This window comes from Chanodichthys erythropterus, chromosome 4, assembly GCF_024489055.1.
Source record: "Chanodichthys erythropterus isolate Z2021 chromosome 4, ASM2448905v1, whole genome shotgun sequence".
NCBI classification, from domain to species: domain Eukaryota; kingdom Metazoa; phylum Chordata; class Actinopteri; order Cypriniformes; family Xenocyprididae; genus Chanodichthys; species Chanodichthys erythropterus.
The window spans coordinates 21,148,830-21,220,918 of NC_090224.1; the positions used below are offsets into that span (position 1 = coordinate 21,148,830).

At 35.6% G+C, this 72,089-nt stretch overlaps 5 protein-coding genes across 6 annotated transcripts in view; 1 reads left to right on the forward strand and 4 right to left on the reverse strand.

The window, feature by feature from the left end:
* Positions 1-590: 590 nt before the first annotated feature.
* Positions 591-10,126, reverse strand: slc35b2 (solute carrier family 35 member B2). Its single transcript, XM_067383313.1, has 5 exons — positions 9,841-10,126; positions 7,884-8,074; positions 6,240-6,400; positions 5,884-6,162; positions 591-2,031 (listed from the first exon to the last, which is right to left on the reverse strand). Exons 1-5 carry the CDS (start codon positions 9,858-9,860, stop codon positions 1,372-1,374), a joined length of 1,311 nt encoding a protein of 436 aa, XP_067239414.1. The 5' UTR covers positions 9,861-10,126; the 3' UTR covers positions 591-1,371.
* A 4,310-nt stretch (positions 10,127-14,436) lies between these two features.
* nfkbie (nuclear factor of kappa light polypeptide gene enhancer in B-cells inhibitor, epsilon) lies at positions 14,437-25,239 on the reverse strand. Its single transcript, XM_067384473.1, has 6 exons — positions 24,672-25,239; positions 21,638-21,740; positions 18,027-18,237; positions 16,528-16,616; positions 16,184-16,432; positions 14,437-14,872 (listed from the first exon to the last, which is right to left on the reverse strand). The coding sequence occupies exons 1-6, from the start codon at positions 24,971-24,973 to the stop codon at positions 14,828-14,830; spliced, it is 999 nt and encodes a 332-aa protein (XP_067240574.1). The 5' UTR covers positions 24,974-25,239; the 3' UTR covers positions 14,437-14,827.
* A 6,532-nt stretch (positions 25,240-31,771) lies between these two features.
* tmem151ba (transmembrane protein 151Ba) lies at positions 31,772-42,340 on the forward strand. Its single transcript, XM_067383315.1, has 2 exons — positions 31,772-31,849; positions 40,868-42,340. The coding sequence occupies exons 1-2, from the start codon at positions 31,772-31,774 to the stop codon at positions 42,338-42,340; spliced, it is 1,551 nt and encodes a 516-aa protein (XP_067239416.1).
* Positions 42,341-47,458: 5,118 nt separating this feature from the next.
* tcte1 (t-complex-associated-testis-expressed 1) lies at positions 47,459-56,742 on the reverse strand. The gene is made up of 6 exons (XM_067383316.1): positions 56,729-56,742; positions 56,608-56,640; positions 56,309-56,499; positions 52,389-52,957; positions 51,133-51,582; positions 47,459-47,923 (listed from the first exon to the last, which is right to left on the reverse strand). Exons 3-6 carry the CDS (start codon positions 56,487-56,489, stop codon positions 47,750-47,752), a joined length of 1,374 nt encoding a protein of 457 aa, XP_067239417.1. The 5' UTR covers positions 56,490-56,499; positions 56,608-56,640; positions 56,729-56,742; the 3' UTR covers positions 47,459-47,749.
* A 9,639-nt stretch (positions 56,743-66,381) lies between these two features.
* Positions 66,382-72,089, reverse strand: part of rnf8 (ring finger protein 8, E3 ubiquitin protein ligase) — a 10,198-nt gene continuing 4,490 nt past the window's right edge. The window contains exons 4-8 of one of the 2 annotated variants that reach the window (XM_067383318.1): positions 69,741-69,803; positions 69,574-69,663; positions 69,126-69,233; positions 67,050-67,261; positions 66,382-66,797 (exon numbers count right to left, since the gene is read on the reverse strand). In XM_067383318.1, the coding sequence (XP_067239419.1) occupies positions 66,728-66,797; positions 67,050-67,261; positions 69,126-69,233; positions 69,574-69,663; positions 69,741-69,803 (543 nt within the window). In that variant the 3' untranslated portion in view covers positions 66,382-66,727. The remainder of the gene's footprint in view (positions 66,798-67,049; positions 67,262-69,125; positions 69,234-69,573; positions 69,664-69,740; positions 69,804-72,089) is intronic. The other variant, XM_067383317.1, reaches the window with a different exon arrangement.

The following is a 72,089-nucleotide window of genomic DNA, read 5'->3' on the forward strand; positions in this document are numbered from 1 at the left end:
GTCACGGAGTTCATTCACAACACACGTCATACGTCCGAGCACATGCACACTTTGGTCAGATCGGTAATAATGCGATTAAGGGGTTTACATGCTTGTTTATTGCGATTAAAATCGACGTACGCCACATAGTTTAATGTAACTATAGTTACTACAATTATGCGCTTAATCCCATTAGTTTGATCCAAGTATTGTGTTTACATGAGGTCAAGTTTAATTGCAATATTGCCAAAAACCCATTATAATCAAATTATGAGGGTGCATACTAGGGCTGCACAACAATTAATCGCGATTAATCGTTTGCAAAATAAAAGTCTGTGTTTACGTAATATATGTTATAATAATTATGTATATATAAGTACATGCACATACATGTATAAATTTAAGAAATATATACATGTATAAATAAATATACATATTTATTTATATTATATATTACATATAAATATAAATATTTTATATATAAATATATTTTTTTTCTTAAATATATACATGTATGTGCATGTAGTTATATATACATAATTATTATAACATATATTACGTAAACACAGACTTTTATTTTGCAAACGATTAATCGTTGTGCAGCCCTAGTGCATACGATTGAGTCCTTACTCTGATTATTAGAAATAATCGCATTATTGGTGCACATGTAAACGTAGACATTGAGGATGTATTCTTCAGTTGTATTTTCACATAAAAATAAAAATATTGCATTATAGTATAATTATTTATGTTAAAACAATGAAAAATAATGTATTATTGTATTAATAATAATAATAAAATATTTAAAAAAAATAATACAAATAATAAAAAATAATATTAATAACTATAAGATGATTTGGGCAGAAAATCTGCTTAATTTTCATTAAAATAATGTGATAATGCAAAAAGGGTAATGGTTCTTGAAAAAAGGCTACACTATCATGTGTTTACTACATTTTATTATTAGATTCTATTTGTTTTTGTAGTGAAATATGACCCAGATATAATGAGAATAGATGGATGGGTAAGTAGACAAGTGGCACAGACACTCCTAAAGCATCTCTACCGCAACAACATCTCGTATTCCTCTCAAACAACTTCTTAAAGCAAAACTTTAAATAGAAAAACTGAACGTATTTCAGTACCAAATTACAAAGATATCAAAGGCTCAGCACTCACTGACCAGTCCGTGTTAACTCGACCGCTCGCGAAGTCATTTCTCACATGAAAACACCAAGTGCCGAGCCAAAATCCCTTTGAAATACAGCGTAATCCCTTTCTGTACCTTTTGACCTTACAAAATACAAACCCACAGTTTTGCAGCAAACAAAAAAAGACGAATTAAACCACAAAAATGTGGCATCTGTACACATCCGAACGACTGCTGTTCATCTAGACCTTCTGAACCGGCGTTTGCGTCACCCGCTTGCTGCCCGTCTTTTTCATGCGGCTGCGGGCGTAGACGCGGAGGAAAAGGGCGAGGAAGACCACGGCCACTCCAAAGCCGCCCACTATGGTGACGGCGTGACCGTAGAGGAAGCAGGACAGGAGGATGGCGATGGCCTGCCGTAGAGTCATGATGATGGTGAAGACGGCCGCGCCGAACTGCGCGATGGTGTAGAAGATGAAAAGCTGCCCGCACGCGGAGCAGACGGACAGCAGCACGGCGTGGAAAGCGAACTCGGAGTGGCGCGTCATGAAGGCGAGCGAGTCGAAGAAGGCGCCCTGTTCCAGCAGAGAGCCGACCGTGAAGAGGCAGGAGAAGAGATTCACGCCGAACATCATCTGCACCGACGACATCTTGTATTTGAAGAGGTTGTCCTGCCAGTTGGAGGTGAAGCTGTCGAACACAATGTATCCTCCGAGGATGATGACGCCGGAGAAGGTGGTGACGGTGGACGGATGTTTGCCGGTGGAGCTGGTCAGCAGGAACATGCTGACGCCCACAGAGATCAGCGCGGCGGTGAAATATTCCCAGTACTCGTAGCTCTTGTGCGAGACAATCTTGCCCATCAGCATCACGGGAATCACTTTAGAGGCCTTGGCCAACACCTGTGATGAAAACATCACAAAAACATTAGCTGAGCTATCAATCACACACAATCCTGAGTGAAAAAACACCTCCATTTCAAAGTCGAAAAAAGTCACCAGAAAGCACATGGCCAGTAATTATTTTTATGATTATATCATGTTCCAAATTAAAATGTTTGTTTATTTATTCATGTCTTTTTAGATAACTGGTATCAATCTCAGGCGAAATAATTTGCCAGGTCTATGGAAACCTGTAAATGTTTTCTTTGTGAGGTTTGTTTTGGAGTGACTGAAATGCTTCTTTACACACAGCCTGAATGGAGACTCAAATACCTGTTTGCTGCTCAACACTGGCTTTTTTTATAGCTGCACTTTTAATACAAATTTTTTTTTTTGACAGGAACTTTCATTAATAAGCCTTTATCTGCCTTTATAAGTTCTGCTGTGCTCTAAATCACTCACAAATCTTATGACAATTTGATGACCTCCATTCAGTTTCACACAATATTAGTTGTTTTCATGCCTTTTGCACAAAATTGCACCATTTCATGCTTTTCATCTTCAAAAAGATCTTTCTTCCTCCCCATATTGCATGAGAACTGTGACTTGCTTAATAATGTGGAACCACCTCTAAGTAGGGTTTCCATAGATCTGGCAAATGATTTTGTCTGAGATTGATACCAGTTATCTAAAAAGACATGGATAAATAAACAAACATTTTCTTAGAAAAACTAAAATCTGAATGTTTATTCTACTGATATGTCACTTGCATAATAATTTGAAACGCGGTGTATTACAAATCTATATGGTTTAAATTCTGTTTTAATCAGTTATATTTTAAGAATGTGTTCAAATAAATACACGCTAAAGCTCCAATGTAGAACTTTAAACAAAATATAATTTAAAACTAAATAATAAATCTAATTTTATTAGTAAATAATAACATTTCATGAAATGTCTCGCCTAGTTTAGTTTTGTTTGAACTGGTACAATGAAACACTGATATGATCTGCTTTCACTTAGGTTTGAAGGAAATGCAAATATTGTCTGACACCGATATATTGTGTGATGGCATAGATTTATCAAACACAGGAAAATATATGCTAAATAACTTTATTAGTGTGAAACTCACAAAAGCTGTCATTAACATGTTCAGGTCGTAATTAACTTTTAAAACCCAAAATCAAAAGAAATCATACATACGTTAAGATATTGAAGCCCAAATTCACATTCACATGATGCATACCATAAAAACAAACAATTTTCATAATTGAAATGTTTTTTTTTTTTTGTTTATAGTTTAATGCTACGCTAGCTATATTCATGGCGAGAAAGAAAAAAAAAAGTTTTTAATTTTATTTTAGAAAAAAAAATGTAAAACTAAATCTCAACTTCAAACTGAAAAATAAAATTCTAAAAGCATTCTAAAATGTAAATAAAAAAAAAAAGATATTAGTTAAATTATTGATTATATTTAATTTTAGTTTAATTAAAAAAAAAAGTGTAATTACACTTGTGAGTAACAGGCATCACAAATGAGAATAATGGGAATTACAAAAAAAAATAACGTATATATTTAAATTGTATTTTGTTATCATCATTGGTAATATTTGTTATACTGCCTTCATGATTTTAATTAATAATAATAATAATAAATTTAATTAAACTTTAATAAAACAAAATGTAAAAATATATATAAAAAAGCAATTATACTACTGAGCATCTAATTAATATCACAACTGAGAATATTGGGAATTTCTTATACATTATAATGGGGAAAAAAAGGTCAAATTTTTAATTGTGTTAATTTTTTTTTGTTTGTTTGTTTAAGAAAGACTAACATAAATAGTGATGAAAGCTAAAACATTGATGAACATTTACTGAGTAATACACTATTTTGTAGAGGGGGTCAAAATTACAATTTTCACCTGAGATTTGCAGCCAAATTTCAGGTAGGCTAAAATGACTTTAGAAAGATGGCAGCATCATTATTGTAATTTTACACCGAGATTGGTAGGTCTATTAGTAAATCTGTTGAATTTAGCCATTTTTGTAGCATTATTTGCCAACGGTGACCTTTCAAAAATGGGGAGAACCACCTTTTCTTGGTTTGTTTTCCAAAGTTGGCAACTCAAGAAGTATTAAAGATATCTTAATATCTTTTTAGCTTTTGGTTCTTAAAGCTTTCTTTTAGTATCTTCATTTTAAAGGCTCTATATGGTTCAATACCAGAGATATGGGTATTTCAATGTGGTAAATTGGTAACACATTGCAGATTCTTTTTTCTTTTAAAGAGGAACGTCTGAAGAAATAATGTTGACACTAGAAGTTCTTGTATATCTTGTTTGCCTCTATCAAAATAGATCAACATTCCTGTCAGATATTCTTTTACCAAAGTTTCTCAAGAACTCAAGAAGTATTTAAGATATCTCAATATCCTTTTAGATTCTTGTTCTTACCAAGGAGTTAAAAGTTTTGTTTTTTGACCACTGAAAATGTGTACAATTCAACAATTTATTCCGTGGAACCATATTGAGATCCCTTTAAGGGAGGACCTTTAAAATTAAGACACCAAAAGGAAAGTTTGTTAAGAACCAACAGCTAAAGGGATATTAAAGGGATAGTTCACCCAAAAATGAAAATTTGATGTTTATCTGCTTACCCCCAGGGCATCCAAGATGTAGATGACTTTTTTTCTTCAGTCGAACACAAATTATGATTTTTAACTGCAACCACTGCCGTCTGTCAGTCAAATAATAGCAGTGATTGGGAATTTGAACAATAAGTCGAAAAAACTTCCATAGACAAATCCAAATGAAACCCTGCGGTTCGTGACGACACATTGATGTCCTAAGACACGAAACGATCGGTTTGTGCGAGAAACCGAACAGTATTTATATAATTTTTACCCCTAATACACCACTATGTCCAACTTCGTTCAGCTTCCTGTTAGTGAGGTCTGATCGCGCTCTGACAACGGAAGTGATGTCTCGCGCTCATTGAAGTATATGGGCGAGACATCACTTCCGTCACCAGAACGCGTTTTTTGACCTCACTAACAGGAAGCTGAACGAAGTTGGACATAGTGGTGTATTAGAGGTAAAAATTATATAAATACTGTTCGGTTTCTCGCACAAACCGATCGTTTCATGTCTTAGGACATTAATGTGTCTTCACAAACCGCAGGGTTTCATTTTGATTTGTCTAAGCAAGTTTTATTTACTGTTATAGTTGAAGTTCCCATCTACTGCTATTATTTGACTGACAGACGGCAGCGGTTGCAGTTAAAAATCATAATTTGCGTTCGACTGAAGAAAAAAAGTCCTCTACATCTTGGATGCCCTGGGGGTAAGCAAATAAACATCAAATTTTCATTTTTGGGTGAACTATCCCTTTAAGATATCTTTAATGCTTCTTGAGGCATGCCAACTTAGGAAAAAAAGACATGAAAATGTGCTTTTTCCCATTTTTGAACGGCCACCGTTGGCATATAATGAAACTGCTAAAGTCAACAGATTTTACTAATAGACCTACCAATCTCTGTGTAAAAATAAAATAATGATGCTGCCATCTTTCTAAAGTCATTTTAAGACCCCTCTAATTTGGATTTAAATCTCAGGTTAAACTGTTCATTTTGACCCCCTCTACAAAACAGTGGATTTCTCAGTAAATACACATCTGTGACATTTAATATTTTGGCTTTCATCACTATTTAGGTTTGTCCTTCTTCAGAAAAATATTAACAAAATCAAAAAATAAAAATAGATCCGGGGAAGTTTGATTTGATAAAGAATGACCCAAAAGTTAAATGAATAAATGCATTATTGTAAATGAGAATTTACAATCTAATGTACCCAGAATGCAATGCTGTACCTGTGTGGGAAAGCTGATGTACTTGAGCGCTTCATACTGGCACCAGCTGCTGAGGATGTTCGACAGTGAAGCGAAGGAGTATTTGTACATGGGCGCACCGTGGCGGGGCTGTTTGAACAGGACGCACCACAGGCCAGACACCGTCAAGGCCAGGATGCGGTTCATGAACACCAGAAACTGGGAATCTTTAAAGCGTTCGCCGCTTCCTTCCACCTCCGTGGCGCCATAGGACCGCGTCATCACCCGCTCCTGAAGGACGCCCCATGTCAGGTATGACGCCTGGACGATGCACAGATGAAGACTTAACTTATGCACACAGTGTGGCGTCAAATTAACATGCAACACGGGGACGTTACCTGGAGTCCAGCAGCACAGAAGATCAATTTGAAGGCCTGTCGAGCTGATGAACTGGATTCAGAGTCGGTTCTGGACGCCGTTGAAACATCATCCAGCAGTACAGTTTTAGACTCATTCCCAAACACACACGTCTTTATGAGAGGAAAGCAAATCCCGCGGCCTACAGAAACATGAGCAGTATGTCAAGAGTCAGGTTTGTCAAGCACATTCGTCAAACAGTCACGGCAGCTGATCAAATATCGTGAAGGTGAACTTAAGCTGTGTTGAAATACAAATTTACTTAACTGAGAGGATGGAACGTGGAAATGAAAACCAAAGTATGAGCATTTTGGTGCAAGCAGCTATGTATAAAATTATGAGTGAGAAAAAAAGTAATATTTGTTAACGCATTAACTAAAATTACTTTGTTTTAAAGGGTTAATTCACCCAAAAATGAAAATAATGTCATTTATTACTCACTCGTGTCGTTCCACACCTTCGTTCATCTTCAGAACACTAATTAAGATATTTTTGATGAAATCCGAATGACATTTCCTCTCTCAAGATCCATTAATGCACTAAAAACATATTTAAATCAGTTCATGTGAGTACAGTGGTTCAATAAGAATATTAGCGGAGCGTTATGAATCTTTTGTGTCGAATCATGATTCGGATCGCGTGTCAGACTGCTGAAATCACGTGACTTTGGCGCTCTGAACCGCTGATTCGACACACTGATTCATTATGCTCTGAAGCTTCCTGAAGCAGTGTTTTGAAATCGGCCATCACTAAATAAGTCGTTATTTTGTTTTTTTGTTGCACCAAAAATATTCTCGTGGCTTTATAATATTAATATTGAACCACTGTACTCATATGAACTGATTTAAATATGTTTTTAGTACATTAATGGATCTTGAGAGAGGAAATGTCATTGCTGGCTATTTCGTCAAAAATATCTTAATTTGTGTTCTAAAGAGGGTCTTACGGGTGTAAAACAGCATGAGGGTGAGTAATAAATGACATTATTTTAAATTTTGGGTGAACTAACCCTTTAAGCTCTACTAGAACATGTTTTCATGCTTGAATGTTCATTATTTGCCTCATATTCTCCATTGTTGCAGCTCCTCTCTTCCCAGTCTGTCAGTAACGCTCTGTTTAGTTCCTATCTCTATGAAGCACACTGTGCTCTGATTGGTCGGCTGGGTCAGCGTGTTGTGATTGGTCAAGCGCTTCGAGTGTGTTTGGGAAATGTCTCGCCCCTTACCATAACCATGAGTTTCGACACACTACTAACTAACTCAACCAGGCCCCGCCCCTTTATTCTGCGTATTAATTATTTAAATGAGGAATATTGTGACGTGTTCGTTCCCGGAAGAAACTCAAGACTACAATGGAGGCGTTTCAGGGAGTTCAGAAACACTGACACTGATATAGAGAATAACTCCTGCTGGAGGGACTTTGCAGATCTTTTTCATGCTCAAAGAGAAACACTAAAGAAAGATGAAGATGGAAAAAAGCACAATAGGACCCTTTCAACTATCAATGAGCAATTTGTTTTTTTGTTTTTTACAGTATTTATGAATCTATGTTAACATTAGTTTTAATAATGCATTAGTAAATGCTGAAATTAACTAATTGGACAAAAGTGAGAAACTCCAACAAACCTGTTTCTAGATAATTGATTCGTTTGAAGTAGCTGATTAGGAAATATCCAGGGATGATGATGGTGGCGTAGCCCAAAACATTGAGGAACAAGCGGAAGAGCCACACGTCCTGCCAGCCGTCCAGCAGTGAAGCATCTTCAGCGTCCGCTCGCACCCCCGGCAGAACACACAGCGCCGCACACAAACACAAACTGAAGGGAAGAGACAGAGTAGATTATAAACAAAATCATGGGATTTATTTTTATGCATTTGCAGATCTGCAAGAACACCAAAATGTCACATTTCTGCAAACAAACCTAGTCGAAATGCAACACAGGAATCTTTGGGAAATAAATCAAGTGTAACTTTGCTGCATAATACTGTGAACGTTCCTGTGTGTCGTTTGGGCATTCCTCAGGTCTCGTCCCAGGAGTCTGATCCCATTCCAACAGAAGGTCTTTGTGCACAGAGCTCGCCTGCAGCAGGATCGCCTCATGCGCCACAAACTAAACCCTATTCAAACCCAGTGCCCTACTGCGTTACCTGACACCACAGATTAGTCGACGATTATAAGAACTAGTTGAACACTTCATTAAAGATGGAAAGCGTCCAAATATAAATTCAGAACGTTGTAATTAAGAGGCTTCATAAAGGTGTTTGCCAAGAGTCTGTGAAAGACTACAGTAAACAAACAGTTTCCACATTTTCTGACCAGTGAATTTCCATGACTTTCACAGTCTACTGGATGATTTTATTGTAATATTTTTATAAACTATTATATATATATATATATATATATATATATATATAAATATAAATATATATATATATATATATATATATATTAGAATTTTTAAATATGTCTCATCCAAGCTGCATTTATTTGAGCAACTTATATAGTAATATATATATATATATAGTAATATATATAGTATATAGTAATATATATATATATATATATATATATATATATATAGTTCTATATATATATATATATATATATATATAGTAATATATATATATATAGTAATATATATATATATAGTAATATATATATATATAGTAATATATATATATATAGTAATATATATATATATATATATATATATATATATATATATATATATATATAGTAATATATATATATATATATATAGTAATATATATATATATATATATATATATAATATATATATATATATATATATATAGTAATATATATATATATATATATATATAGTAATATATATATATATATATATAGTAATATATATATATATATATATAGTAATATATATATATATATATATAGTAATATATATATATATATATATAGTAATATATATATATATATATATAGTAATATATATATATATATATATAGTAATATATATATATATATATATAGTAATATATATATATATATATATAGTAATATATATATATATATATATATATATATATATATATATATATATATATATATATATATATATATATATATATATATATATATATAGTAAATTGTGAAATATTATTACAATTTTAAATGACCATTTTCTATTTTGAATATATGTTAAAATGTAATTTATTCCTGTGATCAAAGCTGAATTTTCATGATCCTTCAGAAATCATTCTAATATGATGATTTGCTGCTCAACTATTAATACTGGTTCTTATTACTGTCATTATCAATGTTGAAAACATTTTTGAAACACGTTTTTGCTGCTTCATATTTGTTTATGGAAACAGTGACACATTTTTCAGGATTCATTAATGAGTTCAAAAGAACAGCATTTATTTGAAGCAAGCAAGAAATTACTTATTGATGATACATGAGTACATCAAAGCAGCGCAGAGAGATGCATTATTCCTATTCAAAGACTCTAAATGTCAAGTGTTGCATTACAAGTGACTGTGACGTCGGATATAGCACATTTAAATGTTATTATGATGTTTCAGCATCATGTTTCAGTACCTCCATGGAAACAGAGGCATTTTCCACCAGCAGAAGCCGCCGCCGCTCCGCCTGTTCAAAACTCCCTAAAACAGCCGCTGAGACTCTCCAAACGCGTTCCTGCGCTGATCATGTATCGATAAAGCCTTCTGACTGTAATTAAACAAGCAACATCCAGGATCCAGATAAATCCCGTGTGTTTCTGACCTGAAACTTCTCGGCCTGCTTCACTCATGAGTTCATCTGTACTGACGTGTTAACACTAACACACACTGCACCGTTTCCGGTTGCGAAAGGAGACACACCTTCACATATCCGTATAATTTCCACTTAGATGTTGTATTATGAGGCTTCGGTAAATATTTGAATGTTTTATTGTTTAACAGACGTATTAACATCGTTGTGAGAGTGAAATGTCCTTGGGTTTTGTGGGCGGGGGGTTCATTATATTTTATGTGGGACTTTTACTTTGAAATTTATTCGGCGCGTCTGAGGTCCTGCAGATTTTCAATGAACTGGAAGGTGTAGCGCCGCCTCTGATGTCACGAGTCACTTCAAGCTTATACAGACACAGACATACATTATAATCATAGCAGCTTCTCTGTGATTTTTTTAAAAAAATATTTTTTTTACAATATATTAAAATATTGAGGAAAAAATTACAAAATAAAAAAAAGTTAAAATATATTTATAAAAATTATACAATACTTAAATATATGTCGTAACCTTACTTGATAATGGAAGTTAAATATTTAGTCACGAAATATTAAAAATTAAAATGTATTAGAAGATCGAAAATTTTATTAGATTTTTAAAAAATAGTTAAAATATATTTATAAAAATTATACAATAGTGACAATTTTATTGTAAAACTTAAATGTGTCGTAACATTACTTGATAATGGAAGTTAAATATTTAGTCACGAAATATTAAAAATTAAAATGTATTAGAAGACCGAAAATGTATTAGATTTAAAAAAAATAGTTAAAATATATTTATAAAAATTATACAATAGTGACAATTTTATTGTAAAACTTAAATGTGTCGTAACATTACTTGATAATGGAAGTTAAATATTTAGTCACGAAATATTAAAAATTAAAATGTATTAGAAGACCGAAAATGTATTAGATTTAAAAAAAAATAGTTAAAATATATTTATAAAAATTATACAATAGTGACAATTTTATTGTAAAACTTAAATATATGTCGTAACATTACTTGATAATGGAAGTTAAATATTTAGTCACGAAATATTAAAAATGTAAATGTATTAGAAGATCGAAAATGTACTATATACTCATTTAGTTTTAGCTGCTATTTTTATTAATTTATAATATATATAAATGTATTATTTTTTATAAATGTTTTACTATTTTTCTCAATACTCATAAATTATATATTTAAGTATCAAATATTGTAAAATATACATCAATTTTGTAAATTAAAAAAAAACTATATTTTGGAAACAATTACAATAAGGTTTCATTTGTTAGCATTAGCTAACATGAACTAACAAATAAATACTTCTAAAGCATTCATTAATATAGTTAACATTCATTTTAACATTTACTAATACATTATTAAATTCAAAAGTTGTATCTATCAATAATATTTAAAGGACCTCAGCTAACATGAACTAACAATGAATAATTTAAATTTAAGTTAATCCCTAACCCAAAACATTAACAAAAATTAATAAATACTGTAAGAAATGTATTGCTCATTGTTAGTTAATGTGTTAAATAATGTGAACTAATAGGACCTTATTCTAAAGTGTTACCATTTTTTTATTATTACAATAAATTTCAATTTCATATTAATTTACAAGTAAATCAGCTTATTTTACTGAAAGCAGAGACGTGTATTAACCTGTCTGCTATTTACATGAATGGGTTATATTTCTGGTAAGTATGAGGAAGAGTGATGTGGCACATGATGGAAAAACACATTTACCAGGAACTTGTTTTTGTGTATTTTCTGGTCATTGATGTTTTCCCAGAATCAATATTCTGGACAGCTGTAGAACATTAATCCAAATCATGAATCCTTCTCCATAGTGTTTATTTGGTTTGTATTATATGCAGTGTTTAACACCGAAAACTAAAACAACGCGATTGTGAAGTAAACAACATTGTTGTTGGCAGATGTTTATTAAATGATTCATGTATGTGGCAGGGGTGCCTCGGTACTCTGGTTCGGACGCGTACACGGACTACTTGAATTTGTGTGTGCCACACATGCGCAGTACATCGGCGTGTATAAGCGCTTTAGATCGGCTTGAACAGTAAACAAACATGGATTATTGCACATCATTATTATTGCACATATGGCTGTCTTTACATTGTTTTAATGACGGATTGTAGAAGTGCAGACAGCGACTTCTTAACACAGCCTCTCTTCAAATTCGACGTCCACGTGTTTTTTTCCAGCGCATGCGCAGTTGGTGCTTTTGTAGCCTGGTAAAATGAGAGGCACGCGGATGTCCGCAAAAAAACTGAGATTATTACGTCACGCGGACCCTCGCCCACCCGGATAGATAGCCCTGGGTATAATTTGTTTTACGCGCACAGTCAGACGCACAGCCTTGGAAAGTAGGCTATACTTCTTTTTACTGGTACCAAAGACTATAGAATAACACAAGACGCGTCACTTATATCGTTTTGAATGGAAGAAAGTGCAACGCGCAATATGGCGGAATAAGTCCCGCCTTCTAAATAAGAGCCAATCTCCGATTGATAAAGTCGTCGCGTCACTGCAGCGACCATTAGAAGCTCCGGTTCCTATAGAAACAGTCAGATGAGCGCCTTGATCCAGCCTGAAGAATACTGTTTTTTTGTCATGATTCAAGCGATTAGAAACAAAATTTATGAGACAGTTGTTGTCAGATTTAATTGGTGATTTCACATATGAAATTTATTCGAAAGCTTGGCAAACAGTTTTGGAGAATTTGATATTTCCCCGTTGAGATAGGAGCTGCACTTGAATGTCCGAGAGACGTTAAGATGTCCGCCGAGTGAAATGACTTGTCTTAAAGGGACTTTGCTCGTGCGCATACACAGGCGTTCGACGTATGCGCAGTTTTGAGCACAATATGATGTAAACAACTTTGTATTCTTTCATGCTAGAGTTGTACAAATGAGGGTACTTTCTAACTTCTGCGCACAATCTCTCGTCTATGTAGGCCTCCATTGTCACTGTAGTTCGCATGCTTTCCAGTCTGTTGCATTTATGCCATGTTTCTTCAACTACTTTGTGAATTGACGGCCCTAGGGCATGGTTGCCACCTTGTGGACAAACTAATTACTTGCAAAAAAATTAAATTTGCATGTGCGACCCGTTACAAAAATCCAGCGGTGCGAAATTTGCTTCACGTGCCCTTACGCTGACCCTTGCATACACATAAAGGTGAAGTATACTTTGGGCTTACAGATTTAGCTGATGCGTGATCCATATGGTCTCATGTGATTCGCGGATTAACTTTAACATCATAGAGTGAAAGTTTGCACGTGTTTCTAAGTCTTGCCGATTTAAACATTCATGAGGAAGAAGAGAACTCAATTCAGCACTCATGCGCATGAGATAACAGCACGCAAGTACTGAATTGAGTTCTCTTCTTGCGCATGAATGTTTAGGCGCTTTTCCGATAGCGCATGAATACAGAATTGATTACTATTTAGAGTCTCCTTGCAGGGATTAGGGATGCACGATATTGGCCACCCTATCGGTTTCGGCCGATATATGTTAACTTTTAATATTATTGTTATCGGCCAGATAAAAAAATTTGATTGTTTACAGTTATTTAGTTTTATGTTGAATTTAAATCCTCAAATTAAATTTGAAGATATCAAAACTTAGGAATGCAAGATATATCGGGCACCATATCGGTACTGGAAGATATGTGTTAATTTTTTATGGATTATTTCCTTCAGCTGAGACACTTCAGATGTGCACTGTCCACCATGATGGTTATGAACTGCTTGAGATATGATTAAAAACATTTCAAAAAGGAAAATAAAGTAAGTGCAACAGAGCTGAATTAAGAGCTGAGAAGAGCGTGCCAGTACTGAATTAAGTTCTCTTCTTGCGCATGAATGTTTAGGTGTTTTTCCGATAGCGCGTAAATACTGAATTGATTACTATTTCGAGTCTCCTTGCTTGCGAACGAACACAAAAAATTATCTCAGAATAACCATCTAGGCAAGTATTCTCGTAAGCACAGTCAGTTTTGTCTTAAGTGAATTGAACATAAACAGAAATAACTGATACGCATCAGTATTGATCCGTGTGTTAGGTCTTAAAGTGACAGCAACCTATAAAAACCTGCTGTGTCATTAATGCTAATCAAAAAACAAAAAGATAGCTTTAACAAACATTAATCTGTATTTAATTTATACAGTGAAAACTATGCAGTGGTATTTTATATTTAATTATTACATTTCTGTACCTGAATCCTAGATTTAGACCTTAATTTATTTGTAACTATTTATCTATGCTTGTAATTTGTATATTCGTTCCATGACTCAAAAACTGTAATATGATCCAAACCATTAGTTTTGTGATCCGTTTATACCCAGATATTTAAAAAAAGGTCTTGTATTTAGCACAAAGAAAACGCTGCACATAAATATTAAAACTACTTTTATTGGCACTATGACCTGTTAAGAAAACAAGTTTGCAAAGCAGTGTTTCATTCGTTCATCTCGTTCACAACAGCACAATCTTGCTACAAAAACATTAATATTGCTAATCAGAATGCATTTGTGTTGTAACATTAAGGTTGTTCGAGTTATGTCCGCACATCCCAACGACATTCCATGGGACGAAGCAGCAGCAAATAATTCTGTATGAACGGGCTGAAGCTGTTCCTGCCGTATAAATCATCTAGCACGATCACCACTGGACATAAATAGTTGCGGTTACAGGCAGACAAATCCAAAAAGTTCTGCAACTTCAGATCAAGAGTTTTTTTGAAAAAAAGAACATGCCGTCTCTCAGGTTCACATGTTCAGAAGTTGATCTGAATGTCGTCGAAGGGGAACAAGGCCAATATCTGCAAAACAAAAAAGGAGAAACTGTTACCACATCATCCCATTTCTGACGTAAAACTTACAGAGAAAACACATTTACTGTATGCTGCTGCTTACCAGTCAACATGAAAGGACACTGATGAGTCATGCACAATAATATAATGAATGTGTATTAAGAATGAACATAGGGTACATTATGAGATCATTATAATTGTTAGCTTGGACATGGCTTTTAAAATTTAATTTAGATTTATCAGCTCTTAAATATAAAGAATTATTGGTTATCGGCCAAAATTTTCATATCGGTCCATCCCTAGCAAAAATCTGTTTTTCATCAAGCACACTATTAATGAAGACAAACTATCAGACAATATAAACACTATCAACACATGGCAGTGTTATTTTACTATTATTTACATACTGTTATAGCATTTATTATGAATTAGCTTGAATTATATTTTCATTTTTCATTTTAGTTTAAATCTTTTAATTGTAATTTTATTATTTCTACTTAGCTTTAATTTATTTTTAGTTGTTTTGAGCATGCAACTATGTAGCATTGTCAGTTTTTATTTTAATTAAAATTTTTCGCCATGTATTTTGTCATTTTAATGTTTTTTTTATATATGTGTATTTAGCTTTCATTTATTTACACTTCAACATCAAATTGTTTTTTTCCATTTTTGTTTTTTAAGTTTGTTTTATATAATATTTATTTTATTTCAGCTTAATTTCAGCTAACAAAAGTGATTATTAATAGTTTCAGTTTTTATAATAACCAGTGTTGGGGGGGAAAGTTACTTTTAAAAGTAATGCATTACAATATTGCGTTACTCCTTAAAAAAGTAACTAATTCCATTACTTAGTTACTTTTTATGAAAAGTAATGCATTACACTGTTACAAAATGCATTTTATATTAATTTTGAGGAATACAGAATGTTTTAGTGCAAGTGAGATGAGTAAATGCATGTGCAAATTTAGCCTAGAACTATAATTAGCATGATTACACACATCGCCTCTGCACTTACTCACGATTTCCTTCAACATGGGAATAAGAGAGCTGTCAGTCAATAAATGTGAAAAAGTAACTTGAAAAAATTAGATATTTTGTTGTAAACTGAAAAAGTAATGTGTTACTTTACCAGTTACTTGAAAAAGTAATCTGATCACATAACTCAAGTTACTTGTAATGTGTTACCCCAACACTGATAATAACAACACTGATACAGGGTCAGTTCAGATGGAAAAAGATGCCATTTCTGGTCTGACACTGAAGATTTTGTTAAACTTCAACATTGTTTTTGTCAGATAAAGGGAATGTGGATGTCCTTACATCATCGTTGCCGTCTGCTAGATCCAGGGCCGTTTCATCCTCCATGTTTCTGATCATCTTGTCAGCTCCAGCTTGGCATAGAAGGTTGGCGATGGAGGCGTCCTGTCGGCCCACGGCCAAATGCAGGGCGGTACAGCCGTTGAACATGGCGGCATCAACATTCGCCCCTCTGTTCAGCAGCAGAGTCACTCCCTGCACGTCGTGGAGCTCTACCGCCATATGTAACGCCGTCTTCCCGCTCGTTCCCTCCTGAACGACACATGAATGAGGAAACAGGTGGATGTTTAGTCACAGGATTGAAGGTTTTTTTAGCAAGCACAAAAGACCAGACTTAAGAAGCTCACCTGTATGTTCAGATCCACACCTTTCTTCATCAACAGCCGCATGAGACGATGATGTTTATGCAGGGTGGCCACATGGAGACACGTGAGACCTGCAAAATGGGAATCAGACGCAATATTTTACGCCTTGATCAATAAAGTATATTTATTTACAATTATGCATTTGACAGATGCTTTTATCCAAAGTGACTTTCATTGCATTCAATGTATATATTTTATCAGTTCATGCATTCACAATGACCTTGGCTGTGCTAATGCAATTATGTATTGTTTGAGCTACAGGAATATATATATAATATAGTACCAACTGTGATGCCAGAAACTACACAATACCTTTATTTATTTTGTATATCTATATATTATATATCTTTATGCAAGTATACAAACGTGATATGAGCAGTCATAATGTAAAAACATCAAACTGCTTCTCTGCCATGACAGTAGCTGACATAAAGAGAAAACTGAATGATGCGGACGTTATGAAACACTGATACTGGAAGTCCATGAAAACATGCAAAAACTCCAGGGCACTTTTTGATGCCAACTTCCTTATTCTGGCATGACTTAAAACCCTGATGAAGCACTCAGAACCAACCCCAATGAAGCCAGCAAAATCACAGCAGCGTGACAGCCTTTCTCAATATTACTCTTGAAAATATACATATGAAGTATGCAGAAGCAGCATTCAAATCGATAAAATGGAGTATATATATATGAGTCAAGTTTGACCATACAAAGGAGACCTGACGGAGACGACACATTCACATTTATACCTGATGTTTTAATCTGTCTCTTTTGTCCACTTTCAACCACTTCTGTGCTGATTTTTTAAAGGGAAGGGTCAATATATGTTTTGTTTTTTTCCAGATGTTTTGATCTAATGGACAAAATAAGCAATGAGCAATTTGCATATGAACGCGAAAAAACATATACGGAGAGCAGCAGATTTAATTTCTGCTCTAATATCCGCGACCGAACAATGTTGAACAAACTGAGCGTGTGTTAGAAATCAGGAATGATGAGAGAACATTGTGCATGGTACGTTTTTTGTCTTCAAACCCCGTCTGGCTAGCGCGCTTCCCATAATGTTTAGGCATAAGGTCAGTATGCGAAGAGTATGCATCTTTTGTAGCTGTTTGAACACATCCAACCGCATGAGCATTTCTACTTCGAAAGCAATCTGATCGCATGTGTTTTTGACTACCTCTGGAAGTGGTCAAGAGTGGACAAGCTTTTACACCCCATTTACATCTGTATTTAGTGCCGTCCACTTGTGATCTGATCGACCAAAACACATCTTAATACCAGGTGTAAATAGGGCCTATGTTGTATTGCATACTGCTGTGCAGTCACCTCTCCTCAACAAGACACATGATTTGAGGAATCATTCATGTCTGGAGCACAAACGTGGCAGGATAATTTACACACTCAACTTTAATACTTGGTGGCATAGGTTTGTTAAAATCACTAACAAGTATGATGACTACCAAACAGTCGCTTACCTCTCCAGTTCTGTGTTTCCAGCATGTTGGCGAGTTTGCTGGGTGAAGCGCTGTGGACCATCTCACTGGCGCATTCCAAGAATCCGTGCTCACATGCCACATGGAGAGGGGTGTTTCCTTCCTGGTCCTGGAGTTCCAGTAACACCTTCTTTTCTACCAGGCTCTTTACTACAGTGGGCTGGTTCAGGTAGGTGGCCAGGTGCAACGGCGTCTGTGGACGTCAGAATACAGTCAGCATCTGACATAGGGTTATCATGGCCTACTTTTAACAAAAACCCATTTGATGTAAAAAAAAAAATACAACAGATAGTTCTGAAACTTGATGATAGTGCTCCAGTAATGCCAAAAGTCCTTAAAGGGATGAAAATGCTCCCCAAAATGCAAATTCTGTCATTAATTACTGATCCTCATGTTGTTCCAAACCTGTAAAACTTTCGTTCATCTTCGGAACACAGATTTTTTTTTTATTAAGTCTGAGTGCTTTCTGTCCCTCCATTGACAGCTCTGCAACTACCACTTTGACGCTTCAAAAAAGTTCATAAAGAGATCGTAAAACTAATCCATATTGAGCGGTTTAGTCCAAATTTTCTGAAGAGACTCGATCCCTTTATATGATGGACAGATTGAATTTACGCCTTTATGTACATATAAACACTGATCAGTGAACACAAAGAGATGCTCAAACGTGCTGCGTAACACAAGAATGAACCTCATTGGTTCTTGCTGAAGCTCAAACGAGCTGCGTAACACGAGAACGAACCTCATTGGTTCTTGCTGAAGCTCAAACGTGATGCGTAACACGAGAATGAACCTCATTGGTTCTTGCAGAAGCTCAAACGTGCTGCGTAACACGAGAATAAACCTCATTGGTTCTTGCTGAAGCTCAAACGAGCTGCGTAACACGAGAATGAACCTCATTGGTTCTTGCTGAAGCTCAAACGTGCTGCGTAACACGAGAATGAACCTCATTGGTTCTTGCTGAAGCTCAAACGAGCTGCGTAACACGAGAATGAACCTCATTGGTTCCTGCTTAAGCTCAAACGTGCTGCGTAACAAGAATGAACCTCATTGGTTCTTGCTTAAGCTCAAACGTGCTGCGTAACACTGGAATGAACCTCATTGGTTCTTGCTGAAGCTCAAACGTGATGCGTAACACGAGAATGAACCTCATTGGTTCTTGCAGAAGCTCAAACGTGCTGCGTAACACTGGAATGAACCTCATTGGTTCTTGCTGAAGCTCAAACGTGCTGCGTAACACGAGAATGAACCTCATTGGTTCTTGCTGAAGCTCAAACGTGCTGCGTAACACGAGAATGAACCTCATTGGTTCTTGCAGAAGCTCAAACGTGCTGCGTAACACTGGAATGAACCTCATTGGTTCTTGAAGAAGCTCAAACGTGCTGCGTAACACTGGAATGAACCTCATTGGTTCTAGCTGAAGCTCAAACGAGCTGCGTAACACTGGAATGAACCTCATTGGTTCTTGCAGAAGCTCAAACGTGCTGCGTAACACTGGAATGAACCTCATTGGTTCTTGCAGAAGCTCAAACGTGCTGCGTAACACTGGAATGAACCTCATTGGTTCCTGCTTAAGCTCAAACGTGCTGCGTAACACTGGAATGAACCTCATTGGTTCTTGCTGAAGCTCAAACGTGATGCGTAACACTGGAATGAACCTCATTGGTTCTTGCTGAAGCTCAAACGTGCTGCGTAACACGAGAATGAACCTCATTGGTTCTTGCTGAAGCTCAAACGTGCTGCGTAACACGAGAATGAACCTCATTGGTTCTCGCACATCTAGCAAACATGCTTGAGCTTCCGTTTACCACAACTAATGTGTGAGTTGATGAATGTTTATATGTGAATAAAAGTGAAAATTTAGACAACCGCTCAATTCATATGGATCAGTTTTACAATCACTTTATGAACTTTTTGACGCGTCAAAGTGGTAGTTGCAGAGCTGTCAATGGAGGGACAGAAATTGCTCTGATTTCATTAAAAATATCTTCATTTGGGTACTGAAGATGAACGAAAGAGGGTGAGTAAATGATGACAGAAATGGGCGAACTTAACCCTTTAAGTACTACGGTTTTGTTTTTTGTGCAACTGCATATGTGGGGTTATTTGTAGTATGGGGACCATCCCCGCGTCTTCAGACCATCACACTTGATTTGATAGTTAGCCTGCGTGGGTTAGCTAAAGCATCACAGAATGGCATTAACCCTTTTGATATAATGACAATAAGAAATGAAGTTCATTTATTCCAAAGATGAGGGACCATGTACTGGTTTACTCAATCTGGGACTTAAACACAGACAGTGTCAAAAGGAAACATGTGAGTAATATGTCCAATGACCTGGCGTTAGCTGATTACGTGGCTTTTGGTAAAAGCACAGCAGCACCAGTATTACTCACAGCTTTAAGTGCTGACTGTCAGATTTGTGTGCAGTTTCCTTTAGACTTCACACCCTAATGTGCTTTAAGACCGCCTGACCCAAATCTGACATCCTCTCATTTAGTTAAACCTACAAGTCAACATGAAACAGTGTTTGTAACTTATTTTACTTTAATAATGTGACACAGGTTGATTTTTATCCATCAGGAATTGAATGGATGAAGCGCTTTTTCTTTTTCCAGAAAAGTGAAGTGATTACATTTGATGAAAAATTACATAATAACATGAATGGGTGAATCACTCACGATAAGCAGCGCTAACTTTCATATTGTAATGTAAAACTAGCAAAATGAGTCACTGTTAATAATAACCACTAGAGTATTTTGACAGAAAAAGCCAATGTTTTGAGCAAGATCCAGTGTCCAGTGTTCCCACACCTTTTGACCAATGCGTTTTCATCATTCATGATGGTAAAACTAGAAACACTGGTTATCCCAATGGGATTTTAATAATCTCCAAGGTATTTCCAGGCACTAATGGATGAATTCATAAAGAAAACCCCTTTGAATGTTTCTTTTTACTTCAAAACAAGAATATAATTCCCCAAAATGCATTGTAATGTGAGAGTTATGCATGTGTCCACAGCTTTCCATGTTGAGTTTGTGAGTAATCACAGTAATCACCTGTGGTTATTTTAGATGTAACATCACACCCTCAATGGTTAAAATTGCTTTTAATGCATCACTGGGTAATTCATTGATATTTCCATTAGTTTCCATGACTGTGAATATTAATCAATTTCTTGACTTGGCCACATGTTACAGCTTCCTTCCACCAAAAATGCCAACAAAAAGTCAATAATTAAGTCAATAATAAGCAGGGGGTTTCAACAGAAAGCCCCTCGTCTGTTGCACTGGATAACCCCCAAATTTCAAAATAACAATTGAAACTGAGGCTGTCAAACGGGTGTAACAAACCCCCATCATTCTTTGATATGCGCTAGGGGAGTTTCCCCTCAAAGGGGAAACAAAAAAATAAGCAAACTCATTACAACATTCATACCAGATTTCCCTCAGTTTTTCTGTTCCCTCAGGGGCAATTCATTAAACACAAACAGAACGGATTTCTGTGGAAAAAGCTCACAAATCCTCCAACTTGCATGAGAAACTTGTTATGCAATTGTTTGTGAGATGTGTGGAGAATCATAAGGTGATACCTGATACAAGTTGTTCTGAATATCCATCAGCTCTTGAGGAAACAGATCTATTAACCAATGTGCAAAGCGTTGCTCTTCGTGGATAATGGCCAAATGGAGAATCCTGGGAAAAAAAAAAAAAAGCAGACACGGAAGTTGCTGGTTAAATGCCAGTTAAAAGTTGAAAGATGAAGCGGAGCCAACGGTAAAGGGAAGGAACTATCAAGCAAACCGCAGTCTAAAAGCAGCACATTTCACAATGTGTGATGGAAAAAAAAAAATAAAAAAAAAATAGGTCGGACGATACTGAGAAATATGTCACAAAAGTGTGCGTCGCTTACAGCAGTTCGCAGAGGCATTCAGCCATTGCGCAACACTGGAACTTTTGAACATTATTAGAGCATTCATATCAGAGATCGTCTTGCTATTGAATGATAAAGCCTTTCAGATGATTAGTAAAAAATCTTGCATTTACAAGAAAGACGACGCAGCAGATTTAAAACATAGATGAGAAATGTGAAGATAAACGGTTAATCTCAAGAAAACGCATTAAGGTCACGTTTAGAAGATTACATTTGCATAAACAATTACTTGACATTTTTTCCATTAACAGACAAAATACTTCCTTTTTTTTTCCTTTTGATTTTAAGGGTAAAGCATGGTTGCATGAAACGATTTCATTCATTTACTTAATTCAGATGTCTTTGAGTCACACAGAACCAGTAAATGATGCAGCAGGAGCATAAATTAATGCTTTTTTCCCATCCTGTAGCATTATTTCCTCGCAGGTGTGTCATTTCCCACATGCGATAACCTAGTCTTTACTTTTACAGTAAGCCAGAAGGAAACAGGTAGAAGCAAGTGGTTTCAGCATTTAAATAATGTTAGGTGTCATTGTCATGATCATGATTCATATTGTTTCGCTGCATTTGAAATTAACAGGTTAAGTTCAATTAAAAGTTAACATTTTTATTCCACCTCACCTAAGGAGAGATTTTGAACTGATTTTACGCTGCTTTTTCTTCACATGTAATGAAAGTGGATGGGAATTGTGCTCCAAAAAGGCACTATAAAGTCAAAAAATGAATTAATAATCCCCACCACTGTTTTAATTGAAGTTATTGTATGATAAAAACACTTGCAACACACTGTAATTTTTGGGTGACCAAATGTTTTAAAAAGTTTCTGAGCTTTGCATAATACTGTGTTTGTAATATAAAACTGAAAGTGAATCCCTAAAGTGGGACATTGCTTATCTGGATGGCCTGGGAATTTCATATGCTCATTGATATTACTTTTAAGTATTCATAAGTATGTTTTTTAGTCTGTTAACACTCAGGGAAAAGTTTTTTTCCTTGCAACAGCAACAAAAGCAGGCCAAAGGAAACCATAGCGGCTCACTATGATTCAAGATGCATCAAAATGCAAGATGTTCTCCGAAATAATCTTATTGACATCCTGGTTTGTCACTGTCAAAACCAATGAAGAAATGAAAGCAGGGTGACCTTAACCAAGTTGTGTTCTTGCCCACTTGTGCGGTGAATGTTTGCATATGTTTTTGTACATATACATTACAGGCTGAACCACGATCTGGTGTAAAGGTCACTGCTTGCATAAACATGTTTACGTGACATGTGCTCTTTTGGGGTAAATAATATACATTAAAAGCACATGAATATATGCATTTAAAACAAAAGCTGTGCACTTTCCAAATGGCTGCCATCAGAACGTGTTTTCTAGCCTGACCAGGGGAATTCCACTGCATGTCTAAATACTTCTGCTTTCTTCTTCACATGCGCCATAAACGGCAGATCCAGTTTCTAGACGTCTGTTAACCGACTGACTGAAAAGCCTGCTATTGTGATCAAAACTTCATTTGTCACATGAGAATGTGTCACTCAGCAAACTAAAACAGGCTGTAAAATGAATCAACTTAAAAAAAAATGCTTGTTAGTCTCATGTGCACCAAAATGTTTGACCTTTTATGACCATACAAAACAAGAATGAGCTATTTTTAACTCTCTTTTCAATTAAAATTAATTGGTTTGCGCTTATACTGCTAAAGGAAGGAACGGCAACATTATTCAAATAGTTCAGATATTATTCATAATCTTAATTTTCCGTTACAAGGGCCTTATTTATGAGAGTTTACCATGAAAACACTTTCTACGGACTTGAAACTTTCATCCACAATTAAACCTTTTAAACTGAGTGCTAGATTTACATAATATTTTAATAGAAAATGCCTTGGAAATTAAATGCAAGCCATTAAATGTTTGTTAAGGGTTGAAGAAACATCCTGCACACTTTCTGAACTCAATTCACCTCCATGCCATCAATCTATGTTTCCATCAGTCTTGCACTTTAAGCTGCAAAGAGAGCATTTTGTTATGATTATACAAACACATTATAAATGAGTTCCAGTCAATACATCTGGAGTGTTGCAAGATTTAAATTAAGCACTAAGGTACAAATATAGTCTGTAACCAGCTTCATTATATTTACAATAAAGCACGACCTATTATAAAAAAGTAAAGTACACCATTTTCATTTAAAAGTCCATTCATAAAGCACAATCCTTCCGCTAGATAATATAGTCCCTAACATAACAGAATTATGCAAATGCAACAAAAACATTGATCCAATGGGGGATGCAATATTTCACATTACGGCTCACTATATTTTAAAAGTTTAGTATGGCTGGAACCGGATCGGAACTTTATATTTGAACCACCTGTTCGCCGTATCACAGACCTATTTGCCACAGTACAGGGAAGGATGCTACCTAAAGAATCTGCACATTATTTTGATGGGGAAAAAAAAGTGTTTCCATACAATTTTTATTATGTAGAATCCTCTTTTTAAAAACTATAAAGCATATAAGACGCGCTACATTTTAAATATATATTACTCCGCGGCGCGCGTGCTTGTCAACAACTCCCTCAGGATCTTATTGCTTAAAGCACGTTAATTAAACTCACAAACACCCCATATTTAGACATCAAAACATTTTGAAATACACTTTCTGAAACATATCAATGAAATTTAAACGTACGTGTCTCCATCTTCTGTAACAGTGGTTAAGAAATTCACTTCCTCCTCAGTGTATTCACAGTCTGTCGGGTTTTCACAATCAGAAATTATGCATTCTTCGATTAAATCCCCCAAACTGTCTACTGTTAAAGATGAAGAGACGTAAGCAGAGTCCAGTCTCTCTTCTGTACCAAGTTTATCCTTCTCCTCAGAACTGTCCAAACTCCCGTAATCTCTGGATATTGATATCGAGTCGATACCGGAGTCAATCCGGTTGTCTTCTAATTCGAATTTGCGTTCTTTTTCACCGCCGCTTCGCGCCATTTCGAAGCTTCGATGCTTATCGTCAATGTTGCGATGTAACGAAGAAACGAAGTAAAATCACCGTGACATTATGACACCAGAGACATTCGCTTTTGTTTCTCATCCCACCACCGATGACTCGGCTGTGCGCCTCAAATACTCCCAGACTTCCCAATGTTTTTTTTTTTTTTAACTTAAAGTGTGTAGTTTCGGGGTGAGCTAAAGTCTACCAGCCAAACTCAACAAGGTAATGAAACTTCAGCGAGAAAGCTGGCAGTAATGTGAAGCAGCCTACATGGGGAAGCGGTATTAGAGGTGGAGTCAAAGCGGCTTTCAATCAAGTGGGAATTCCCCACAAGGGAGTGGCAAAAGCCCATATCATTACCAAACCAATCCAAACACACATGACAACCCCATGGAATCTCCTGAAAGCCCTCAAATCAAACCTGTTCTCTATTTTAGACTCCCAACAACTTCCTTGAACAACCTGTGACTTGACCTGACAGGATTTAAAGTCCCTGAATTGCAACACACTCTTAATCTGGACATTTATAGGATTACATATACTTATGTATTGTTTCCAAGATTGCAACTTCTTCTAATTTCATATTGAATGTTATTTTCCTGTTTATTACTGCAGTCTGTATTGTATAAAGTGCTAAATAAATGTGACTTGACCACAACTAGTGCATGATCATCTTTAGTTTATACATTAAGCTAAAGTTCTCATTGTGCATTTTTATAACGTAATTGGGATTTATAAAGAATAAGAATGCCACAAAGGTTATTTGCAAGCCTAATTTTGGTTTATATCTGATGCATTGTCTGTTGAGTTTTGGTGGATCAGAAATATGTATGTACTGGTGTTATCACCATGTTTTGCATACTAACAACTTGTTCTGGATATCTAAATGAACTACAAATATTCATCATGAATGCACAGATTTTAAAAATCAATCTTTATCTTCAAATCTATCATGCTTTGTTATTTGGAGATGTTTCATTAGCAGAAAGCGCAGTATCATCTATGACCAGCAGGTGGCGCTGTAGTCTGTCTTTAAATTTGGTATGTATATTGTCAGGCGTTATATATGATTGATTGGCTCATTTTTGTATTTGAAAAGTCAACTAACTCCATAACGTTTGTCACAAGTCTTTTCATTATTAAATTAATATGTCATATGACCTTTGGTGGCAACAATGACGTTTTTGTCTTGAGTTGATGAGATTAACAGCATATAATGACTGCATTTCCACAGAATTTTAGTTAGTGATCAATTTTGCATGCGGAAAAGTAAAATATTCCTGAAACATGCTTTGTGCCAAACACTGTTGAATTAAAAATGTGTTGAGGTTGATAGTGGCCCTATAGCAAATGGGATTGCATTGCACATTATTTACAGTTCACCCAAAAATAAAAGTTCTGAATAAAGTGTCCTTTATTCATCTTTAGAACACAAAGAGGTTTTCTATCTCCCATAGAAAGCAACAAAATTACCACATTCATGGTCCAGAAAGTAAGGACATCATTAAAATAGTCAACATGACTACATTGGTTCAACTTTAATGCTATGAAGAGGAAGAGAGGAAATTGTTGAATAAAGTCATTATTTTTGTTTGGTTTTTGAGAACAAAAAGTATTCTTGTCGGTTCATAACATTAAGGTTGGACTATTTTATGTTATCTTTAGTACCTTTCTGGACTTTCAATGTGGTAATTACGTTGCTTTCTATGAGAGATTAAAAAAACCTGTCGTATTTCATCAAAAATATCTTAATTTGTGTTCCGAAGATGAGAGAAGTTTTTTTTTACGGTTGAGGAACGACATGAGGGTGAGTAATTAATGACAGAAATTTCATGAGGGTGAACTAACCCTTTAATATTCTCTTGTTTTGTGCCAGCTGCCAACAGTAGTTTCTGAAATACTAATAGAGACAGATAATTTCTAACCATTCTGTTACAACCTTTAATATGTCAGAAAGATCAAAGAATTGTTTTTAAAGGGGGGGATGATGTGACAGAATAACAACGTTGAACAGAAATCGCAGGACAGAGAACAATTTTAAATTTTCTCAGAAAAAAAAGCATTTAGAAGAAACTAATATTTTAGACAAAAAAATAAAAAAATTCTGAAATAAAGCAATAAGCCCTCAAGAAGCCATGGTTCACAGTGAATTTATAACAACTAAGGGGCGTTGTTAGGCACGACATGGAGCGGAGTGTTATAGTGTTACAGTATTATAAATTCACTGTAAACAACGGCTTCATGGGGCTCATCTTTTTTAAAACGGTTACCACTCAATACAAATATTAAGGCCAAAAAAAATGCATCATTGCAACTTTCATGAAGTAAAAACATTAAAAATCTTCCTTCCGCTGGAAAAAAATAGTCCCTGATCGTGAACAGCAACAGAAGTTACATTTATTACACCATTAGATGGCGGCAAAGATTGTCTTTATAAAGCGAGTCACTCAGTCGCAAAGACTTTTATATTGAAAAGTTGTTGTAAACACAACAAGACGCAAATGACAAATGCTTTGACTAGCGCTTTTAACATTACAACTGTTAAAAGAACAAGATCGCAGTGGACATTCAAACAGATTTTTTTTTATTATTATTATGAACATAGGATTAACCTAAAGGAAAATGCTAAATCTGAATGCAGGTAATAAACTCATTCACTCGATCTCTTTCTCACAATACTCTTCTACATAATGCCAGGAGTTTGATTGACAGGTGATCTAACCAATCATAACCCCGAATCTGCCATTTTGTCTGACAAAACAGTCAGGGGAGTTAGCAGATTAACGTAGATGGACTTGAACTGGAAAAATGGTGTGTACTAACATCTTTCCGCGATTGAAACAACATTCCTTATGATGTTCATTCATGTTTATTTGATGCTATAAATTAACTAGTAAGAAGAGATGATCGGATCACGAGCCGCTTGAACTGAGACGCTGTCACAACACATTGAAGAGCCACAAAACGGTATTTATTGTTTAAATTTATTTTGTTTAATATCAAAAGCAACTCTGTCTTGTCCGTCGACATGTTGTCAGAGTCCACTTTGTAATGCGCAATATGGCGGAATAAGTCCCGCCTTCTAAATAAGAGCCAATCGCCGACTGGTAAAGTCGTCCCGTTACTGCAGCGGCCGTTAGAATCACCGGTTTCTATAGAAACAGTCAGACGCGCGCCTCAGAAATGAGGCCCAAGAGACGCGCATTTAGGTTTGCGCATGCGCATTAGCTTGATCCAGTATAAAAATACATTTTTTTTTGTCATATATTTCAAATATGAAATTTAATCGAAAGCGTGGCAAACAGCTTTGGAGCTGCATGATGCCCAGGATGCCCGAGAGGTGTTTCAAAGATGGTCGCCGAGTGAAATGACTTGTCTTAAAAGGACTTTGGTGTGGCAACGGCACGGCTTGTCGGACATAGCAACAGTAACTAAAGGGGGCGGGTCTTTGCGAACGTCAGTTGCGAACAAACATGTTTACGTTGCTAAGAGTGGTTGTTAAGACAGACTCTGCAACATACACACTCAGTGGCGCAGCGATACTTATGTAAAGCGGTCAGCGGCAGGGGCGTCACTAGGCCCTTTTTAGGGGGGCTTCAGCCCCCCTAAACTTCTGCCCAGCCCCCCTAAAAAAATATTTGATTAATAAATATTTGATCGAGCTGCGTCAAGTTTCGGCTCCTCCCCTTATCTGAGTCTGCTTGGATTTAGCGCATTTTTCAATCTGCAGGGGCGCCGAGCAGAGCGAACATCAGAGAGCACAAGGTGTGTGTCGTGTGTGCGTGCATTTATTGATAGATTGCTAATGCTATGATATTACATCTGCATCGGTGCAGTTCTTTGTCATAAATGCATTGCAGTTTACATAATGTAATGTTACTGGAGCATTGGGAGCACACGGGACGGCTCGGTTTCTCATCCAATACAAATACGTTTCGCTGCGTTCACCTTCAGCCCTTGTGTGATAGTTGTTTTTTATTCCTACAAAAATGAAGTGATTAACACCCATGAAAACATACTTTAGACAGTGGTGGACAGTAACTAAGTATTTTTACTTCGTTACAGTACTTAAGTACATTTTTCAAGTATCTGTACTTTACTTCAGTATTTTTTATTTTTAGCAACTTTTACTTTTACTTCACTACATTCCAAAGCATAAGATCGTACTTTTTACTCCACTACATTTCATAAAACACGTCGTTACTCATTATTTTAAATGGAAGAAATTATGACATGCTCAGAGACGTTTCGTGCACGAACTGATTCTTTTCAATCATCCTGTTAAATCGGTTCACAAATCACATCAACAATTCATTCGCGAATTGGACTGATCGTATTGCAGCTGTTATCGAGTCAACAAGTTACTGATTCAATGATCCGTTCAAAGCGACTCTCCAGTAAATGAATTTAAAAATCTGAAAATTAGCCAAGAACTGGGGGATCCTCTGAGTGCGTACATGTCTGATGGTGAAAAGTAAGTCAGCCTACTAATGTTGAATTTTAGGATTAATTATTGTAACTGAAAATCATATTTAGGTCACAACTTTCAGTTGTTTTTGAACTAAATCTGCTGTAAAGGGCGATCTGTTTAAGCCCACTGACAAGTCCACATCAATGTGTCTACAGATCGCGATTTCGATTCAAACAGATCAAATCACATTTTAAAACTAACTTGGTGCTTCAAATAACGGTTGTGTCAATTACATCGTTATGGCACTAGGAGGCGACAAGTGACTGTTAAAATGTATTTGACAATGAATGATTCATTCAAAAGATTTGTTTGTTTAATCCACTAATGATAAAAGTGAAGTAGTTATGAGTGAGTCATTGAATCATTCATTCAAACCCATTTTTTAAATAATTAAATTTATTTGTCTGCAGCAATTAATATTTTGTCCTCTAGTAAATAATTATAGGCTATTTTGTTTAATTGTCTATTCAGAATCGTGGGAGAAGCATGATTTCTATTTGAAACAAACAAACAACAACAACAACAAAAAAGAAACAAAAAGAAACCTTTATTCTCATTTTATCCAGAATCGTGCAACTCTAACACAAATAACACATGCACATTCATCTTACCCCTTGCTGCAATTTTTTTAAATGTTATGTATTTAGCCATATGTATCTTTGACAATTCATAATCATTCATAATTATTTTGAGCAATAGGATTATATAAAATATATAATATAATATTAAATTAAATTATATAAGTGGCCTATATAAAATTACAAAATAAACATTCATCAATTACTTTTTTACTTAAGTACATTAAAAATCAAGTACTTTTGTACTTTCACTCAAGTTAAATTGAAAACGAGTACTAAATACTTTCACTTGAGTAATATTTTATTATACGTATCTGTACTTTTACTCAAGTACTTGATTTGTGTACTTCGTCCACCACTGACTTTAGATTCAGAAAACGATCATGATTTATTTTAATTTACTTTTTACAATTACAGACATATTATAATGCATTTTGACATTACATTATGCAGCCATGCACAGAAATGACACACATCATTGTCTGAAAGCACTAGATGGCCCAGAGAGAGAATGTGGAGTTATTTTGTTTTGTATTATTAAATATAGTTTTGTATTAAGTAATAATGAATCAGGAGGAGTGTAAAGGGATTTTTGACTTTCTTGATTTATACTATTTATACTAGATTTGTACTTGATTTATAGAAGTGGCAAATTGATAATTCATGTTATTTTTAATAAATAGAAATAAATATAGAACAGATTAATCATATTGCCAATAGACAATTACATTAATACATGGTTTGTCTATATTCTTAATGATTATTAGCTGGTTAGTTAAAATACTTAAAATGAAATCAATTTTCATGGGGTGACTTTATGAATATCCAACCGTATTGTTGATTATAAAGGCTAAAAAACTAAAATAATTTATATTTCATTGTAGATGGATATACGACATTTTTTCTTGTCGTGCGGGAGTACGTCTGCAAATGAGCAACAGTCAGTCAAATAATATTTTTTTAATCATACCCTTATTGGGGGCTGAGCCCCCCTAAAATCAAAATCCTAGAATCGCCCCTGGTCAGCGGTATGGGAATTTTACTACGGCTTCGAACACGGCTCAACCAATCAGAATCAATGGTCGGAACTATTCGCATTATAATTCTATATAGCTCATTATAATGCAATGATGATGAATGGGAACATTTACATGGGCTAAAAAAGTACAAATAAAACGTTTTTAAAAAACAGAAACTATTAAGTTGCTAATTATTTCATTAGTAAGTCATGACACAGCACACAAATGACTCATTTATAATGCAATAAGAGGTATAAATATAATTCCAGGTCGTCTCTGGATAACTAAAACACATTTAAGTAATGGGAAACCACATGCATGGAGTCAAGGTCACGTACGATCCTCGGCAGAGACGGCTGGGATAGATAAACAACACCTCCCTCCTCTCTCTCTCGCTCGCCCCCGTTACCTGGATCTGAGCTGCGCATCCGTGTGGATTCATCTCGCGCCTCATTGTCATTCATTCCGCGTTCATGCGCATTTCCATATGATTTCTGCATCTCGCTGTGGGTCAGATTGGCTTCTTTTATTTCCAAAGCACCAATCTTAAAGGAAATGCTCGTGGTCGCCTGGACAGCCAACGATCCCGCAAGTATTTTGGACACTCTATGGATACAAAAGTGCGCGTGTTGTGTTGTTGATCTCGTGGCCAGGATGCTGCCTCGCTAAGGATGGACTATAATGGATGATACATGGCTGTGATGCTCCAGTATCATCATCTTCATCATGTCTCCAGCAGCTCCGGTCACTGACAGCAGTGCTGCTGATGTCCTGCACGAGCAGACGGACACGCCGCGGGAAGTGGTGAGTTCAGCAGCGGCTCGCGCGTTTCCATTGTGCGCGTTTGCTCTGATGAAACCTTTGTTACAAACCACGACAGAAGAGAATAGTGTCTTTATTCTTTATGTTTCACAAAAGCCAAGATAAGCTCACGCAATACGATTAATGTTTAATTGACACAAACCTGGGGGGAGTGTGTGTGTGTGTGTGTGTGTGTGTGTGTGTGTGTGTGTGCACGTGAGTGAGAGAGGAGATACACAAAGATTCATATGCATCTACTGTAGGCTACTGTATAGACGGCATAAACCAATTGCACGATCAATAATGGAGTGAATTTTAAAGAAACAAACTCATTTATCATGGTCATATTTCACCACAAAATCAAAAGAATAAAATAAAAAAATATATTTTGCTCAAAAGATATTGCTAAAATATTTAGCATTCTGTTAGCCCAGATTTTATATTTAATTAAAAAATGTAATTACAATATACTTAAAATGTTTAAGTTTGATTGCATTGCATATAATATACAAGTAGATTCTACTTATTTGTGGACATAATTTTAAAGATGCTGCCCGTAACTTTTTAACAACATGAATCCATTTTCCAAACCGTGTTTTTGTCTTACCCTGAATCATTATGGTACACTTATAATAAGTGTTTATATTCGGACTATTTCAGACTGGACTGGTAGGACCCGCCGCAGAGTATCGCGGTAACTGTGTGACTCGCCACAGACATACATGGAGAAAAGTAGCTCCGGCTAGAATGTTCTTCCGCAAGACGCGTGCAGTTCTGTTTATTAACCGCTAGAGTGCCAAAAATCGCGGACTGCAGCTTTCATGTGGGAATAAATTTTAAAGCTGCAGTCCATAACTTTTTTGGTTAAAAATGATCCAAAATCAATTTTTTGAGCAAGTACATAACCAGACAGTGTTCAAAACTATCTACCTTAGCCTGATTCACAACGGTAAGCTTAATGTTTTATAAGTCGGGTGGGTTTCCGCGAGAAATTCGAGCAAGTCTTTATAAAGAACGAGTCCAAGCTAATAAACTACATTGCAGGCGAGGAGGATCTTTTAGAACCTTTTCTCACAGCAGCTGTAATAATTAAACGTATCATTTTGATGGCGGATTGTATGACAAATTAATTTTAGAGATAGGTCCCCGGCATTTACCTTTTTATCGTTTCTTTGTTTCCCTCGAGAGACCGTTTTTGAGCGGGGAAAATCGTTGTATGTTTAAACGATGGGATATTTTTCATCCATTTCTAGTTTTCTCACTCGCGTGCGGCGGCATCATTGCGCTTGAATCCCTGACCGGCAAGTTCGACAAGCGTTTTTTTTTAGTCTTTTCCGATTTCTTTTTCACTAGGGGAGATGTTGTTGGGAGTGGATGTTTTCAGGGCATGAAAATTTCATGTTTTGTTGTATTTTCAAATGAAAATTTGGTATTTAATTGAAATAAAATCGAAAATTGTATGAATGTAGCTTTATTTGTTTGCTTTTTTCTAGATTAAATTAAAAAAATAACAAAATTGATATAAATGTAATTTATTTAGTACATTGAACTTAAATATACTGTAATAACTACAAAGCATAGGCTAATTGATATTACACAACATTTTAAGTTAAATGAACTTAAATTTTAAGTCTATATTACTTACATTTTTTAGGGCAACCAGTTTACTCAAACGTTTGAAGTAAATTCAATTTAAGTGCAATTGAGAATTTTTATTTATTTTTTATTCTATTTATTTATGCTATCTATCTATCTATCTATCTATATATATATATATATATGTATATATATATATATAATTCTTTGAGTGTGCTTAGTTATGAAAATAATTATAAATAAAAAATCTATTGTATTAGAGTATTTCATAGATTATTTATATAAATTAAATATATATATTTTTGTAAAGTGTTAGATTTTTTTATAGTATTTTCATTATCAATTTTATTAGAGTATTTTATAGATTATTTATGTAAATTATACATATATTCTTCTAAAGTGTGCTTGATTATGAAAATAATTCTATAAATAAACAATTCTATTTTAAAAAGTATTTTATATTATATATATATATATATATATATATATATATATATATATATATATATATATATATATATATATATATATAAATATATACAGTATATATGTATTCATTTAAATTAAAAATAAATTTTAAACATTTTCTACATTTTGGGATGAATATGACCTGCATGTTTCCGTGAGATTCAGCCAATAATCGATAAGTTACATTTAAGTTGTTGTGATATTTTTATAATGACTTGGCTGAAAAGAGTGGGAGTTGAATTCAGTTGCAACAGAGTATTTCACAGTAGCACCAATAATGCTGTGTATTTCTAAAAACAGACACATAAACAGAATATGAAGATGACACTATTAATATAATGAAGTTAAGAAACATGTTACCAATAGTTCACAAGGGCCTTCCTGACTGCAACTAAACCCCAGAAAGTCATTCTCTGTTATGTCATGTTATAAAATGACACTCCAGAGCACTAAAATAGTCAGAATGAAATTGGGACACCTCACACATCCCAAAATACACAGGATGATCCCAGCAGAGAATCCTCACTATATCAGAGCATGTGTCTTCACTGAAAGAGCCTCTGGGTTTGGGCTGAAACCCTGTTGAAGTGCTTGAGCTTCAACAATCTTATTCCGTATAGTTAATCTCCCCCTGGAAAGTCAGAATGTTCGGAACTGTGTTTTCATCTCACGCTGTACACATCATTTGGCTGCAAAAAGATGCTGATTAACTGTTTTGATCAGTATTTCCTCAGAAGTGCTTCAGCATAAAATTCCCCTTTGGGTCAATGAAAGCTCTTCATCCAGTAATTGCTTACAAATGATGTGCATGAACACAATCAAAGAAAAGTGATTTTTATAACTATAACCTGTTACAAAATTAAACAGCATGTAATTTATATTCAAAGACCAAATTAGCTCAACTTATGAAGGTCATTCAGGCAAAATGAGGTCTCTGATGTTTAGTAACTAGTTGAACCACAACCACACATATCGGTTAGCTGCGGATTAACCCAGCTGTGGTCTATATTTTTATTTCAGGTAATGTTTATTTTATGTAATGAAAATGTTTATTTTTAATGGTTCTAGATTTAGTTAAATGATAATAACCTTGGTAAGGGTGTATTTTGGTTTATTCCACTATGCAAAATCATTTAAATTCATAATTATTTCAATAAAAACTCACTGGAACGGTCTGTTTCTGTTAAATACACTTTAGCAATTACAGACGTTCTTATGTTGTGAAACTGTTGTTAAGTTACTCCTTGATGTTTGGTCATATAATATCAGGGGTGACTATATCGTTCAATCAATCATTTTAAATCGAATTTGAAAGTGAAATGTGAAAGAATGAAAAGTGTTGATTACAGCTTTACATATAGATCTGCTCAGGTTGTGTCAAAGATTTCTTTTGTTTTGCTTTGCAGCATTGAGCATTACATCCAATCACAGACTTGTCTTTTGAGCACATGAATGCAACAGCCAATCAAAAGTGTTTAAATTAGTCACCAGTGCAGAAGAATTCCCCTTCAGCACGAGTTTACTGACATTCTGCACTCAGATCTGTACATTCACGACTGCTCTCATCATAAATCGACGGATATAGATTTTAATGATACCAATTATTTGCATGTTTATGTGCCTGACAACCGAACCGATATTGTTTTTTACAATTATAAAAACAGCACTGAACTGAACAAACTGTTTCATTTAACCCTCTGGTGCTCTTTGGTCATTTTTGACTGAAAAATTTGATGTTTCGTTTTTTTTTAGAATTTTTTACTTAATCGGAATGGTTCAAAACTTGGCAAAGGTTTTGGCACTTGCTATGTGAACACAAAAACAAATCATGGACATGATTCGAAAAGGTTAAATGGTCTTGAAAAAAAAAATAGTCACACTTGTACTCCTTGCATTTAAAAATGAGTGCATTGGAAATTAATGGGAGACGAATTTCATCTAGTGGAAGTGTTCGGTACTGCAGCCAAACAAAATCTTACTAAAAGCTCATTTTTTGAGATATCAACCTCAAATTTGAAACACAACTTGTTTAGATTTATGGCTTTAATTTTCTTGCAGTTTTAGAGTAAAACATGTTTTTGAAAATATACAAAAATGTTTGGTTAAAAACAACCCAAGTTGGGTTGAAAATGGACAAACCCAGCGGTTGGGTTAAATGTTTACCCAACCTGCTGGGTAGTTTTATTTAACCCAACTACTGATTAAAAATGACTATATGGCTGGCTTAAAATGAACCCAAAATAGGTGAGAAATTAAAAATCAGACACATAATTACTAGAGGCAACAATAATAATCAAAAGGTGTACATTTATTAATAAGCAATTTAATAAATGTTTATTGTTTATTATTCATTACCTTATTAATAAATGCTCATTTATTAAACATATTAATAAATGTTAATTTCCAGCATATTTTGGGTTCATTTTAAGCAAGCAATACAGTAATTTCTATACAACAGTTGAGTTAAATAAAACTAACCAGCACGTTGGGCAAACATTTAACCCAACCACTGGGTTAAAACAACCCAATTGCTGGGTTTGTCCATTTTCAACCCAACTTGGGTTGTTTTTAACCCAGTATTTTTTAGAATGTACATTTCATATGAAAATTGAAAATAGTATTTTTGTGCATTTTTCATAATAAATGTAAAATTCTGTAATTTTTTAAGTGTCATCTTTGAAAAGAGTTTAAAATTAAGTCTGTGCTCTAAAGCATTCAAAATTTCTGACAGTTTAAGTTGGAAATTTCATTTTCAGGTCTATGAATAAATGCATGATTGTTTAGATATTCTATCATGAAGTAAAGCTAAAGACATAATCAAAATTGTGCAATTATTGTTTCAGGAACACACTGACATAAAAAAAAACTCTCTTTATGAGTCGGCTATATCTATAAATAAAGGTTTAGATGAGACAGACAAGTCTATAATAAATGCAAAAACCTTCAACCCTCATCAGAATGTCCTCATACAACCTCAAGTTTATGATCCCTCAGACTCTCCAGGTTATTGATCTAATTTCTGCCATATTCAAAAGAATGTGAGGAAACTCAAAAAATGAATTGCATTGTATATTCATGGCTGAGAAATACTTCATAAGGGCTACTTGTCATAAGTGCTCTCGTTCCCGCTGAGAGCTCCAGCAGCGATGGGCTCCAGGGGCCGTGGTAAAAGGTAGAGCGGATAATTATGGAAGAACATCATCAATAATTTAATGCCATCTGCCATGTTAAGGGCATAAGACAAGCATGCAATCACATACTCAAGAAACAGCACAATAAAGACATAAGAAGTTTGTTTAGCATAGTCAAGTTTTTCTCCTCCAAGGCTTGTAAAAGATTCAGACTTAAAGGCTGTTTATATGATTTTCAAGCCCATATTTAAAGTTTAAAATAAAAAAATTGCTTCATTACAACAACATCCTTGCTTTACAAATCATTCAAACTATAATTCTGCATCTAGCTTAATTCAAACTGAATTTTAATTTAAAAAGAATTCTGAATTGAACTCAACCCTAGGGTGTTGCTAGGTGGTTACTTACTGCCAAAAGAGTCCAAATCTGTATGATAATGTTGTAGGTAGGTTGTAGGTTCACCAAGTTAGAGAGGGTGAGATTGGAAACACAGGTGATGAAATCAATTTGACTGTTTACTGATGCCACTGAAGTTGGTTTTCTACAATTAAACAATTAAAAACAAGCAGAAAGTGTTTGAAATCAACATTTCAGGCGGTATACACAAATACAAGTTACAAACAAGAACAAACACGTCTATGATACAAAAAGGGTAACAAATACATACATTTATGCATTTGGCAGATGCTTTAATTCAAAGCAACTTACATTCATGATATACGTTTACATCAAACATCACAGCAATAATGACCCAGTCATACTCTTAAGTATTTGCCTATTTAAACAGATATTTCACCCAAAAATGAAAATTATCCCATGATTTACTCACCCTCAAGCCATCCTAGGTGTATATGACTATCATATTTCAGACGAATACAATCAGAGATGTATTTAAAAATATTCTGGCTCTTCCAAGCTTTATAATGGGAGTGAATGGGGGCGAGATTTTTAAGCCCAAAAAAAAATGCATCATTAATAAAGGCTTTTTGAAGCAAACCAATGGGTTTTTGTAAGAAAAATATCCCTATTTAAAACTTTATTAACTATAATAACTAGCTTTCGGCAGATGGCCGTACGCATTGATTTGCGGTGGAAGAGAAACCCCTGATCCGACGCATGACGAGAAATTATAAAGAGAAATGTCAGAGGATTTCGATATAAGAGAAGAGGAGCTTGAGTTTGTTGCACAGTCATATTTGTTTGAACCGCGAGAGACGTCTAAGCTTAGGATAATCCTACATCGCGTCAGGGGGTTACTCTTTTGGCGCAAGTCGACTTGCTCAGTATGCACTCTAAAAAATTCTGGGTTAAAAACAACCCAAGTTGGGTTGAAAATGGACAAACCCAGCAATTGGGTTGTTTTAACCCAGTGGTTGGGTTAAATGTTTGCCCAACGTGCTGGTTAGTTTTATTTAACTCAACTGTTGTATAGAAATTACTGTATTGCTTGCTTAAAATGAACCCAAAATATGCTGGAAATTAACATTTATTAATATGTTTAATAAATGAGCATTTATTAATAAGGTAATGAATAATAAACAATAAACATTTATTAAATTGCTTATTAATAAATGTACACCTTTTGATTATTATTGTTGCCTCTAGCAATTATCTGTCTGATTTTTAATTTCTAATTTTGGATTCATTTTAAGCCAGCCATATAGTCATTTTTAATCAGTAGTTGGGTTAAATAAAACTACCCAGCAGGTTGGGCAAACATTTAACCCAACCACTGGGTTAAAACAACCCAATTGCTGGGTTTGTCCATTTTCAACCCAACTTGGGTTGTTTTTAACCAAACATTTTTTAGAGTGTGTGTGTACGGTCGTCTGCCGGAAGCTAGTTATTTTAGTTAATAAAGCTTTAAATATGGATTTTTCTTTAAAAAACGCATCGCTTCACTTTAGAAGGCCTTTATTAACTGCCTGGAACCATATGGATTACTTTTATGTTGGATGGATGCATTTTTTTGGAGGGGGGGGGCTACAAAATCTCACCCCCCATTCACTGCCATTATAAAGCTTGGAAGAGCCAGAATATATTTTAATTTAACTCTGATTGTGTTCGTCTGAAAGAAGATAGTCATATAGGATGGCTTGAGGGTGAGTAAATCATGGGATAATTTTCATTTTTGGGTGAACTATCCCTTTAAATCCAAACAGCAACTTTTTTTGGTCGGGCAGGGTTGTACACAATGCTTTATCAAAAATAAAGGTTCCAAAAGGCGGTTTTCGTATGATGCCATAGAAGAACCATTTTGGTTCCTCAAAGAATCTTTCAGTGAACAGTTCTTAAAAGAACCACGCTGCATCCCAATTCGCATACTATCCACCCTAGTATTCGAAATTAGTGTGTCCCAAATCGTAGTATTTTGAAATGAGTATTCCAAAGAGACCCGGGTGGTCTACTTTTTCCAGTTACAATCTGAAGTGCAGATCCGTGCACACTCTAACGGCTAATATTGGCCATAACACATTGCGCTGTTGACAAGAACTACAAATATGAATAAAAAGTGTTAAAAAACTACAAACATGGCGGATGTGCGAGACCAACAGTGGTTAAGATAAGTGATTGAGTGATTAATAATCAGTAGATAACCTGATGAAAAGATATTTATTAAATGTTATCCACATTATATTTCATCTGCAACAGCACTGTGAACTTTTATAACGATTCATTTAGTCGTTAACTTTTAAATGCATCATTATGTAATCATAAGGAGAGTTCTCCACATGAAAGACCCATGAATGGCAGATCAACATGCGACTACAGTTCTCTCAGAAACGGCAGGAAATTAAATTTAATTGTATGTGAAGGATTTTAACTGTGACAAGATGATTGACAGGACAGTTTAAACGGTTATTACAGGTTGTGTAACTAAGCGACAGAACATCCTTTAAAGGGATAGTTCACCCAAAAATGAAAATTTGATGTTTATCTGCTTAACCCCAGCGCATCCAAGATGTAGGTGACTTTGTTTCTTCAGTAGAACACAAATTATGATTTTTAACTCCAACCGTTGCCGTCTGTCAGTCGTATAATGCGTGTCAATGGGAACTCCATCTATAAGAGTAAAATAAAAACATGCACAGACAAATCCAAATTAAACCCTGCGGCTCGTGACGACACACTGATGTCCTCAAGGCAGTTGGACATGGTGGTGTATTAGAGGTAAAAAATTATGTTCGGTTTCTCACACAAACCAATCGTTTCTTGTCTTAGGACATCAATGTGTCGCCACGAGCCGCGGGGTTTAATTTGGATTTGTCTGTGCATGTTTTTTTTTTTACTCTTATAAATGGAGTTCCCATTGACATGCATTATACGACTGACAGACGGCAACGGTTGGAGTTAAAAATCATAATTTGTGTTCTACTGAAGAAACAAACTCACCTACATCTTGGATGCCCTGGGGTTAAGCAGATAAACATCAAATTTTCATTTTTGGGTGAACTATCCCTTTAAAGATGCAATTATGATGAAGTAGTATGTATACTCTTCTGCTACACACTTAAAAGTATGTACTTTTTCTTCACAAAAACAGTGCATACTTTTAGGGCGAATCGGGACGCAGCAACATTATCTAAATAACCTTTTTCCACTTTAATGAACCTTCTGTGGAATGGAACGGTTCCATGGAATGTTAAATGTTCTTCATGGAACCATCAATACCAATAAAGAACCTTTATTTTTAAGAGTGTACACCACATTTATTTTAGGTTATAAGACATGCTTTCGTGATGTTTTCCTATGGAAAAAAAGTGCCACTGATCTATTTAGCACAGAACGTTATTTCACCTCTTTTTTATCATTTATATCTTTACAGCAACGACCCTCGAAGCAGTCCCTGAGCAAGTCTCTGTGTCGCGACTCGCACTGGAAATGCCTCCTTCTGTCACTGCTAATGTACTGCTGCGTGATCGCAATGACCTGGTGCCAGGTCACGAAGGTCACGCGCCTCTCCTTCGACAGCGCCTTCAAGGGCAAGTCTATGATGTACCACGACAGTCCCTGTTCCAACGGCTACATCTACATCCCAGTGGCCTTTCTCGTCATGCTCTACGTGGTTTACCTAGTGGAGTGTTGGCATTGTTACTCGCGCAATGAACTTCAATCTAAAGTAGACCTGGAGAGCATCGCAGAGCGCGTGCGTCGCATGCAGCAAGCCACGCCGTGCATCTGGTGGAAGGCCATTAGTTATCACTACGTACGTCGGACGAGGCAAGTGACTCGCTACCGAAACGGTGATGCCTACACGACCACGCAGGTTTACCACGAGCGCGTGAACACGCATGTCGCGGAGGCCGAGTTTGATTACGGGAACTGCGGGGTGAAGGACATTTCCAAGCATCTAACAGGTCTGGAGAGCTTTCCAGTGACCAAGCTGCGCTTCACAAAGTGCTTTAGTTTCGCTAATGTCGAGTCCGAGAACTCCTATCTGACGCAAAGAGCGCGGTTCTTCACCGAGAACGAAGGTCTGGACGATTATATGGAAGCGCGTGAAGGAATGCATCTCAAAAACGTCGAATTTAAGGAATACATGCTTGCGTATGCAGATCCGGATCGCTTGCCTTGGTATGCGTCGCAGTGTAGCTTCTGGTTGGCGGCGGTGCTGACTTTATCGTGGCCGTTGCGGGTCCTGACGGAGTATCGCACGGCGTACCTTCATTATCATGTGGAGAAGCTTTTTGGGTTCGACTATGTCGCGGTTACGCCGATAGACGAGAGGCCGTTTTGCCGCCACATCCCGCGGGTAAACACCATCGACAGCACAGAGCTTGAGTGGCACATTCGCTCAAACCAACAGCTTGTTCCCAGTTACTCCGAGGCCGTGCTAATGGATCTGGCACAGCAGTCCAGCTGCAACACGTTCTCGCCTCGTGGGATCGGCGCGGCTGGCGGAAACGGCTTCGGCGGATACCGGCAGAACTGCGAACGCTGCCACCGCTCCATCAGCAGCTCGTCGATTTTCTCGCGAAGCGCGCTGAGCATCTGCAACAGCAGCAGCCCGCGTTTGCCCTTCAGCAGCAGCCGATTCTCGCTGGGCCGTCTGTACGGCTCACGACGCAGCTGTCTTTGGCGAAGTCACAGTAGTAGCCTAAACGATCCCAGTTGCCCGACGGAAAGCACTCGATGTCTGGCCGGACAGTCCGCCAATGAGGAGAGCCCACCTTCTCCACCAGCCTATCAGGACGCGCTGTATTTTCCCGTACTTATTATACACCGCAACGAGGGCTGCCTCGGTCATGACCGCCATTCACTGCACCGTAACGGATCCTGTGTGGAGACTTCGTTATAGCGCTTGGAAAAGGACGAAAACGCAAACTTGTGTCAATACATTTAGTTGCAAACTGATAAATGATTCGTGATTTGTGGAACACGCTGGTACATAAATGTTTCTTTCAATACTTTTCCTCCTAAATGTACAATAACACAAATGTACAATAACATCGAGAGATCATTCACATTAAAAACACATGGGTTTCATTTGAGTTCATGTTGACTTTAAATGAAATTTTCAACTGGAAATTTTCATTTTAAATAGAAAACAGTTCCCATTTATTACTTTTTTTTCCCGCTTTGGTGATTCAGAAATGTTTGTTTCAGTAGTTATGCCAAAAAAATTACTTTCCCCCCTATGATAGCACAGAAACCACTTTAACAAACATTGAATGGGACATAGGCCTAATTACATTTCTTCATAACAAATGCAGTCTGACTTTTATTAGGATATTAAAGGAATAGTTCACCCAAACATGAAAATTATCTCATAATTTACATCGGGTCAGAAGTTACCCTTCCGCCGGAAGGTAGTGATTATAGTTTATTAAGTTTTAAATATGGATATTTTTCATGCAAAAACCCAGAAAGCATTTTTTTAACCAAAGTCCCTTTTCAGTTCTCTTTGAATGGTGAAACATCAAATTCTCCAAAGCTGTTCGCCAAGCTTTTGATTAAATTTCATATTTAAAATCACCAGTGAAACTGCCTCATAAATTGTGTTTCTAAACGCTTGAATCATGACAAAAAACTGCATTTTTCAGGCTGGATCAAGCTAATGCGTATGCGCAGACCTAAGTGTGTGTCTCTAAAGAAAGCAGAGCTTCTAACAGTCGCTGCAGTGACGCGATGACTTTACCAATCGGCGATTGGCTCTTATTTAGAAGGCGGGACTTATTCCGCCATATTGCACATTGCACGTTCTTAATAATACGAGTGCACCATCTTTCTATATATAAAGTTTTTGTTTGGACTCGTATGGATTACTTTTATGATGGATGGATGCACTTTTTGGAGCTTGAAAAACTTGGCGTTGTTCACTGCTATTATATTGTTATTACTCTAAATGTGTGGATAATTTTCATTTCTGGATGAACTATCCCTTTAACACACTTTTTCAGCTTCTTAAACATCAGCCAAACTACTTCTCACGTTGCATTTGAAGTCAACACAAATGACATTCACAACCCATTTTACTTCCATAATAGAATATATTTTTAAGTACAACAACAAGAGAAAAAAAAATAGTAATGTAAAATGATTATTGTAAAAACTTGATCAGACCACGAAATGGATGTTAAGTGTTGAAAAATAAGAAAAAATCCAAACGACACCCAGAAAAAAGAAAAAAAAAAGAAAAAAAAATGTATTTGCAATAACATGCATTTACATTAAGAAAGTAAACAGGGTGCATTTGAGTTCATGTTGATTTTAAAAGAAATTGCAAATTTCAAATGGAAATGTTCTATATTGAATAGAAAATAGCTCCAAAATGAAGTGCTTTAAAAAATAAAATCACATTTATTAAAATAAAAAAGGATGATACAGAACAGTCAAACTATTCATAAACACTTTTTTTCCTGATCTATTTATGGCAACAGTGTCGGTGCTGTTAATAATTGAATGCATTCAGCCTAAAGGACATGAGAACCTCAAACAATAAAGATTATCTTATACGTGTAACATAATATTTAATATATGAAGGTAGGATCAAGAAAAGCATTACATTTTTTCTTTTTCAAATTTTCTGCAACTACCTCTTCTTTTTATATGGAATGTAAGTGCCTCAGACTGTATTATTTTAGTGCTTATGTTTAATTATTTAAAAGCTTATAGGTGTTGACATTGCACTTATACATTTCTCAAGTTACTGTGGAAAGAAAAAAATGTCATAATCATTTTGAACAAGATCAGTTCCTCAGAAAAGCAGATCTAAAAATAAGCCCCAATGATGTTCAAAATGGATCTTAAAATTAGAAATATTAACATAGATGTTCCCGTTCTGTCAAATCCAGAAACTACCACTATAAACTGCAAAGTGGAGGGCAGATATTTGCTGCAGTGTGTTTGTTGGAAACGGCCTTCACTTACATCAACACCAAAACTGATACTTTGTTTTCAGAGAATCAGAACTCGTTTGTATATGCAGATTGTCAAAATAATCTATAAAAGCTCAACCTGACTGCATAATATATGACAGTACAGTGAACCTCTGCATGACCTCTGACCTTTGACCTCAGAACATCCTGTAAATATCAGCGTGGACAGAAGGTGACAGACAGTGAAGCACAGAAACAGGCTCAAGTGTTTCCAAATCACTTCATCCTGTAGTTTAAAACATCCCAGGATAAGAATCATTGCTACAAGCTTCTTTGAGGCCTGTTTAATATTCACAAAGATTTACCATTTGTTTCTCTTAAAATTAATTTTTAATAATTTATTCTAATTAGGGATTTTCAATTATGTCTGGGTCATATTTCACCCAAAATCAAAAGTTTTTTTTTTTTTTTTTTTGCATAATTAAACTTTTTTCCAATGAAAAAATTAGGCATATTTCTCTTTTAAATGGTGATATATTTGTGGAAAAAAAAATAGTTTTCTCAAAACATAAAAATCTGAATACTAGATTACATTTTCTTTATGCAAAATAAATTAAAACAATTTCTTATTTTATTCTTTTCATTTTAGGGCAAAAAAAAAAAAAGGATGCAGACATACACTACAGGTCAAAAGACTGGAATAATTAAGATTTGTTAATGGTTTTGAAATAAGTTTTTCATGCATTTATTTGATTAAAAATACAGTAAAAACAGTAATATTGTGAAATATTTTTACAATTTAAAATAACTGTTTTCTATGTGAATATATAGTAAAGTGTAATTTATTCCTGTGATCAAAGCTGAATTTTCAGCATCATTACTCCAGTCTTCAGTGTCACATGATCCTTCAGAAATCATTCTAATATGATGATTTGCTTCTAAATCATTATCAATTATTATTGGTGTTCAATTATTAATATTTCTACTGTTATTAATGTTGAAAAGTTTTTGCTGCTTTAAAGTTTATGTGGAAATCATAATACTCTTTTTCAGGACTCTTTGATGAACAGAAAATTCAGTTCAATTCTTAAATTTTATTTTCTATTGAATTTCAACTGAATTCAATTCTTTAATTTAAGACATACTAAATGTCCCTGCATTCATGAAAAGTATAAGCCTATTATTATTTACTTTTTAATCTTACTTAACTTACGAATAATACGAATGATGCTGAAAATTCAGCTTTGATCACAGAAATAATTCACACTTTACTATATATTCACACAATTTTTCACAGTATTACTATTTTTATTGTACTTTAAATAAAATGCAGCCTTGGTGAGCAAAACAAAAAAACAAAAAAAATCGTAATTATTACAAACATTTGACGAGTATTGTATTCATTGACATAATTCATCCTATTATGTACAGTAGAGGACCAAGAGTTTCCTTGTAACTTTGGAAAGAATATCTGTCTTGTTATATTATAATAGGAATCATTTTGTATAACAAAACAAAACTTTAATGTGCACAGAAAATGTCACAATTTTGAAGGCAATTGTTTATTTGACCATTACACGTGTGCGTACAGTAAACCTCAATATGACTACTGATGTGCTGAATAACAAGATATTGTGTGTGTGTGTCAATAATCACATCAGATGTACAGTATCACAATGAAAAGGATGCTAAAACTAATTCTAAATGTCAGAAAGTGATTCATTTTTCCTGAATGTTTCATGACAGGTGGACAGTCTATCCATAAAATATCCCACTGACCAAATGATACTTTATAAGCATGGATGATTATTGCAGTTCTGATGCCATGGATGATGTTTTTTATGCTGCTAAAGGACATTTCAGTGGAAATATTGCTTACACAATAATCAGTGTCTGTAAACACTATGTTGCCTATGAAATTTGTGGCAATTTTATAATTTCAGGTTAGATGCCAAATATGTGTGTACAAACTGAATAAAACTCCTGTTCCTAATATGCACCTGTGCGCATTATCTTTCATCAAAAAATTTAATAACTTTCTCTGCCTCTTGCTGAAACCAATTTCCTTTCTGACTACTGTCACCTGGTCTGTGTGGACTAGTAACAAATGTTAACCAATTAGCTATTTAAGCATTCATTCAGGTCTGGCTCTAAGTACTGATCAAATGTTTGGGGTTTGAAAGATTTTTTAATGTTTTTGAAAGCTCAACAAGGCTGCATTTATTTGATCAAAAATATAGTAAAAATTGTGAAATATTATTGCAATTTAAAATAACTCTTTTCTACATGAATATATGTTAAATTATAATTTATTCCTGCGATCAAAGCTAAATTTTCAGCATCATTTCTCCAGTCTTCAGTGTCACATGACCCTTCAGAAATCATTCTAATATGATGATTTGCTGCTCAAGAAACATTTATGATTATTATCAATGTTGAAAACAGTCATATTTTTGTGGAAACCGAAGACATTATAAATGTAGAGCATTATAAATGTCACTTTTGATCAATTTAATGCATCCTTGCTGAATAAAAGTATTCATTTCTTTAAAAAAAAAAACAGGTTTTAACAAGTTTGCAGTCACTTTTCATTATCTGATCGGATCCCAATGGAAAAAATCATTTTTTACTTGTTCACATTAATGTTTAAAGTGGTGCATGATGTCAGACTTTCACTGTGTAAATAAAAAACACTGTCTTTAAAATACAACTAACAGCGATGAAAATGAGCAAGAAAATACCTGGTCTGCATTTCTAAACCTTCAGTGACCTTTGCCACTTCATAACAGCTTGCTAATAATGAGCTACTTTTCCCTGTGGGAGTCATATCGCTGTCTGTGTGCCAAACATGCTGCTCTTAAAGCATTAGTTCACTCCAGAATGAACATTTCTTGGTAAATTACTCACCTCCATGTCATCCAAGATGTTCATGTCTTTCTTTCTTCAGTCGAAAATAAATTTTTCCAGAATTTTTTCCTCTGAAACTTTAATTTCGTTTCAACTGAAGAAAGAAAGACATGAACATCCTGGATGACATGAGGGTGAGTAATTAACCAAGAAATTATCATTCTGAAATGAACTAATCCTGTAAAGGCCCATTCACACCAAGGACAATAGCCACAACTATACCGATAACCATATTAGCGTCCACACCAGCGTGTGATATCATTCTGGGATGAGTTTCCCAAAGCCAACTGTTGTCGCAACTTTTGTCATTACCAACACAATTCAACAGAACTTACAACCATAGTTGGGTAACGACGCTTTTGGGAAACACATCCCTGTTTATTATAAGCACTGCTGCAGTTCATTGTTTAAGAATAATACATATAGAGCAATTTGGGTAATTTTTTAATTTGTTTACAGTAATTCTTCACAGCATGAATGGTTTAGACTTTGGCATTGGGATCATAGTTATGTTTGATTTTTGCCTGGATCTGATTGGCGCGTAGAGCCTGAGTGATGCAGTACTCACTGTCCTGACCCACATGTGTCAGCCGAATGTCACACTCCACCAGACTGCTGTTGTGGGACATCCCTTCCTCCAGAAGCTTCCCGCCGTCCTGTAGGAGACACACACACAGGAGATGTGACATTTTATGTGGATTACAGTGCTGTATTACACACAAATCAGAGACATAACTGTGAGAGAGCAGCATTAAATAAGATTCAAGACTTTCTACTTTCAATTAAAGTGGCATTTGCAGCCCATTTTACTTCCAAGTAAAGAGAAAGTAGTGGGTGAGACTTGATTTTATCTATCATAAATGAATGTGACGTAAAAAGAGCTTAGTTACGTGAGTGTAAAAGTTAAAAAAGACAACATTTCACCACAGTGGAATTTTAAACAGTGGAGAATTGACGGTTTATTAAGACCTAGAGCAGTGTTCAAAAGTTTGGGGTCGGTAAGATTTTTAAAAATGTTTTTGAAAGAAGTCTCACAATTTATTTGATCAAAATAAAGTAAAAACAGTAAAAAATGTGAAATATTTTTACAATTTAAAATAACAGTTTTCTATGTGAATATATATTAAAATGTAATTTATTCCTGTGATCAAAGCTGAATTTTCAGCATCATTACTCCAGTCTTCAGTGTCACATGATCCTTCAGAAATCATTCTAATATGCTGATCTGCTGCTCAAGAAACATTTATGATTATTATCAGTGTTGAAAACCATGTTATGTTTTACTTTCCAGGATTCTTTGATGAATAGAAAGATCAAAAGAACAACATTTATTTGAAATAAAAATACATTTGCAACATTATAAATGTCTTTAGTGTCACTTTTGTCACTTTTAATGTGTCCTTGATGAATAAAAGTGTTCATTTCTTGAGAAAAAAATCGTATTGTAATAATTTTGACCATGTTAAAATGGGCAGAAATAAATCCCATGTATTGACATTGAAGAGAGTATCCAACCCATAGCAACACAGTATAAATTAATAAAACATTTTCTGGAGTTATTGTTAGGCTTTGCTGCATAAAATGACTGATTAAAGTCCCCCTGTAGTCAATAATTTTATTTATTAATTTTATTTATTTTATTTTATTTATTTGCACATGGATTGCAAAGACATATAAACAACATTTTCACCACAGTCATTTCTGAAGCATTTTGATGAAAGATTACAAAGAAAAACATGCATAGCATGAACTGATGATAAAAATGATTATGGTATTAAGAAAGCAAATTTTGATTTTATCTTGGCTTCATGATTTTGATGAATTGGCATTTTTAAAATGATCAGACCATCAGTATGACTTAGTATCAGATTTTATGGTTAGCGCTGAATAACTCGTGGCGTCAGATTTTATGGTTACCTCTGAATGACTCTACCCAAGGTCGAAGTACTCAGATGACTGAGCATATCAGATTTTGCAGTATGGCTGCAAATTTTACATTTTATATTAAGATGTCTTGACTGTGAGTGTCTGTGAGAGACTAATGTTTCTGGTGAGTAGCGCCAGAGCTCTTTCCTGAATGAGAGGCAATTGTTTGAAATATGATTTGCCTTGAAACGGAGATGGGAGGAGCGGATAAATGCTGGAACCATTTGGACGATCCGTCCCAGGAGAGAGGTAATCCCCATCCCACATGTCCGTGTGTTAGTGCACATCTATCCTGCTGCCATGAATAATTGAATGTGAACTACAGGGCTGTAACACTTCATATTCATCTCTTTACAGGCAATTAAATGCTTTAAAACATCCTTTGTTTTTCATTGGGAAAAAAGAAGATAATAACAGAGAAAGCAAATGTTGTAATATGATGTTGGGTGTTGGCTGTGGTTGTCAGAGTGTTATTAATGCACTTGCTCAAGTGATTTTCTTTTTCGCTTGTCACTATATGGGATTTATTTCCACCCATTTTAACATCCACTAGGTGAAAATTATAGACTAAACTGTCATAATTTGTTTTCCAGTACACATATTTAAACATTCTTAAATTAAGATACATTTACTTGGGATGCAAAATAACAAAATATTTTTGAAAATCAAAATTAAATTATTTTTATGCCAAAAATTAGAAAAAAAATCTGTATCTGCCAACTTTTATTTTATTTTTTACCACATTGGCAGATATTTTTTCTTGTTTTAATTATTTTTTGATTATTACATTTTGATACATTTCTCAGAAAACCTCTTGTGTACTTGTACGTAAAAACAAGACAAAAAATACTAAGTAGGAAAATATTTTTTTTTATCTACAGAAGAGGACTAGGGCCAAGCAATAATAAAAAAATAAACTTGAGATTAAAGTCATTATAATGTGAGATTAAAATCATTATATTTCGAGAATAAAGTCGTTATGTTTTGAGAGAAAACTCGTTAAATTTCTAGAAAAGTCTAAATAAAATGTCGAGAATAAAATCATTAAATTTTGAGAATAAAGTCGTTATGTCTAGAGAAAAAACTTGTTCAATTTTGAGAATAAAGTTATGTTTCGAGAAAAAAAAATTCAATTTTGAGAATAAAATCGTTATGTTTCGAGAAAAAACTGTTTATTGATATTGTTAATGTTTATTCTTAACATTTATTTAAACTTTTTTTTCTCAAAATTGAGTGAGTTTTTTCTCAAAACAATGACTTTATTCTCAAAATTTATTGTGTTTATTCTCAACATTTTATTTAAACTTTTTTCTTGAAATTTAACTTGTTTTTTATCGAAACACGATTTTTTTACTGGAGATTTTATTCTTAACATCTAAACATTGAATTTCGACTTTTTTCTTGTAAAGTTTAATCTCACTTTATAATGACTTAAATCTTAAGATGATTTTATTTTTTATTACTGTTTGACCCTAGTCCTCTTCCATCTTTATCTTGCTTGAAGAATGTTTAGATATTTTAATGGAAAACAAGATAAAAATACAGATGCAAAATAACAAAATTTTAAGTATTGTTTTCTGAAAAATTATCAAAATTAAGTGAAGCTTATGCTAAAAATGAGATCAATAGGTATCTGCCAAAAGGTAAGAAAAAATAAACTTTTAAACATGTTTTCATTTTTTGTTTTTCATGTTTAATTTAATTTAATGTTGTTTTCTTGTACTGAAAAAATATACAAAATTACAGAGTAAGAAAATCATGTTTTACAGTAAAATATGATAATTTATTAAAATTTATCTTACTTTAAGAATGTTTAGATATTTTTAGTGCAAAAGACTAAAATACAGAGTAGGAAATTCACTTTTTGCTTTTTACTTTTACGCAGATGAGAAAAAGTAGAAGAGAATGTATTAAACTTCATATTCTCAGGTTTACTCACGACTCCCAGTCTGTTGTTGGATAAGTTTAGGCTCTTGAGGGTCCAGTTCTCCACCAAAGCCTGAGAAAGCGCCACAGCCGTGGGCTCTGTCATGTTATTTCCCCCCAGGTGAAGGTTCACCAAGGTCTTGTTCTTCATCAAAGCCTGAGCCAGAGCTTGACCCCCTTCATCCCCGATACGGTTGAGCCTCAGGTTGAGGGATGTCAGGGTGGCATTTCTGGCCAGAGCATGAGCCAGTGCCTGAGCTCCTGAACCTCTTATCTGGTTGTTGCAGATGACCAGCCTCTTCAGCTGACTGCGGTTCAGAAGTTTCCCGATGGCTCGGGCTCCGCGGTCACTGATATGATTATGTGAAAAGTCCAGCTCCTGCAGGGACGGGTGATCCAGCAGTTGACTCACGAGCATGCAACACTTCTCATCATCCACCTTACTGTGATGGATCCTGAAGACCTGGTGTGAAAAGTTGGAATTTTAACAACCAAATGTCAACACAGATGCTCTGAAGAATGCCAGAGGCTCTCAAGCAGGACAAGAAAGCACCATAAAATGAGTCCATATGACGTGTGTGCTATATCTCAAGATTTCTGAAGTTATGTCATAATTTTGTATGAAGATCAGGCTTAAATTTAAGATGTATGGACTACTTTTATGATGTTTTCTTGTGCTTCTTGGAGCCTTACAATCTCTGGTCACTATTTCCTTTCTTTGTATGAAGAAAACAGTGTGAACATTCTGCTAAACATCTCCTTTTGAGTTCCACAGAAAAACAAAAGGTCATACAAGACTTGGGGCCAGATTTACTGAAAGCTTGCACCAGCGCAAACCCTCTTTTGGCGTTAAAAAACTACTGTCAGGATTTACTAAATTAAGAAATTAGTGGTGTGGACATGGTTATTTTTGCGGCTGACCTGAAAGTTTTCCTTTCAGACTGAAAATTTATGGGAGGAGAGTATTTAAATTAATTACGCAACATGATTTACTAAGGTTTGTGCTAGTCAATTTACTGGTATTTGCACCATTAATCACCGCCCAAAAAAGCACATGCATTGGTAATTATTGAAATAATATGGCTGCGCCTGTGTTCTTTCATTTGCGCGTCGTCAGGAGATCATGCACAAAACTTTTATGGGATTGCTCTCTCAAGCTAATTTGCCATTTAGTAAATATAGCCCTATATTTTGTATAGCCTTAAAAATATTTCCGAAAACTGGAAATACTATATACTACAACTACTAATGATAACAATAACTGATGACCTGTAAAGTCTTGCAGGAATTGAGGGCTTTTGCCAGGGATTCGCAGTCTCTGAAGGTGAACTCAAACAAATTCCACTCAAAGTTCATGCCGCATCCTTTCACTCCATACACCACATTGAGCTCTTCCAGGTTCGGCAGTTTGTCGAGCAGAATGCGGAAATCAAAGTGATCCATGGAGGGTCCTTCACTTCCCATATCGCTGGCACAATCCGAACTGTCATCCTCGTCAAATCTGGGCGGCTCTTTGATGGGCGGCAGCAGCTGAGAGACATTAAGATGCTTTACGTAGTTTTGACACAGTGGCACCAGATCCAGGACTGTCTTGGTGTCGGTTGCATCTGGGATGAATAGTTCGATGATGCTCTCTAGGTGACGCTCGAAGAACATGCGTTTCCAGCTGTTGTCATATGTAGAGACGTCGCAGAGACGCCAACGAACTTCACAGCAACGCTTCCAATAGCTCTCATCACTGATGAGGTTTGCGGTGACAGTTAATGGAAGAGACACTGGCAGGCGCTGGAGGACATATGCTTTATAGTTGGGCATGAGTTGATCCAGAATAGGGTTCTCTGCAAAATATTAATGCACAGTACAGGATTACGAGCAAATTGAGAACATCCTTTCATTAAAAAAGGTACAAAAGCTGTCACTGGGGCAGTACCCTTTCAAAAAATACACCTAGGTGACGAACAGGACGGGCGAGAGCCGTGAGGGAACGGTGTGAGGCCGGTGTCAGCTGCGAGTTGCACCGGTCTCGAATCTCTCACGGAGGAGCTGCAGAAGCATAAAAGGGGGATCGACAACAGTGAAGGATGAAAGAGAAGTCCAGGCCTGGTCCTCTCTCGTCCTCACTGTCATCGCCCTGCTTGTCACAGTACCTTACTTACCCATAAAGGGACATATTAGTTCCTAAATGGTACATATTAGTACTTTTTTTAAAGGATACTGCCTCAGTGACAACTTTAGTACCTTTTTTTGACAGTGTAAATAAAGATAATTTTTAATGCTTATGCATTCATAAATGCATAAAATTAAATTGAGGTTAAACTACTGGAGTCACACAGATTACTTTAATGTACCTTTCTGGGGCTTGAACGTGGTAGTTGCTTAGGCTATCAATGGAGGGACAGAAAGCTCTCAGAGTTCATTAAAAAGATCTTCATTTGTGTTTCAAAGCTAAACAAAAGTCTTATGGGTTTGGAAGGGCATGAGGATGAGTAATTAATTACAGATTTTTATTTTTTGGGTGAACTAACCCTTTAAGGGGAGAGGTATCCAAAGCACATGAACTGGTCATGGGGGTTCCTCAGGGTTCAGTACTTGGACCTCTCCTCTTCTGGGTGGCACATGGTTTGTTGTATCATTTCTCTGCTGATGACACACAACTCTACTTTTCATTTCAACCAGATGATCCAACTGTACCTGTATGGATCCCAGACAGCTAGGCGGACATCTTGGCATGGATGAAAGAACATCACCTACAAAGTCAGAGATTCTCGTCTTCCCTGCCTCTCCATTTATACTGCACAACTTCACCATCCAGCCAGGTTTATCAACAATAATCACATCAAGTTCAGCCAGAAATCTTGTGGTAATCTTTGATGACCAGCTGACCTTCAAGACCACGTTGCAAGAACTTCTTATCCAGTTATGGCTCACATCAAATTTCAGACATTGATGCTTGCATATAGATCAGCCACAGGCTCTGCACTCGCTCTTACGAGTCTACATCCCCTCCAGAAACCTGAGGGCAGTAAGTGAGTGACCCCTCGAGGCATGAAATCAAAACGTTTTTGTTCACTGTTCCTTGCTGGTGTTTTGTTTAAAGGTGCAGTATGTAAGAATTCTGTCCACTAGAGGTCCCTAGAAGCCTATTCAAAACAAAGGCGTAGCTTGACGACGCCAAGTTTGAAAGCTGAATCTTGGGACATGTGGTCTTCACATCAACGGACGGTGCAAAAGAATAGGGATAGGACTCATGTTCATGGATACGATTGTTAACGTTATTGTAGTATGAAGCAGAGCAGGAGCGAGTGTTGTGGAGCTGAACGAGGAGCTGGAGCGATTGATCAACACAAGCCTCACGAGCAGTGGGACTTTTATTATGACACAGTCGCCGGCGCCGCTTCCGCTTTTCCGGTCATTAGTATGAGGTAACGCAGCTCTGTTTATCATATTAGATACATTTGAGAGTGTTGAAAATGATTTTATAACGTTACTCTGTGCGTTCGCTCGACACTGTTACACACTGCAGTAAGATAGATCGATTTTACAATATCATATTAAAGGAACACTCCACTTTTTTTGAAAATAGGCTCATTTTCCAACTCCCCTAGAGTTAAACAGTTGAGTTTTACCGTTTTCGAATCCATTCAGCCGATCTCCGGTTCTGGCGGTACCACTTTTAGCATAGCTTAGCATAGTTCATTGAATCTGATTAGACCGTTAGCATTGCGCTTAAAAATGACCAAAGAGTTTTGATATTTTTCCTATTTAAAACTTGACTCTTCTGTAGTTACATCGTGTACTAAGACCGGCGGAAAATGAAAAGTTGCGATTTTCTAGGCTGATATGGCTAGGAACTATACTCTCATTCCGGCGTAATAATCAAGGAACTTTGCTGCCGTTCCATGGCTGCAGCAGTGCAATGATATTACGCAGCGTCTCTCACAAACGTCTCCATGGTTGCAAGGCACATTCCCTGTGCAAGCAGGGGCTCACGAGCGCTGCGTAATATCATTGCACTGCTGCAGCCATGGAACGGCAGCAAAGTTCCTTGATTATTACGCCTGAATGAGAGTATAGTTCCTAGCCATATCAGCCTACAAAATCACAACTTTTCATTTTCTGTCGGTCTTAGTACACGATTTAACTACAGAACAGTCAAGTTTTAAAAAGGAAAAATATCAAAACTCTTTGGTCATTTTTAAGCGCGATGCTAACGGTCTAATCAGATTCAATGACCTATGCTAAGCTATGCTAAAAGTGGTACCGCCAGAACCGGAGATCGGCTGAATGGATTCGAAAACGGTAAAACTCAACTGTTTAACTCTAGGGGAGTTGGAAAATTAGCCTATATTTTCAAAAAAAGTGGAGTGTTCCTTTAAATGCTGGATGATTGTGTTGATAATGGCATGCAATTAATTTTAAACGTATTGTATGATGGAGAAAATGCTGTATTATTGTTACTAAATATAAAGCTGCATCTGATTATGCTATGTTAGCTACTTCACAAAATAGTGTTTTTCTCTGAGGCATGGTAAAGCATGGTACTTGCAAAAAATCAATAAGACTAAACGTGTTGAGCTATATAACAATAATTAGTTTTCTGTCTATAAATATATCAAAACAGTTGTTCTCTTGTCTATTAAAACATGTAAATATTAAAGCGACTTTGGTGTTTCAATGGTTTCTACAAAATAAAAGCGGAAACTGAGGGTAACGCGGGTATGACGCCATTGACAGGCGATTCCTCACACGTCCCGGAGCCTTGGATAAAATTGCAATTTTCTCACGATTTACAAATAGTTGCAAACATTTGGGATATTGTAAGTACTCAAGTTAACAAAATATATAACACTGGCCTAGTGTTTTTTGGATATTTTACTGCAAAATTCTTACATATTGCACCTTTAAAGTCATCATAATAATGTCATTCACATGACAGATGGCACTGCACAGACTGTAATGTAATGATGCATTTAAGTTCATTCACATCACACAATAAATTAATAAAGGTTGCATACTAATGTCTTAAAGGATCTAAAGGGTGCATATGAGTACCTAAATGGAAAATACTCCTAACTTTTGAAAGGAGTGACAACTCAAAAGTTTGTACTTTTTTTTGTTTGAGAAAGTGAATATGAAGCTCATTGTTATGGTGGTTATATGAATGAATACACTACATTTGCATTGCTTACCTTCAAAGTGGTTTATAATATGCTGTAGGCAAAGAGTTGTTAGAAAAGGAACCAGCGCCAGAGACCAATCAGGATCCTCCGCGATGATGCTGCGCATTTTCTGCCCGTCAGCGGCGGCGTTCACCGGCTTCGCCGGAGGATACATGCTCCTGGGTCTCCGTGAAGACTGACTCTGAGACATACCGCTAAAACTGCCAGAAAACAATTCCTCTGAGAATCAGTAACATTAAATATATCTCACTATTGCTGGAGAGGTCAACAACTTTTCCTGATGAACGTATTTTTGTGTATTTACTTACTTTACTCCAGTTAAAAGAGTCGTTTTCAACACACTAAAAGGTTTAAATAACGAATTTGAATAAAATATACATAAAATTCATTCATTAATAGTTAAATCACTTCAAAATGTTGACGACTCACTTTCAGTTCCTCTGTAACGTTTGATGTTACCATGGTAGCAGAGACGTGCCACGCGCCCTTCAGTACGTCACTCGCTGCTGATGATCACGCGCCTATATGATGTGTGAAACATCCTAAAATAAACCGTAATTCACACCATCATCACACTATTTTAATGCACAGAAGACAAAAGAAAAATTAAAGAATGAAGAACGAGGACTGTAAGTCTAACTGATGAAACGCTTATAGAAGGTGAAGGCAAAAAAATAAGGTCTGGGATATGTAGGGCTATTTTCACTTATGAAAGAGGGCATCACCTTAGAACCAAGTGTTTCCCTTGTGTAATGCATATGTGGGGCAGATCGTGCAAAAACTAATAATAATACGTTTTATTTATAAACCGCATTTCCCAAGCTCAAGGTCGTTGCATATGGAAATAATGAAGTAAAAATGGCATCAACAAGATACACACATATATTTATACATATGCACATGTGCATGCATTTATAAATCATAAAATCACCAATTATTATGATCAGAGTGACTGTAAACTGAAGAAGGGCATGATTACATTTCAAAAAAAGAAAACTGCCTTTATAACAATACATGCATTATGAATGAATGATCAATATTCAACTTTCACACATCTGAAAATGAGGTCAAACTTCAATGCAACATAATATAATGAATCTGACCGCAGCACCTGCACAAGGACACAGGTGTTGTTTGAAAAAGATCATCCCGGTCAGTGGTGTAGTCCTAAAAAAATAAGTGGTGTACTATTACCCCCCCACCCCCACCCCCACCCCCCCCCCCACCCCCCCAAAAAAATACAAAAACACAAGTAATTGTATTTTATGTTGTTGTTCACTAGTAACATGCTTCATTAAAAACAAATAAATACAGTGCATTCTAAAATTGGTTGACATTTTTAATGCTTTACAGTTTGACTATTATTTAAACATGTTGCTTTGGAATTATACTCACTGTGAAAAGTGATATCTGAAATTAAAGTTTCATTTTATTCAAAAGGGTGTTAAAAAAGCCAATTATTCGAAATCTAATTTATTAACATTATAAAAATGTGGTCACAAACAAACAAAAACAGTTATCAGGCTGAATGAAAATTTAAACCACTTTCTGTCAGTAGGTGGCGCTTATGGAGCAGCAGAAATAGAGCTGTTTCCCCGGTAACCTCTGTAAACTCAGTTTTATATTATTTATTACTATATAAGCGTATCAGTTTGACAGAATTGTCTACTTCATTGTGTTATAAGAAGTCAAACTATCATTTTCCATTATAAAAGCATCTGTTATGCCTATACACATAGCCTATAGAAACAAGATGTCACAGATGTAATATAAAGTGAATTCCCTTAATAGGTTATAAATTCTACAAGTTAGCCAAATTTACCATAATTACTATAAAACTATATAAATTCTAATAAGGGAGGGTCATGAATAGTTTAAAAAGCTCCCTAATAATTGTTGGGGCAAGATTTGTCGTCCTCCTTTCAGTCTTTTGTTCATTTTGTCCATCAGTCTAGATCGCGTTTGACTTCCTCTATAGCGTTATAAAGTGTTTAACTCTCAATAGAATTCAAATGGATCGCACATTTTATCTTCAGTGTCGGGATGGCTCGTGGAAATCTTTTCACATTTTTGGAGCTTAATAAGATTCATAGTAGCAGCCTAGTATGTTTCGCTTTTGATTCGCGCACTAATGCATTAAATAAGCAAGGCTTCATTTGCGTTTATGGTCTTTTCAGTTTGTACGGGAACTTAGCGCTTATAAAAGCTCTGAACGCATGATGTAGGCTATATAATTAATGAATAGTCTTATTTCCTCACCACCATATTTCTCACGCCGAGACCGCTGCAGTGAGAGAACTGCGCTCAATGCGCCGCTCAAAACACCGAGCGGCTTTGATCGGAGTCTCTCACTGCAGCGCGAACACGCACAGCATGGTTTTTAGCCGATGATGAGCGGAAAAAGGTAGAATGACAGAAGTGCTCATGCACCAATTACAACAAAGAATCGCGAGTTTACACAAAAGCATTGGACACACAGTTAAAGGAGAAGATAACAGGACATTATTTTATGGACTTTCGAAGCAAAAACAAGTGGGTATACGCAAATACTGATCCTTAGAAGTCGTAATACGCAAACAGCCCTGAGCAAAAAGTAAGCATACGGCGTATGCGTGCGTATCGCCCCGATTACACCACTGATCCCGGTGCAGATCTTATGTTGGATTGAATTCTGTCACAGCCAGAAACATAATTTAATTTATTAAATTGCAATTAATCATCCACCAAATTTGCCTAATGTAGTGAATCAGTATAGTGAATCATAATGTAGTGAACCATTATAGGTATTATATCCAGTATATATAGCCTATATAAAAGTTTAAAGGACACTTAATATTCTGTCATTTTATCTGCTTTGACATCAATGGATGAATAACTACACTTCTTTAGAGCTGCTTTATAGCTGACTAGAATTTGGGTACGTTTACACGACAATGATGTACTAAAAACGGAAATGTTTTTCCTTTTCTTTTTTGGCGTACAAGTGACAATGTTGTTAAAACTATCCCGTTCACACGGATCCGCGAAACAACTAAAAATGCTGTATCCTCCTGCCAGGCCATTAGATGGCGATGTTACTTCATGAAGAAACATTACGTAATACACATGCACATGACATCACCGTTTTCACAAATTAGCATTTTTGTAGTTTACACAGAGACGATAATGGTATCGTTTTCAAAAACTTGCACTTTGAAACACTTTTTCAGGCCGCCACAAAATGCTGTTGTTGTGTAAATATCAACAGCCAAAACGCATAAAATGTTTTCCGTTTTTAGTTGAAAGCGGTGTCATGTAAACGTTTATGAAAATTATACGTTTATCGCCACTGTGTAAACTACAAAATTGTGCATTTGTGAAAACAGGTACGTCATGCGCATTACCTATTCAGTCTAAAGAGACGATAACGGTATCGTTTTCAAAAACTTGCACTTTGAAACCAGATTTCAAAAGTTTGCGTTTTCAGGCCGCCACAAAGCGCTGTTGTCGCGTAAATGACAACAGCCAAAAACACATAAAAAGTTTTCCACTTTTAGTTGAAAACTGTGTCGTCAAAAAGTTATTGAAAAATATACCTTTATCGTCACTGTGTATACTACAAAATCTTGCATTTGTGAAAAAGTGGACGTCATGCGCATTACGTATTCAGTTTATAGGCGCATAGTGTTTCCTTTACAGATGACAATGTTGTTAAAATGATCCCCATTCACACGGATCCGCGAAAAACAAAAACGCTGTATTCTGCTGTCAGGCCTGTAGATGGCGATGTCACTTCATGAAGAAACACTACGCGCTTATAGACTGAACACCTAATACTCATGCACATGACGTCACCGTTTTCACAAATTAGCATTTTTGTAGTTTACACAGAGACGATAACGGTATAGTTTTCAAAAACTTGCACTTTGAAACCAGATTTCAAAAGATTGCATTTTTCAGGCCGCCACAAAGTGCTGTTGTCGCATAAATGTCAACAGCCAAAACGCATAAAAAGTTGTCCTTTTTTAGTTGAAAACAGTGTCGTGTAAACGTTTTTGAAAATTATACCTTTATCGTCACTGTGTAAACTACAAAATCATTCATTCGTGAAAAAGTGGATGTCATGCGCATTACGTATTCAGTCTATAGGCGCATAGTGTTTCCTTTACAGATGACAATGTTGTTAAAACGATCCCCATTCACACGGATCCGCGAAAAACAAAAACGCTGTATTCTGCTGTCAGGCCTGTAGATGGCGATGTCACTTCATGAAGAAACACTACGCGCCTATAGACTGAACACCTAATACTCATGCACATGACGTCACCGTTTTCACAAATTAGCATTTTGAAACCAGATTTCAAAAGTTTGTGTTTTCAGGCCGCCACAAAGCGCTGTTGTCACGTAAATTTCAACAGCCGAAACGCATAAAAAGTTTTCCGTTTTTAGTTGAAAACTGTGTCGTCTAAAAGTTATTGAAAAATATACCTTTATCGTCACCGTGTATACTACAAAATCATGCATTTGTGAAAAAGGGGACGTCATGCGCATTACGTATTCAGTTTATAGGCGCATAGTGTTTCCTTTACAAAGTGACATCGCCAACTACTGGCCTGGCAGCAGAATACACCGTTTTTTAATCTTTTTTTGTGGATCCTCCTGAATGGGGATCATTTTGTCAACATTGTTGAAAAACGCAAAGGAAAGACTTTAATTTAAAACTTTTGCTTTTTTGCCATTACATTTATAAGAATTGGAGAAGGAAAATGCTTGACTGTCATAAAAATAATGTCACAATGCAAAACATTATCTTGGCCCTATAAACAGCCTTCATTTTGTTTATGCAATAATGTTTGATTTTGGGAAGAAATATGATCTCCACACATTTTCGAAAATCCCCCCAGGCACAGGAGAAGTAGGCGCACAGCTCACAAAGTTTTGAGACAGAATATATATTCAGAGCAATGCACTGTGTGCATCAGATCACACTGTGCATCTTGTTTAAAGAAGACCGTCTAGACAAACAACTGCATAATCAGCGTTAACCTCAAAACATTCATTACGCTTCCGACAACCTCAGCATGAACAACTCTAGACCTCAGCAGCAGTTTTGAGATGTGCTGCAGGACGCTGAATGTTAGACTGACACCCGCAACTGCTGAGATTTCATCCCTAAAAGCTAATGTCACACTTCATCAGGCACCTTGTTTTGACAGCAGCAGCAGCCATAAAAATACATCAGCCTTTTTATACCAAACAAATAAAGCCAAGGCAGGTCTATTTGAACTAGCAATATATCTATGGGCCATTCTACAGAACTGATTCAAAGTCAGAGTTGGAAACATCCTGAAAAAAAAATATTTTTCCACAACTTTTGTATGTATGCAAATTGTATAATATCCAAACTACACATTTCTAGTAATTGTGCAGTTAATTCTCATATTGTATTTTCAGAAAGTTTTGGAACTCTCCCCCAATTTGTCACTACCGAAACTCAATCATAAATAATTTAATAAGAAGGGTTATACTGACCTATTAAGAATTTGTTTACATCTACCTTGCAAATATAGTTTTTGCTATTTTATTAAAAATGTTTTAACATGTAAGTCAATATCAATTACAATTTTAACAAAAAGTGTAATTTATGAGATTTGTTGTATTTTGATCCAATCTTTCTTTGTAAAAGTCATAAAGTTTATCATACTGATTTCAAAGTGAAGGATTCATTAGTTTGAATAAACACTATCATAACATCTTAGTTGATCATTCAATATACTTTATTTTTGACAAAACATCCATGTTTCAGTCCTGACTGCACAGTTTCGGTATTTACAGTAATGTGTTGGTACTGACCACATCACATGACACAATTTAACTCGCATACTAAAACACTAATGATTTACATAATAAAACATACTAAAATTCTAACGATTTGCATAACTGTACTAAAATTTTTGTTTATTTTCCCCAAATAAATGATTATGTGTTCCCTTTTGTCACTACCGAAACATGTGGTGAAGTTTCGGTAGTGACAATTTTAGATACTTTTGAGTCTAACTCAAAGATGTTAATCAGCACATGGTTAGCTAGCACAGTTCTGAACAGATGTACACACATAAAAACTACATTTAATGGAATAACACTCAAAAAAGTTTGCCTAATTGCTTAAAAAGGTGTTTGGTAGTGACGTTCCTTAAAGTTACACACAGATTTTCAGACTTTTGAATTCAAAATGATGTTACCTTTCTACTTATCATGTAGCTATGAGAGAGAGAAAGACATTAGACAGGAATATTTCCTGATCAAAAATGTAGAAGTGTGTTAAAATCAGTCTCGGCCAATGGACTAAAACACACTGTTTCGGTAGTGACATGAAAAGGTTCTTTGGGTTATTACAATGTACTTTGTATTAAAAAAGCTTGGGTAACACTTTATTTTAAGGTGCCAGTGTTACAGTGTAATTATACACTTAAATACTGAGTATAATAAACTGCATGTAGGTTTAGGGTTAGGATGAAGGTTTGGTTTAGGGTTAATTGCATGTAATTATGCATAATTTCTAGTTATTACTACAGTAACTCCATGTAACATTGTCACTGTAAAATAAAGTGTTACCAAGAATTGTTCACTTAAAGTTTCTTTAGGGAACCAAAAATGTTTCTTCTAGGCATCGCTGTGAAAACCCCTTTTGGAACATTTATAAGAGTGAACTGATGCAGCAAAAACCATAGAAAGAGTGTAACTGCACAGACTTTGCCTGGACATAACAACCTCAAACACCGTCAAGCGCTTCTCATGGATTGATCATTTCATTTGAATCCTCCTAGAAAGAGATCGAGTCACTCCCCGCCTTAACTACCAATGCAACATGACAAGCAAGAGAGAGAAAGAAAGAACTGCGGGCGAGAGCGTTGCTGGCACGCTTCTCTTTACGACACATCAATGACGAGAATGCAAGAGCCAAGGCCCGTACGCAGCCCGCGGCGGCCCGTCACTGTCGTGCCAGTGTAATCCCACCTGACATGACACACGCTTCCCAAGTCCCGCGCCGCTAATAGACTGGAATGACATGACGAAGAGCTCTGGAGGTTGGCGGTGAAGTGCGCTCTCCATGCGGCCCAGTTGGGTGAATCACAGCGCTGGCGCTCGACAGCTGCTTCAGACCCTCACGGATCACCAGAGCCTCGTGCTGTTTAGTCAGATTTTGTGCTTTCAGGATAAGTAAACAATGGCTAAGTTAGAAGAACAATACATACAAGAAATTAGTTTGCTTAGGTCTTCTTGTTTGTAGATTTTTGGGTGTTCGCAAGATTTTACAAAATCTCGTAACGAAATAGTTATTTTTTTTTACCAAGATACTTGATTTAACCGATCCTCGATGTTGGGGGTAACGCACAAGTAACGCAAGTACGTAATCAGATTACTTTGTCAAGTAACTAGTAAAGTAGGGCATAACTTTTAAATTTACAACAAAATATCTGAGTTACTTTTTCAAACAAGTAACGCAAGTTACTTTGTTTTCCCATTTATTGACTGAGCTCATGCTGTTGCCCCATGTTGAGAAATCGTGTAGTGCCATTGTGTGCTATTCAGGGTTGCCAGGTTTTCACAAAAATACCTGCCCAAAACTAGCTCATGGGGATCCCATAGAAAAATCGCGTTCCGGGGGGGTAAAATCCAGGTATTTGGTGGGATTCCCCTGATAAAATTTGCATTCCAGGGGCTAAATATCATGTTATTTGGGGTCGCTTCAACCCGCAGACATGAAAAACAAGCCTCGGCGACAGTGTAAAATAGCCCAGTTCCGCGGGAAAACAGGGGACTTGGCAACACTGGTGCTATGGAAGCTTGTTTTATACCACTAAATAAAAAATTTAAAAGATAATTGCTACTTTTTATCTCCCAATTCTGACTTTTTATCTCAAATTCGAGTTTACATATCGCAATTCTGACTACTTTTCTCAGAATTGTGAGATATACATTCAAAATTGCAAGAAATAAAGTTAGAATTGCGGAACATAAACTTGAAATTCTGACTTATTTTCTCAGAATTGCACATTTATATCACAATTCTGACTTTATAACTCACAATTGTGGGTTTATATCTTGCATTTCTGACTTTATAACGATTGCAACTTTATATCATGCAATTCCGACTTTATAACTCGCAATTGTGAGTTTCTTACAATTCTGACTTTATAACTCGCAATTGTGGGTTTATATATTGCATTTCGGACTTTATAACAATTGCAACTTTATATCATGCAATTCTGACTTTATAACTCGTTTATTCGCAATTGCGTTATAAAGTCTGAATTGTGACTTTATATGCAAGATGTAAACTCACAATTGCAAGAAAAAAAAGTCTGAATTGTGAGATAAAAAGTCAATTATCTTTCTTATTTTTTTATTTAATGGCAGAAACAAGCTTCCATAGTGTGCGCTATGTGAACATGATGGTTATTGTAGTTCTAGACTAAATGTGAACATCTCACTTGCACAAAAACAGATTCAGTGTTCCTCAAAATTAAGAAAAACAGTGATACACAAACATATATGCAAGCCTGCAATAATTAAATGTTAAATAACACAAATATACTTAATGTATTTAATCTCACTTTATTAACGTCTTTGTTGCTTACTTTTGATGATCCAATTTAACCATACGAATAAGCAAAAAATGACTTTAGATAAACATCACATTTGTAAATAATTTTTTGTTTTTACTGCTGAAGTTGGAGGGTTGAACTTTCTTCTCCTACATCCTATTCTTCTGCGATCCAGAATGGCAGCACAGCTGCACCCTCTACTGTACAGGCATGAATTTGCATTTCCTTCAGTCTGAGGCTTATTCATTTCACTTTTGGTGTGAAAGGGCCTTTACATTTGACAAAAATAGAAAAAGTAATGCGATGCATTACTTCCTATAAAAAGTAACTAAGTAATCTATTTAGTTACTTTTTTAGGAAGTAACACAAAATTTTAACACATTACTTTTAAAAGTAACTTTCGCCAACCCTGATGATGCTTGACTAATAGTGAAGTACTTAATAACCTTCTCCTCGATTCTTTTCAAGGTTAAACACTACAAGCAAACCCATTGTTTTTTTATGCACTGGTCAATTTAGAGTCTATTTTGCTTCCATAACATGTCTTCTTTCAGACTAATGGAAAGAATACATCCAAAATACACTTTTTACACTTTATTTGTGTCTGTATATTTCAATTGCAGTAGCCTACATATCTTTTCTCAAAATTTGCTTTGTCCTCCTACACCCGAGTCAGAAATCTCCACTTCAGCAGTTCTATTCTGGAGGTTTTTACAGAGGGGTTTGTTTATAAAATATTTGACTGATTTATATTATTCCTATTATTTTTTTTCTGGCTGTTGACAGTATATTCTGATTTATGGAGTGATAAAATAGGATATACAAAACCCCCTCTGTAAAAACCTTTAATGTCAAACTAATTGAAATAATAAACTGGCTTTTTCCAGTGTTTAGATTTTCGTTTTGGAAATATCTGAAAACGAGTGCATGTTTGTTTATATAATGCATAATTTGCATATTTAAAAAGAACATTTCATAAAACTTTTAAGACAAAACAACTGCCTTGATGTACTGTGATTAATCACCTGCAGTGTCTTTCCTTAAAGCATGCAGGAATGATAGCAAATGGGCAACGGACGCAAATTGGAATTAGAGCTCAAATGCAATTAGCTATTTTCATGCTGTTGCATTTTAAACACCGCAAATATATAGGGTAAAAAAAAAAAATAAAATAAAATAAAAGTCCAGATTCCAGATGACAAATGTGTTCAGCAGGGATATGCAAGCCAAGCCCATACTGATCAAACACTTATATCACACTGCTGCCCTCTTGTGTCAGATACTGGACCGTGAAAAACAACCAAAAGCACGTTCCCTTTAAAATCAACACCTCACACAGACAGCCACATCGATTATAATGGGAATGACATACTTTGTCGCATGTATTTAATATAAGCATGTTTAAAAATGTTTTTCATATTATCAGAGCTGATTTTGGGAGAAATTTCGTGGAAAACATGGATTTAAATGAGATTTTATTAAGGCCAATTCATATTGCACTGACAGATGCTGACCAACTTCGAGACCTAAGCGTTCTGCATGTGCAAATCTGACATTAAATACGAAAATTGACAAAACGGCTGAGTGCAAAATAATTTTAACGTTTATTTTAACATAGAAAGCCCAAAACAATTCATACAGTGAGCTACAAACATAAAAATACCATGGCTAAACGAAACCAAACAAACAAGCGGTGTCTGTTCTTCACTAGTGTCTGAGTGTTTCTCAGAGATAATCGTCCTCAGTCCAGGACGAGTCGTCATCGCTGGGAAAATGAACCAGCGATTCATTGGAGTCGGAGGAGTCCAAGAACACGGAGCTGTTGCTCTGAAAGAGTGCGTCACTGCTGCTGCTGCTGCTGCTGTCGTCGTTTATTACCACGACTGCTGGAGAGACGCTCGCTTTCTGACCTGAGAACAGAGATTAGATTTTGAGTTTCAGGTATGTCCGTTTGTAACTAGACTTGCAAGAGGACCTGGTCTTAACATTTTGAGCAACACAGCTGTTGGTTATATTGCTAATTTAAGACACTACAGGAAGTACGCTGCAGCTCCTCAACTGGGGAAGTACAGTGATTTCTATCAGTTAAATGTTTAAACCAATTCACCTGAGGAACTTCTCAAAGACTCAGATCAGACAGAAGACGCAGTGATGTCACGCACCTCTCACCTTTCCGCTCATTGATGAGCCCCAGACGTCTCTCTCTCATGTCGGCGCTCAGGTTCTCCACCATGCGGTCGATGCAGTTGTCCAGGACCAGAGAGCGCGTCTGAGACGTGATGGTCTGCCAGCACATGGGACATTTGTCCTTGCGTTTGCGCCACTCTCGGATGCAGTGCTGACAGAAGCTGTGGGCGCAGTTCAGCGTCACGGCCTGAGGGGGTCAAAGTTCAAGATGATCATTTCCTGCGTAGTGCAACGTTCACTTACCACACATTGAGCACAAAACAAGGAAATTAATTGAAAAAACTACATTTGTGGTCCTAGTCTATTTTTGTGGCTTAATTTTAGACAAATGCATCCTGAAATGGCATTAAAAAACAAAATCCGTGATTGGTCAATTTACATCATAATAAGTTGTGAGATAAACCAGGCATTATGCCGATATTTAAAATCTGACTATGTGAGATGTGCAAGACTGGAGTAATGAAGCTGAAAATTCAGCTTTGATCACAGGAATAAATTATATTTTAAAATAGATTCAAATAGAAAACAGTTATTTTAAATTGTAATAATATTTCTTGTTTTTACTGTATTTTTGATCAAATAAATGCAGCCTTGGTGAGCAGAAGAGACTTCTTTCAAACATATTACTAGTATTACATTAGTATTGCGTCCTTCTCATGAGTATTTAATAGTTTTTTACTTTTCAGTCTGAGTTAAATCTCTTTTTTGGCTCATTTTGCCTGTAAAAGAAAACTTGCCTAATAATTCTGCACACCTGAATATAAGGCATTTTTCATTTCCAGCCTTCATGAACAATTATATATCACTTATAAATGATTAAAAACAATATTAATAGTAGTTATTAAGATTGATGTGGATTGGAATTGGTAAAATGTGCTTGGAAAAAAAAAAAATGACCAGAAAATCAACTTTATATATATTTTTTTTTTTTCCGGATCAAATACAGAAAAGAAAAAATTAAAAGAAAAGTTAGAAAAGTTAATATTAAGTAATATTGTGACAAAAGTAATCTTTTGTAACAATATACACTACAGTTGAAAAGTTTGGGGTCAGTAATTTTCAGTAATTCATACTTTTATTCCGCAAGGATGTGTTAAATTGATAAAAAATGATAGTAAAGATTTACATTGTTTAGAAAAGATTTCCATTTTGAAAAATGCTGTTAACTTTTTATTCATCAATGAATCCTGAAAAATATTAAAATATTAATTAACATTGATTTCTGATGTGATCATGTGAAGACTGGAGTAATGATGCTGAAAATTCAGCTTTGATCAAATAAATAAATTATATTTTAAAGTACATTAAAATAAAAAAAAACATTTTAAATTGTAATAATATTTCACAATATTACTGTTTTTTATGTATTTTTGATCAAACAAATTCAGGCTCAAGACGAGACTTCTTTCAAAAACATTAAAACAAACAAAAAAAAAAAAAAAAAAAAAATATATATATATATATATATATATATATATTTTTTTTTTTTTTTAACCAAACTTTTGACCGGTACTGTATACACACACACACATATATTATATTTATATTACATTTATATATTATTTATTCACAAACTTTTATGTTAGATCCAATTTATCATGATTAATTGATTTGACAGCCCTAGTTCATTTATTTACATTTATGCATTTGTCAGACGCTTTTATTCAAAGCGACTCAAATTTATATTACATTTGTTGATGTTATGAACTACATTCTGATTTTGAGGAGAACTGACTTCATACATCAACAAAAACTGACCTTGAATCATTTAAAAATAACTGAAAGGGTGGCTCTGAAGAAAACATTGAGCAACATTTGTTTGCCGCTGCCACTCTTTTTGATATTTTGTATCTAATGCAATAAAATACAGACATTTTTAAGCTTTAGGGGCCTTCGTACACTTCCACTGGAGTTTTTCTACAAAACACTACGTCAACCTACACTTGTTGTTTTTGACACTAGTGAACTTTTATAGAAAAGAAAGTTTCGATCTTTCGATAAGTCAGTGTTCTTTCCCTGTCATTCCTACATCTGATCACATGATTCTTTACCTCAATGAAGAGCTCTGAACAAACGCTGCACTGCAGTTCACTCTCCAGCACTTCAGTCATCTGTGTGACCACTTCTTCTTTCTGAGCTTTGGCCTTCTCTTTCTCTTCCTGTGGGAGAAGGTTACAAATTATGGTTTTTTATTTACTTTTTAGGCATTATGTAAAAAAAAATCACTACACTTCCACAAAATCTGGTCACTGGTCACTCATTTTAGACTATGAAAAGGTTCGTTTGCATGACATCATCTTTCTGCAGCTTGAAAGAGTTTCTATTCACTTTCATTAACTGGGAAAAAACGGATGGGAAATTCATCAGAAATTGACCTTTTGGCAGAAAAATAACCGCTTTATTTTTTCATTTACTGCTTGTTTATCTGCATTTATTTTATTGTTCATGCCGAATAAAATCATACTGTGCTCGTTTTCATGCTCAACTTCCCATAATTACCTTTGTAACTTCCAGCTCCTTATCTTTGGCTTGAAGAGCTTCCTTGAATCCTTCCCGAGCGTGTTTGAGCTCCTCAATGACTTTCCGGTGCTGTTGAAGTAAAAGAAGACATTATAAAATACATGCATTTAAACAAATATTGATGATGTGCAGTTTTTTCCTCTTACCTCTTTTAATGCGTCCTCGAGTTGTTTTTTCAAGCCCACCTCATTCTGTTGTGCTTTTTCAGTCTTGGGAAAACAATATGATGCAAGAAATTAGCTGTAAATCAATGTTATTTTTATTGATGGATCATCTGAGAGGAAACAGGAAGCTGGAGAGAACTGGTTCAGAGAACATCATGAAATTCAAACCTTTTAGATCAACAAAAAAATATATTTAGATGAAGCAGAAGTTTTTGAGTCTTAGTCAATCAAGCAAAACTTCCAGCAGATCATTCAACTTTCATAAGAAAGACATTCCAGCTACAGCTTATGCTTTATTAATTCATCTAAATATGTGATGAAATGAAAAAGGATGATCATGGATGCCAAATGGGAAAGAGAAACATAAACAAAATATGTTCTGAATACAAAATGAGAAAATATGCTTATCCAAAACTCACTGTAATGATGCTCTAGATACAGCTCTGGAATTCACACACCAGGTTATTTATTTATACACTATTAAAGTATTTATTAATTATAATGATTAATTTTGTGTGTTTGTCATTTTTGTTATTTTTCATTTCTATTTAGATTTAATTTATTTTGATTTTAGAATTTTCAGTACAAACTTATATTTCAGTTAGCAACATTTTTAACTAAGTCAAGTTTTTAATTTAATATGCACATTTTAAACGGCTTTATTTCAAATAACATAAATCATCAGTACACTTTGGCTGCATCTGAAATCACATGCTTTCCTACTATTTAGTAGGTGAAACACAAAGCGAAAAGTACCTGGATGACCAACTACTTCCAGGGCAAGTTATGAGACACGCTTTACTTTCAGTTTGTTCCTTCACTGCAGTTCAAAGTGGGTGGGATTATAGACTGATCATTATATAGTTGCGCCCAGTGTTGCCAAGTCTGCAGTTTTCCCGTGGAATTGGGCTACTTTAACAGTGTTGCCGCGGGTTGAAGTGACTTCAATAATGTGATATTTATCCCCTGAAATGCTAGTTTTAGTTAGGGGAATCCCGCCCAAAAAAAACAAAAAAAAAAAAAACAGATTTTACCCAAGCGGCAACCTCCCCCAGTTTCTCGTGAAGCCAATACGGAAGTAACTTAAACTGCAATTCATCGACTGGCCGCTAGGGACAGGCTGAAAAGGGAGCAGAATCTCATTGACCATCATGTTAAAACAGCCAAGTTTAGAGCAGAAAAAAACATGTTTACAGTCTGGTTCATATTGTGGTTTTGGTCTATACTGCGAATTTTGCCCTTCATGACAACTCTGAGGGGGGTGAATTTTTTTATAACTCATCCGTTTAAATTATATTAAGCCTTAAAGTTCTGCATAATTAAGGGCGTGGTCACTTGAGTGACAGGTGGATTGGCGCTGCTGTCTGAGCCGTAATGTCAGCTAATTTCAGCCACTGAATTTGGCATCTCAGCCGTATTTGTGCTTTTTTTTCTGGATTATTTTATACAATATATGGCTTGCTGCATACTTGAGACAGATGTGCGTCTGTGTACATGTGCTCGCATGCTGAAGATATACACACGTTGTTGGATCGTCGTGGCATTGGCTAAAAGTTTTGTTCCTGAGATTTATTACAATGACAATACCAGGAGGATATACAACTCCGACAGCACTGCTTTGATATAACTAAAACTGCTGCACTATTTTGAAAAATTATACTTTGGACACGTGCTCATTAGTTTGAGAGAACATTTGAGAGTTATACAAGTGCCACGGATTGGATTCATCTCGCGATCTTTATTTCATTAAAGGTATGAAGTCCCAGTTGATTTTTTTGTGTTATTTGCACACCCCACACAAATTAATTAGCCTACTGGTGTTATAACGTTATCTTAAAAAACACCGTAGATTGACAGTAAACCTTTAGTACTTTCTAATGATATTGTTATCTTTATTAATATTTTAGATAGTAAGCTATCTAAGATAGATATGCTAGGCGGGCGTGGTTTCAGCAACAAGTCACATGGGCTCCAACTACGTACCGCCTCTTTGCCCATTTTCAGTTATCCAGGAGTGACGTGCGGTGATGCGAAGCTAAGATAGCCGCGGCCTCATTTGCGCGTCAAAACTGATGTTCAGAACTCTATGGGTGACATCACGGACACTACGTCCATATTTTTTTACAGTCTATGATTTTACCCCACAGGACGGGGGAGGGGGTTGTTGTTAATACCTGGCAACCCTTATTGCGCCACCTCTACTTTAAAATAAATCCAGTGTACTACATTTTTTACTACAGAGATTGTATGTTTTTTAAGTCATATTTCATGGAGTCTCAAAATAGCAGTTGAGTACACTTAGATGTTCTTCACCCTCATGTTGTTCCACAC

Bases quoted from the DNA above. Each gene is read 5' to 3' on its own strand.
- slc35b2 (XM_067383313.1), bottom strand. From the start codon at position 9,860: ATGCCTCTGTTTCCATGGAG. The intron at 8,075-9,840 runs GTACTGAAACAT...TCTTCCCTTCAG, and splicing joins ATGCCTCTGTTTCCATGGAG to TTTGTGTTTGTGTGCGGCGC. The intron at 2,032-5,883 runs GTACAGCATTGC...TTTTCATCACAG, and splicing joins ACATCAGCTTTCCCACACAG to GTGTTGGCCAAGGCCTCTAA.
- nfkbie (XM_067384473.1), bottom strand. From the start codon at position 24,973: ATGGCGCGAAGCGGCGGTGAAAAAGAACGCAAATTCGAATTAGAAGAC. The intron at 21,741-24,671 runs GTACGTTTAAAT...TTTTTTTCCCAG, and splicing joins GTTACAGAAGATGGAGACAC to GATTCTCCATTTGGCCATTA. The intron at 14,873-16,183 runs GTAAGGACATCC...TTTGTTTTGCAG, and splicing joins TAGCAGACGGCAACGATGAT to ATATTGGCCTTGTTCCCCTT.
- tmem151ba (XM_067383315.1), top strand. From the start codon at position 31,772: ATGTCTCCAGCAGCTCCGGTCACTGACAGCAGTGCTGCTGATGTCCTG. The intron at 31,850-40,867 runs GTGAGTTCAGCA...ATATCTTTACAG, and splicing joins CGGACACGCCGCGGGAAGTG to CAACGACCCTCGAAGCAGTC.
- tcte1 (XM_067383316.1), bottom strand. From the start codon at position 56,489: ATGTCTCAGAGTCAGTCTTCACGGAGACCCAGGAGCATGTATCCTCCG. The intron at 52,958-56,308 runs GTAAGCAATGCA...AATATTTTGCAG, and splicing joins TATTATAAACCACTTTGAAG to AGAACCCTATTCTGGATCAA. The intron at 47,924-51,132 runs GTGAGTAAACCT...TGTCTCCTACAG, and splicing joins CCAACAACAGACTGGGAGTC to GACGGCGGGAAGCTTCTGGA.